We start from the raw sequence: 71,378 nt of genomic DNA on the forward strand, positions 1-71,378 counted from the left end.
GCCTGACTGTGCCTCCAGCAACGAGGCGCGTGCTAGCGCGCCCTCTGCGGGAGGTGGTGATCATGCCGAGGTTCGCCAGCCAGCCACTCCTCCAGCCAGCACTACCGTCTCTACCGACCTACCCGACTCGCCAGTCGCTCCCTTGGCTTAGTCTGTCGTCCTTGCTTTTCCTGCTTGTTACTCTTTGAACAATTTTTGTTAAACTTGCGCAGTTCCACCCACTGGGGGTGTATTCAAACTATGTTGAATGCTGGCCTTTCGAAGGCCTTTTGTGTAAATATGATCGTGTGTGTGTTTGGCTTCCATTCGCGTATGCTTTTTATCTTTAGGTTGTTTCCTTTGCCACCTTCCCCTAGCTGCTGCCTTCCCAACCGGCAGCTGCTCTGCAGCCTGCGGCTAAGGAAGAACTTGGCTATATATAAATATATTTTTTTGGGGGGGAAGGCAAGTACTCGAGCTTTCTTAGATTGAAGCGAGGTGACTGGAAGCCAGCCGACCGGCTACTCTGGTAGTCGGTCGGTGGTGGGAGAAAAACCAGCTGTTGTTATATTAGTCCGTTAGTCCCTATCCGTTTTTCGTGTGGGCGTCCTTTCCTGCCTTTAACTCTTGCCAGCCGGACAGCCGGTTCTTCGAACTGTGACTTTTGGCAAGAGAAGGCCTGGGTGCCAGCACACTACTTGTCTGGCCGCGGGTAGGACTTCTAATATAACTCAAGGCGGCCAGTCCCCGGGCCGACTAGTCGAACCCGGTGCCGGACGAAAAAAGTGAATGTAATGACATGATCATAAGCATGATACTCTTCATTTATAGATAAAAGATGGCAGTCCCCGAGCTCTCCTCGGGGGGCCTATTGTCTCGTACTTAGTACAAAAGTTAGCGTGATACATACTGCATTTCAACTGTAAAATCTTCGGAGGAGGTTGGCGTTCCATGGTCGTTCCGACTCTTTGCCGGAGTCGTCTCTCTTTCGTGCCTTCGGCTTCTGTGTGTCGATCAGGTAGTAGGAGTCATTTCCCAGCGCTCTGCTGATAACGAAGGGGCCTTCCCAAGGGGCCGAGAGCTTGTGCTGGCCGGCTGTTCGCTGGATCAGCTGGAGCACGAGGTCGCCTTCTTGGAAACATCTTGGTCTGACCTTCCGGCTGTGGTAGCGGCGCAAGCCCTGCTGGTAGATGGCGGACCGGCTGAGGGCTAACAGCCGGCCTTCTTCCAGCAGGTCGACGTCGTCTTCTCGTGCTTCCTTGGCCTCCGCCTCTGTGTACATGGTTACCCGAGGCGAGTCGAACTCGATGTCAGTTGGGATGACCGCCTCGGCACCATACACGAGGAAGAAAGGAGTGAAGCCGGTTGACTTGTTTGGGGTAGTGCGCAGACTCCAGAGGACGGCCGGCAGCTCATCGAGCCAACAGCCGGCCGAACGTTCCAGTGGTACGATCAGTCGGGGCTTGATGCCGAAAAGGATGAGGCCGTTGGCTCGCTCGACTTGGCCGTTTGACTGCGGGTGGGCAACGGACGCTAAGTCCAACCAGATGCCCTGCGTCGCGCAGAAACGTGCCAATGCTCCCTTGGAGAAATTCGTGCCGTTGTCGGTGATGATGCTGTGTGGCACGCCGTAGCGAGTTGTTATATCTGCGATGAATGTCACGGCAGTCGGCCCATTCAGCTTCTTGATCGGCTTTGCCTCAATCCATTTGGTGAATTTGTCCACGGCGACAAGCAGATGTGTCATGCCGCCGCGCGCCGTCTTGAATGGGCCCACCATGTCCAGTCCCCAAACGGCGAAGGGCCAAGTGAGGGGAATGGTCTTGAGTGCCGAAGCCGGCATGTGTTGCTTGGAGCTGAAGACTTGGCACCCTTTGCAATTTTTAACTAACTCCTTGGCGTCATCCAAAGTAGTCGGCCAAAAGAACCCATGGCGGAAAGCTTTGGCGACGAGTGATCTTGAGGCCGCATGGTGGCCGCATTCTCCTTGGTGGATGTCTCTGAGGATTGCAATGCCCTTCTCTTGCTCGACGCATTGCTGGAAGACTCCAGTGACACTGCGCCTGACGAGCTCTCTGTTGACGATTGTGTATGCTCTGGCTCGGCGTTGGACTTGTCTTGCCTCTGTTTCGTCAGCCGGCAGATCTTAGTTTATTAGGAAGTTGAGGATGGACTGAGCCCATGATGGAGCTGCGACTTCTTCTATTGCCAACACGGCTACTGCGACCAGGGCGGGCGGGCTGGGTGGTGAAATGCTGGAGTCGGCCGCCACCTGTTGTGTTGGTGCAGTCCCCGGGCCGACTACCGCAGTCCCCGAGCCGGGTGTGGCAGTCCCCGGGTCGGGCGTAACTACGGAAGTCCCCGAACCGCCTACTGACGTCCCCGGGCCGACTATCGAAGTCCCCGGGTCACCTGCTTGGTTCTTCGAGCCGGACCCGGCCGCGTCGAGGTCAGGCGGCACGAAGATGGAATCGGACTTTGGAGACAGCTTGATAGATGGCTTGAGGAGGCGTTGCAGAGAGACACCGGTTGGTATCGCCTGCCGAGTGGAGCCTATTCGAGCCAGGGTATCAGCTGGCTCGTTGTCGGCTCGCGGTACATGGAGGAACTCGCATCCTTCAAAGTACCCGTTGATCTTCTGAACGAGGAAGCAGTAGCTTGCCATATTAGCGCCCTTGGCGTCCCAGTCGCCGGATGATTGCTGGACTACCAAGTCCGAGTCGCCGTAACATAGGATCCGGCGTATGCCGAGCTCTTTGGCAAGCCGGAGCCCGTGTATGAGCGCCTCGTACTCGGCCACGTTATTGGAGGCGGCAAAGTGAATTTGCAGCGTGTATCTGAGCTTATTGCCTTTGGGAGAGGTGAGGATGACGCCGGCTCCCAAGCCGGCGCGCATCTTGGACCCATCGAAGTGCATGCGCCAATGAGTGGAGTCGGGAGCTGGCGGTAGGTACTGGGTCTCGGCCCAGTCGACGAGGAAGTTGGCCAATGCTTGGGACTTGATGGCGGTGCGAGGCTGGTAGAAGATCGTGTAGGGGGCCAGCTCGATGGCCCATTTCGCCACCCGGCCGGATGCATCCCGGCTTCCTATGATCTTGGCAAGCGGGGCGGTGCATACGACCGTGATGGGGTGCTCTTGGAAATAGGGCTTCAGCTTCTTGGCGGCGAAGTACACGCCATAGCACATCTTCTGGTAGTGCGGGTAGTTCTGCTTTGAGGTAGACAGCACCTCGCTCAAATAGTACACCGGCCTCTGGACCGGCTGGGCTCGGCCCTCTTCTGGGCGCTGGACTACGATGACGGTGCTGACCACCCGGCTGGTTGCAGCAATGTAGAGGAGCATGGGCTCTTTCTCAGTCGGCACCACCAGGACAGGCGGCGTGGCCAGCATCTTCTTCAGCTCGTGAAAAGCTTGGTCGGCTTGGTCGTTCCACTCAAAGTGAGTGGTCTTCTTCATGAGGCGGTAGAGGGGGAGAGCTTTCTCTCCGAGCCGGCTGATGAAGCGGTTTAGGGAGGCCAAGCACCCGGTGAACTTCTGGACGTCTCGAAGTTTGGTGGGAATCGCCATTCTCTCAATGGCCTTGATCTTTACTGGGTTGCATTCGATGCCGCGTTCAGAGACCAGGAAGCCTACGAGCTGGCCTACTGGCACTCCGAACACGCATTTCTCGGGGTTGAGCTTGATCTGGAACCGGCGCAGGTTCTCAAATGTCTCCTTGAGGTCCTCCAGCAAGGTGTCGCACTTCTCCGTCTTCACCACAATGTCGTCTACGTAGACGTGGGCATTTCTGCCGAGCTGCTTGAGGAGGCACTTCTGCATGCAACGCTGAAAAGTGGCACCGGCATTTCTTAAGCCGAATGTCATAGTCAGGTAGCAGAAAGCTCCAAATGGCGTGATGAAGGCGGTCTTCAGGCGGTCAGCTGGATCTAGCTTTATCTGGTGGTATCCTGAGTAAGCATCCAAGAAACTCAACAGCCCGCATCCGGCCGTGGAGTCTATCACTTGATCAATCCTTGGCAGGGCAAAGGGATCTTTGGGGCAGGCCTTGTTGAGGCTCGTGTAGTCTATGCACATGCGCCACTTGTTGTTCTTCTTTAGCACGAGGACCGGGTTGGTGAGCCACTCTGGAAAGAAAACCTCCATGATGAAGCCGGCTGCCAGAAGCCGGGCTATCTCCTCTCCCACAATCCTTCTTTTCTCCTCCAACAGTCGGCGGAGGGGTTGTTTGACTGGTTTTGCGCCTTCTCGGACGTGTAGCTTGTGCTCGGCGAATTCCTTCGGAACACCTGGCATGTCCTTAGGGGACCATGCAAAGATATCCCGATTTTCACGGAGGAAGTCGGCGAGCTCGCCTTCCTATTTGCTGTTTAGGTTTGCCCTGATGAAGGCAAACCTTTCTGGGTGCTCGGGGTCAAGAGGTATCTTCTTTGTCTCCTTGGCCGGCTGGAAAGATCCTTGGGCATCACACTCCTTGGGATCGGGGGACAGGGCCGGCTGTTTGCTGGCCATGGCCACGACTCGGTCCAACATCTTCTTTTCTTCGGCAATCACAAGGGACTCGGCCAGCCGGCTGCTGGCTGCAGCGCACTCGAAAGATTTCTTGTAATCGCCGGCTACAGTGAGGATGCCCTTGGCGCTCGGCATCTTCATTTTGAGGTAAGCATAGTGGGGAACAACCATGAACCTAGCCAAGGCAGGACGGCCAAGCAATGCATGGTAGGGGCTCTCCAGGTCCACCACTTCAAACCAGATCGCTTCTCGGCGGAAATGATCCTTGTCCCCAAAGAGAACATCAATCTTGATCTTGCCAATGGGGGCGCAGGACAGGCCATGTACAATGCCATGGAACACAGTCCGAGTAGGCATGAGTTGCTTCGTCTTGACGTTCAGCTTCTCCAGGGTGTCACGGTACAGGATGTTGATGCTGCTCCCGCCGTCTATCAGCACGCGGGAGAAACGGGCGGCGCGTCTGTCCGTTGCAAGGGTGGCATCCAAAACCAACGCATAAGAGCCGGGAGACGACATTGGTCGGCCCGGCTCCAGCTGATAGGCTTTTCTGACTAGTGCATGTGCTCGGCAGGGTTGGTAGCGACCACGTTGATTTCTTGGTGCTCTCGGCGTCTGCTACGCCGGCCTTCGGGCTGGCTTGTAAAGACGACATAGGCGGCATGCTCGTCGGGGAACTCATTGTGCACAACTCCGACTGCTGGCCGAGCGGTCGGCAGCTGCGGAGCCGGAGGCGGCGGACCAGCAGGCGGAGGCGGCGCGAGCCCTTCGCCTTTGGAGATTCAGGTGAGCCAGTGGCACTTTCGGGTTGTGTGGTTGGACGGCTTCGCGCCGCTGTGGAACTTGCACGGGGCGTCGAGAGTTTGCTTGTAGGAGATAGCCGGCTGCCAAGCTGGCCTGCCGCCCTTCTGCTTCTTGGGCGCGGGCCGCCCTTCGGGCCGCTCGTCTTCGACTGTGGCCACCTGCCGACTGGTGGAGAGCGGCACGGGGCCCTTGCGCTTGTGGTCGTTTTGGTACGGGCGTCGGCCGGAGTCCCCAGCCAGCGTCTTGGGCGCCAGGTTGATTACCTTCCCGGACACGTCTACCCGGAGTTCAGTCTTCATTGAGGAGTCGGCGGTGGCGTACTTGTCCGCTATGACCAGAAGCTCGTCGAGGGTAGTCGGCTCATCGCAGAGGAGCTTGTGCTTAAGGAGGGTGCCTTCTCGGCATCCGACGGTGAAGTATTCTATGGCTTGCACCTCGTGCACCCCTTCACAAGAGTTGCGGAGCTCGGCCCATCGCGTGAGGTAGTCGCGAGTGGACTCGGCAGGGCCTTGTACGCACAAGGAGAGCTGTCTGGGCTTGGGAGCCCGCTTGTAGGTGCTGGTGAAGTTGCGGACGAAGGCTTCTGTGAAGTCTAACCAGCTGTTGATGCTGTAGGGCCTGAGGCTATTGAGCCAGGTCCGCGCCGTGCCTTGCAGCATGAGGGGCACGTACTTCCCTGCAACACGCCTATTGCCGTTTGCTATGCGAACCGCTGTGGAGTAGTCGATCAACCAATCTTCCGGCTTCACGGAGCCGTTGTACTTGGGCGTGTCTCTTAGGAGCGAGAACCCTTTGGGGAAAGGCTCGTCGCGGATGCGGGGGCCGAAGCAAGGCGGGCTGACATCATCTCCTTCTTCTAGCGCCAGGGATCGCGCTAGGCGGTCGATCCGATGGCGGGCGTCGTTCTCGCCGACTCCTTCACGGAGACCTAGTCGGCCGCTGAGAGTCGGATGCGTGACAGGCGATGGGGTGGGATATCTCTCCCCACGAGGCGGAGGCGGAAGCGGGTTGCCCCACCGCTCCACGGCCCGGGGACGGCCTTATGCGTCTCGCTCGATGGAGGTCCGGGTTCGGCTTCGGCTGGCAGCCGGCTCCTTCTCGTGTCACGCGCGGGTTTTACCTGCAGTCGGCGTCCGGGACGTCGCGCCATGCTCTCGGCGCGGGGGATGGCTTTTCGCGCGGGCGTTGGCTTCGTGCCGCTGTGTGGCTGCATCGATTAGTTGCTGGATGTGTCTGGTCATATGGGGGAGTTCTTCGGCCCCCAGTCCGTCTAGCTCGTCTACGGCCGCCTGGGCGGCGCGCAGGTTCTCGAGCGGAGTGGCGTAGACTGGGCGGTCGACTCCTAGCGTGTCGACGAGGGCAGCGCCGCGCTGTCTGACAACGTTGGCTCGGCTTGGCCCGCCTGGGGGCGGCGTGCCAAAGGCGGCGCGGTCGGCTTCGCGCTGGTGGGCCTCGGTGAGGCGTCTCATGGAAGCCAACTTCCGGCCCTCCACGAGGAGGGCGAGGCGGCGAGCCTCTAGTGCTTCGGCGTCGGCATCGGCCGGGAGGGGGTGGACAAGTCGTGGACCGCTGTATGCGGGGCGTCGAGGGCATTCTCGCCAGAAGCGCCGCCGTGGCCGATGACCATCACCTCGGCGGTGGCGCCGTAGCAGCCATCGGCCCGGGGAAGAGGGTCGTTGTAGATCGCGACGTTGATGGGGAAAGCGTCGAGCGAGGCCGTGTTGGAGATGAGGGTCTCGTCAAGGATATCGGCGAGGCCGCTCGCTGCGCAGACGTTGGCGACGCCTTGCAGCGCGTCGTGGCAAGCGCCATCGGGCGTGCCGGGCTGGCTACGCTCGCTAGGGAGGAAGAGGGTTCCCGTCCAGAACAGGTCTCCGGACGACGGTGCACCTGGCCCCACGGTGGGCGCCAAATGTCGGGTGGTAGGTGCAACATATGCCAACGGGTGGCTTATCATTGTGGGGGCCAGTAAGACGTCGCCGGTGCCTGGAAGCGGGATGAGGCGAAGACATGCACGCCGGCGAATCTTACCCAGCTTCGGGGCTCTCCGTGGAGATAACACCCCTACTACTGCTCTGCGGGGTCTCCGCATGATCACTAGATGAACGAGTGGCTACAAGATGCTCCTTGAGCTGCTTGGCGAGAGGAAGAAGAAGGGTACGGCTTGCTCTCCTCTCCTCTCTATGTGGTGTCTAAAACTAGCTCAGATCAACCCTTTGCATGGGTGCCCCGGGGGGTTTATATAGGCCCACCCCCCGGGGGTACAATGGTAATCCGGCTGGGCGTGGGCCCCAGCCGTCGGTGTCTACGCTCGCCGGCTTCTGCACCGGCTGCTGGGGCCCGCCGGCTGCCGGCTCCTTGGTCGACAGGCAGGCCCCACCGTCCAGGGCCTTGTCGGTGGCTGGTTACTGTTGCCTCAACCTGGTGACGAGGGCTTCGCCGAGGTGGGCGTGGCTACAGTGCCGCCGCCTGGCGGGCGCTCGCTGTAGCCTCACCGCGTCTTGTCTCTTTAATGGGGCATCTCCTTCGAGGGAGGAGGCAAGCCGGCTGCGGGGAGCCGGCCCTGTCTTGGGCCGACTGGGGGAGGCCTGGCCGCCTTCGGGTGTCTCTCTGCCTGAAGGGGCCCACCGCCCGTGAGCCGCGCTGACAGCCCGTCGTGGGTGGCATCAGGGTCAACATGGCAACAGTGCCGCGCCGGACGGGTCATGGCCACCCCGTACGGCGCACTGTGCCAGGCGTGCTCCGGGATTTGGGGGTGGCAGGCTTTACTGTAGCCACGCCCCGCCACATCGCCGTTATGTGGACGCAGACTTCGAGGATACGATCTTGACCGCTCTGTGGGGGCCGGCCTCTTGGAGTCGGCCTTCTCGTGGCCGGTTTCTTGGAGCCGGCCCTCCCACGGCTTTCTTCATGAGAACTAAAGCCGGGCCGCCTTCCGATAATCGGCCTGGGAAACAGCCGGCAAGGGGAAGGCGGCCCCACGTCTTGGATTCTTGAGGGCCGGATCGGCTCGTAATTTTTTCAAAAGAGCCAGGGGGAGCCGGCTAGACTACCCGTGGTCATTTACTCCGACAGCGGCTGCTTGGATATCGGTGGCCGAGATCACCCAATGATACGGACACAACGAGCGAGCCCGCCTCCGTGCGCGGAGGGCAAAAAGGGCAATGCATGCGTTGCGATTCTTTCATTTCCTTTTCATTTTTTATAGCTTCTTGTTGAGGTGTACTACGTTTCGTTGTCAATTGAATGTGTACAGTTTTATCTTTTTGATATATCGATGAATAACTTTGTTTTCGGATTGGGGGACTTTTTTTAGAGATAAATACATTCATGGTCACTATAGTTGCGACAGAAGCACGATACGGTCACCAAAGTCTAGAACACGCTCAATATGGTCAGTGAATACGATTTGACGTGAAAATACGATCACTATAGCACGTACACGATGGGTTTAACCAACTGTTGACCGCCACGTAGTCCGTTCTGATTTGGCCAATCTTGCATGGAGGGGTTTTCTATGAAAATCCAAAATTCCCCATCCTGAAATCCCTAACCCGCGTCTCCCCCCTCAAATCCCTAACCCTCTCACTCCTCTCGCTCTGCTCCGCCACCAACTTGGTTGTCATCACGGCCTTTGCGGCGGCTGCTCGGGTATAGGCGGCCGAGATCATACAATGACACGGAGACGACATACGAGCGAGTCCACCTCCATGCGTTGTGATTCTTTCATTTCTTTTTCATTTTTTATAGCTTCTTGGTGAGGTGTACCATCTTCGTTGCCAACTGAATGTGTACAGTTCTATCTTTTTGAGCTATCGATGAATAACTTGTTTTCAGATGGCGGAAACATTTTTTTTACCCTTTTAGGGCATTTCTAACCGATCCTCTATAACCGGTTAGTGAAGTATGTTTAGCTTTTTTACTCCACTAACCAGCACCTGGCCGATCCCCAATCTGGCCTAACGGAGTATAATTTTACTCCTTTCTAAATTTTTTACTATTTTTACTCTATGTTTTCTCCACCGAGTAAAGCAGCACATCTCTCCTCGGCTGCCTCTCCTTCCCCTCCCGCGCCACATCTTCGCCCCCACTGCCCAGATGGCGGAAACATTTTTTTTTACCCTCTTTTTTTTTACCCTCTTAGGGCATTTCTAACCGATCCTCTATAACCGGTTAGTGAAGTATGTTTAGCTTTTTTACTCCACTAACCAGCACCTGGCCGATCCCCAATCTGGCCTAACGGAGTATAATTTTACTCCTTTCTAAACTTTTTACTACTTTTACTCCATGTTTGCTCCACCGAGTAAAGCGACACATCTCTCCTCGGCTGCCTCTCCTTCCCCTCCCGCGCCGCATCTTCGCCCCCACTGCCCCTCCCCGCCGGCATCGGACGGCTGCCGGGGAAGCCTTGTAGGCCTCCGCCGATGTCCTCCACCACCTCCTCATCCCGCCGCCGGCCAAAAATCAAGGGGATCTGCAGCTGCTGTCGCCGTCACCGGATTTGGCGTTTTCGCCCACCGGCGGCTGCACCTTGTCATGGGTTAGACAAATTGCCAACATCTCAGTTCAGAGTTAGACAAATTCATCAGCCAGAGTTTCAGGCACTCCTTGACAGCCTGTTTTACCCCAGAAAGCATAGCAAATGCAGCACACTGTTGACTCCGCCGTTTTCGATAAATAATCACGCTGCAGTTCTAAATCTGGAGTACATATTACAGCAGAATGATTCTGCATCGCTATCATACAAGCACGGAATGGTTCGACGTCAAGTACAGCTTACAGTTCAAGATACCACAGCAACAACAACAAAAAGGGATCTCTTACAAAGAAACACCGCGCCCAGAAACTACCGAGGCATGCTTGAGCGTGCAGGGTAAGCAACTCGCTAGTGCTAGGATCGTTAATCAGTCTACAGCCATCGCATCCGAAGCACCGCCGCTGCCTTCCTCTATGCTCAACTTTGGCTCTTCAGTGGCTGCTCTCAGCTCATCTGCTATGTTCCTTTGCTCATCTTCGATCGAGATTTGCAATTCCTCCACCTGTAATAGGTACCACATTAGAGCAGGCAGAACCATATTCCGGACCCAGCCCCGAAAGAAAAATATGTAGCGGCTTAAAGCAAGACAGTAAAGCACACAATTGAATTCTAAAAATGAAGATAACTGCACTAAATTTTCAGTTTTGAAACTAAAATTAAATGGATGTACTGCTATCATTTGATTGAGAGGAAATGGCTGCATATCCTACACCTAAATGTTGGTGAGCACTGATGTAAAATTCAGTAATTGGTCATGTATAATAACCAGGTTGTTCCTTCCTAAAAATCATGCTGGATTGTGGAAAATATAGACAGGAGAAGTATGAAAACTGAGAGACGTTTGTTAGCTTCATGGAGCCACAGCTCCACTCCTAGAGACCTGCTAGATGACATCCATATCCAAAAGTAGTGTTATTGCAGTACTTTGCAGTGCTTTTTCCTGACATGGCTCCTAACTCGAGGTAGAAATGAATGGTATATATGGCTGGAGCAGCAGCTCCATGGTTCTACCAATGATTCATGATCAAACTTTAACCTTACCATAACTATTTGAACTGATATCCTATCTTACAGAGGAGGAAAATCATGATTCTGAAAGTAAAAGATAACATAACCATGAACTCACCACATGAAGAAGAAGAGCAAACTGCTTCTTCCTAAGCTCTAACGTCCTTGTACATGCTGCACTCTCGGCCTCCAAATTAGCTATCTCCTTCTCAAGATTAGCGATAAGTTTCTCGGTTTCTGACCGTGGAGGCTGCGAGGAAATCAGTTTTCTGATTGCTTCACACTCCTCTTTGTGCTGCCTCTCAATCTTGCTTTGCTCAAGTTGCTTTTTAAGATCCTCAATATCAGTCTGAGCTTGCAAGATTTGTCGCTGGATCTCAACCTGCAGCTCGTTGAAGCTCTCCTTTTCCCTGAGATTTGCATCAACTACAGCCTTGCTTTTTAGAAGAGGCAGCTCAAAAGTGTTTATTTCCTGCAGAAAGGCCTTGTACAGCCTCTCACAGTCACTTGTATTGTCTGCATCCTTCTCTACCTCGGTGGCGAAGGACATGAACTTCTTTTGGAGCTTCTTTAGGGGTGGTTCACCCCTGGTAGTTGTGGTCCTAGTCAGAAGCCGATGTTTGATAATCGCATCATCCTCATGTGGCCCAAATGCATAATGTGCAGACATGTCTTCACCCCTCCCGGCAACTCTCCTCCCTTTGGTAAGCATTTCAGAATTTGAGGGATCGACCAACTGAAATCAGCGCAGTGCTAAGAACAGAAGAAACTGTATTAATTATAAATCAATTAGCTCAACTGTTTTGAATTGGTGCGTCTGTATGAAAATGCACTTGAATGCTTGCATATCCGTAAACTATAGAACATCTACAAGGCTACAAATTTGACTAACCTATATCCATACATGTACATATGAACATTTGCTCTAACAGCACCTAGCAAGAATGCAAAAAGCACGTGTGTATCCAGGTAGGCTTGGCAATGGGCTGAAATACTATTTGAACCAAACACAACTAAAACAGCACATCTCAAGTTCATCCAAGAATCACTAGAATCAGGGCATTCGTTGTGGGCAACGGAAGGCAAGGCAGCAAGCGGAGTTCTTCACAACAACTACAAGATCAGCATGCTAATTCTAAGAAATTGCATCCATCCACACACACACAAAAAAAAATCCAAACATGCATTGATACATCAAAACCACAGATTGATTTTCACAGATAAGCATACATACAATATCCATCACGCATGCTTGCATACATATATAACAAGTTCACTTCACATAGACACAGACCCATCCGCACTCTGTACCTTGGGAGTACGACCTGGACGACGGTGTTTTGAGGGATGGAGGCTGGCCTGGACACTGGACGTCGAGGCGGGATTGAGGCAGAGGAACAATGGGGCGACTGGGACAACGACCAGGATGGCGGTCGTCCGGCTCCACAGCCTAACCTCCCCGGGCGCACTAGCTGCAGAATGAGGTGACGCTTGGGTACGGGGCGACGGCGGGATGTGATGGAGCTTGGGGACAGGGCGAGCTCAGGCCGGCAGAGGGGCAAGTGTAGCTTCACTACGGAGTGATCTCGGGGTGGCGGCCCGCTAACCCTATCTTCTGCCGCTCACCACGGTGCTGCAGGGAAAATGATTCGGGGGAAGAGAACAGGACTATAACGTACCCCAGAAACTACAAAGATTTCAAAAACCTCATCCAACAAAAAAATCCAAGAGAAACGGAAGTACAAAACAACTCCTGGGTTTAATAAACAAATTTTTAAATGTCAAAATGGCGAAAAATATGCATGTGTCCTTTTGGGTGTCTGCAAATTCTCATGGGAGAAACACAAATATTGGTTCGGCTGTGGCTTAAAACTAAACAGAAAGCAGCTGTGGGAAAGTAGATGTGGGTTGTGTGCTGTGAGGAAGCTGTAAACCCATTTGGTAACTAGCTGTCTGAACTGTGGTTGTGGGACTGAATACACTAAATACTTGAGAGATTGTTTAGATGCTGTTCAACAATAAGGATCTCAGTAAATGTTGTCTTAGCTGCAAATGATCATGTTATAACTTATAGGTAAATTAACAGACTACCAAGTTTATTTTGTTCATATATTTTTGGAGTAATTAACACCATGAATTGCGCATACTCTTTCTTCAATAAGTCCCACGCTTTTCAATTGCTTCTTCCTAAATGTTTTCTAGGTCCTGGCAAAAATCTTCTCCCCAAATTTTATGTAACCTCTCCGGTTCAACATCCCAAAGGCCTATTATGAACATAAACCTCCTCTTTGCATAACTCACAAGAAACAGTTTGTGTGTTGTTCATCCCAAATTGCCTTTTCCATCTATTTCACAACAAAATACTAGTACCATATAAGGACAAATTGCCACAAAAACATTGCAAGCACTTTGCCTCCACACAAATTTTACATTTCAACTTACACACAACCAACTACAATTTGCAACTAATTCAGCACACACAAATTCTAAAAATACCGCGATTCTGCGGTGCATACATAATACGTACATGAGGAGGAGGAAGAAAACAAGTCATTCAGACAGGTCAAATCAGTGCAGGGGTACAGTCAAAGCAAAGTTTCTCCAGAGGCGTGCAGATAAGATCACTAGAACAGATTTGAGAAAAAAATGCAGCTAGTATGAACCAGAGGGGAGCGAGAGAGGAGTAGTACCGTGCGGAGCAGGCTCGGAGATGGGGAGGGCGCAGCTTGGCGGCGACTGGCGGGCGAGGGCGGCTCGCAACTGCGGCCGACGAGGGAGGCGGGCGCGGCCGGTGGTCCGTCCGACTAGCTTGGCGGCGGAGAACAGTCGCGTGGCACAGCTCGAGCGGCGGGTCAGGTACGCGGGAAGGAGGAGAAGGAGACGGGACGACGGCGGAGGCGGCCAGCGGCCGGCGGCGGCGCTAACCCTAGGAGAATCGCCGAGAGGGGATGGGGGAGACGGACTGGCGCGTGTGAGACGGGGCCGGCCCTACCGCTTCGTTATTTCTGAGTGGCAGGAGGTGGGTAATTTCATCCCAACTTCGGGGGTAAGACAGCCTCAAGCCGAACAGGCCGCTGCTTCCCGTTCTCCTCGCCGCCGGCGGCCGGCGTCATGCTCCTCCTCCGGTGCGGCATCCTCGCCCAGGTCCTCTCGCCTCGCTCCGCATCTCCCGTAACCCAGCTCCGCCGCGGCGCCCGTCGCCGCCCCGAGCTCCTCTGGCTTCGCCGTGGAGGACTACCTGGTCGCCCGAGCGCAGGCGCGCAAGGCCTCCGCCAAGCTCTCCCACCTCAGGGCCCCTTCCAACCCCGACGCCGTGCTCTCCTTCCTCGGCCTCTCCGGCGCCGACGTCGCGGCCCTCGTGGCCAAGCACCCGGTCTTCCTCTGCGCCAGAGCGGAGGGGACCCTGGCCCCCGTCGGCGCCGGCCTCTCGCGTCCCGAGATTGCGCGCCTCGTGTCGATCACCTGGGCCTATTCGGGTCCTCCGAGGACCTCTTCCGTGCGCTCAAGCGTGGCTCCTGCCTTCTCTCGGCCGACCTCGAGAGACGCGGGCGGTCAAGCCCAACGCCGCCTTCCTGCAGGACTGCGGGCTAGGTGCTTGCGCCATTGCCAGGCTGTGCAGCGCCGTGCCATGGATGCTCAGCGCCAATCCGGAGTGTCCGGGCGATGGCGGCCTGCGCCGAGAGCGTAGGTGTGCCGTGTGCCCCGTGGCTCTAAGATGTTCAAGCACGCGGTGCAGGCCGTCGCGTTCCTCGGCGATGAGAAGATCACAGCCAAAGTGGAGTACTTGAATAACACGTTCCGGTGGTCGGATGCCGAGGTGGGCATCGCTGCGTCTAAGGCTCCGTTTGTGCTCAGGAAGTCGATGGAATCGCTGCAGAAAAGGTCCGAGTTCCTTATCTCTGAGGTGGGCTTGGCACCGGCGTACACTGCTCCTCGGTCGATAATGCTCAATTATAGCCTGGAGGGCTGGCCACCAGCCACGGTACTACATTCTAAAGTTTCTCAAGGCAAATGGATTGCTAGAGTTCAGCCCGAGCTACTTTACCACAGTGCGAATGACCAAGAATGTTTTCGAGGAGAGGTTCATACGCCCTTACAAGGAAGCTGTGCCGCACCTTGCTGAAGACTATGAGGCCGCTTGCACAGGGGAATTGCCGACTCATTTCAAATTTCATGAACCAGTAACAGGCTATGACAATTGGAAAACTGCGTATGGCGCAACAAAGTTTTCACTCTGCGTGGTAAGCTGGCAATTCTGTTTTGGCGGCAGCGAAGAAAGCATCGCCTGCAAATCTCTGAATATGAAACCGTTCAGGAATATATTTGTGTTTCGGACTTGTGCTTACTATCATGGAACTGGATGTACGGGTGGACCAATTTTATGTGAAACCAGGATCCAGAGAACAGGAAAGCAAAACAACCAGCCTTCATTGTTTTCAATTGAAAATAGTAGATTGATCTGCTTTCGTGCCAAATTTTATCTAGCATGTTCCATTTTCATTTCATCGTCTTTTTTGTTCCATTGTATGTCAGTTAGTACTAAAATTGTAGTTCAGTATTTGATATTTAGGTTGTGCTTAGAAAATATACTATATTTCTGTTGGGTGCATTTTTATTTTTGCCTTTTGATTTTCTTCCTGTATTATTTCTGTTCCTAAATTCTGTAGTTGACCTTACTTTTGCTGGGATACTTTTAATTGTGAAAACCTGAGCTATCTTGGACTAAAGCATGATAAAAAAAATGAAATAGTCTTATCATTTGTATCTGTCCTAAAGCACCAAAACTAAACCAATGGAGAGGAAATGAACGAGTCTTATCATATCTCTATACTGTTCAGTCCTTGCATATGTGAAATTGTATCCATTCATGCATATTTTGGCAGAAAACTTGTAGTTTCAAAGTTCAACTTCATAAATCTACAAAATTCAGCCCAGTTTGTTGATTTGAGCTGAGCCAATACTTCGCACGACGCTGGCACTTTAAGCATGTTGTCCACCCCATACGTAGCAAATTGATGTGTCTAGTGAAGTAACTCCGTGTTAGATTGTGCTAATGATGCAAGAGCGGTAACTATCCACTCCACCGTTCCATACCATTCTTTTGAGATTGATGAGTCGTTTTCCCCTGTTAAAACGCAGGAAAGATGTATATTAGAGCTAAGGGAGTGAGATCAGGCCATTCAGCTAATGTACTGAAAGTATCAGTGAGTGATGAATCTGCACACTTGATATCTTTATGTTCTCAAATGGCCATTACAGTTTTGAGTGCAATGCCCTACTTTATCTTTCCAAGAAAGAAGACCCTCAGTTTGGCCATGGATATGATATGGGAGAGTTTCATTTGAAAAAAATATCAGAAAATTTCCCTTTGAAGGATGATTTTGGACTGAATGACTTACTGGCTGCAGTTCTAGGGACAAGTGGTCTTAAAACTTAACAATGCAGTAATAGCATTATTGTAGATGGTCTACCATTTCAAAATTCTATGGCTGCTAAAAACAAAACCTCCTTATGTTTGCATCAAACAAATGCTTCACACATTCTTGTTTATTTATTTTACTCTGTCGATGAAGCCAGGCAGGTCTCGCACTGCAGATACGGCTACTTGTTTGGTTTCCTTGGAATTCTTGGTCTCCTGTTGCCTCTGCATGTGGCGGGGCATGGTGGGGTTCGGTTTCAGCTGGACGAGGGGCTCTTTAGCCAGGTGCATTTGGTTCTCCTTGGGGATTTATAACAAGGGAAGACCCCACCCACAAACACACGCACATTTTCTATCATCGAGAAAGCATTTTATCCAATCAGCAATAAATCAATGGAGATGTGCCCTCAGTTTGCTGCCGCACATTTTCGTGTTTGGTGTACTGCACATTGTTTTAATTATCTTGAATAATCAACCAAGTAGATGCCCTGCAAATACATTTTAGATTAGTGGTTTCATGTCTTGGTCTCATTGTTCTTTGTATGTCCCTGTGAAATTGGACATGGCTTGCTATGTTCTACTTACTACTGAATCAGATGTTATTCCAATTCAATCAATTAGGAATAGACATGTTCATATTTTTTCGGTTTAATATATTTGGTAGCAGTCACATCGTTATGTGATTGAGCTATAGGGCAGTCGGGAGTGCTAATCTTCACATCCTAGAGGGATACTGAGGTTTTGTTCTCATAGTAAAGTTTGGAGTAGGACCACAGGATTTTTTTTTGAAATGGTTTTTTTTTTTGAAACGGAGACTGCAGGATATTGATCAGTGACGAAACCAGTCTTAATTAGTAACACGGGATCCAATTTACGCATTGTATTATTTTTTTGAATTATTTCTTCATGCAATCAAGCAGTAATCATGGAAACTAGAATTCTGGAGCTTAACTTATCCTGCTTTTGGTGTCATACTAGTGGTTGGGGCGTGCCATTGGCACGCCTCCTGAGCGTTTATGTGCGCACTTATTTAGCTTACGCACATTCGCGGGTCTAGGTTGATCATTGATGACAAAGAGAGTTCCAAAGCAGCGACAGGTTGAGGTGAAATAGATAGATAAACGAATTAGATTATGGAATCAGTTCTGAATACTGTAACTTTGTAACCATGTTTGCAATTAAATTTTCAGACAAATGTGATGATGACCATATAATCAGACACCATACTTGTTTCTCTGCGTCACACTCATAAATCTCACTACGCAATACTCTATCTGTCAATCCAAAATAGGTTTAGGGGTCATCAGGTTTATATTCAGAGAAGAACACCCAATAAGAGATGTTATTTGCAAAATAAAGATTATTTACCACTAGATGCATGATGGGTTTTGCACCATTCATTCATATTATGTAAGCAAGCCTTGATTTGATTTATAACCAAGCTAGGACCCTAAATGACAGCACCTAAAATCGGCCTAGTGATCTGTTGAGACAGTTATTTTGGGACGGAGGCTACAACTCATGGGCTAGTGATCTGTTGTAGTCACTATAAATACAAGTCATCCTAGTTTGTAAGCTTCATAGAAAGTCCAACGAAATGCAGGTGATCCTATGAGATCCAGAACAACATCGTTTGGTGAGACTGATGCATCGATTGCACAGTAGTGTATCTACCACAGATAAATGGGTGTCTAACAACATGATATTTTCTTTTTTATCAGCAGTTTGCAGTCTTGTTCACCAAGACCTGCCATAGCGTGAGTAATTTCAGTTGATTCAGCTTGTTGTTCCAAGCAATGAATATAAAAGTATGCTGACTGACGGTTGATTTACTTGCAGGAGCTTGTAGGCGTGAAAAAGAGGGGCTCGCTTCTAAAATACAGCACCTAAAATCGGTGTGTACTCTTTCTGTCAAACCCCATATCTACATTCTGGCTCTGTGTGTGTCCTAAAAAGTTTCAAGCTGACATTGTGGTATTTGCTTCAAGGACATAAAGGAAATCAGGCCTGCTCTTTAGGAAGAGAGGGCAAGTTCAGTAACAGAGCAAGCTGGGCAGGCACAAGAGCATGTACTCAAGACTGACGATGCACAGATGGAAAAATAAACTATACTGCAAGCATGAAATATGTGATACCTGATTAGAACCAAATCTGTGCTCATGGATGTTCGACTTAGTACAATGGAACACACAGAAAAGTTTGTGAATACATACTATATATGACTTGCAAATCACACTTGCTGGACACATAGCGGTATATCAGTATCAGCAAACTGAAGTGAATTCACCAAGTTTATACATTGCCTTCACATCATTACTCAAATAAATCCTACAGTACATAGTCTCGCAATATACATCATTCTATTTTGCCGAATATTTCATTTCAATTGGAAGGAAAAATTGATTGAGAAATTTGATCTGAAATAAATAGCAATCAACTATGGTGCTCAAGCAATAGTCATCTTAAAATCCCAAAAATAAAAGAACTCATTAAGCAATCTGACCACGCCCTCAATGAGCGGGGAACTTGCACCTGCAGTCTGCAGAGGAGAAGAGATCAAACAATCCATATGGGCATACCATCGAGTAGATGGTGCGCGGAAAATGTTGTTGGATTCGAGGTTCTTTTAAGCTTAGAATTATTCGAATCACAATTGACTGTAGTATTTGGACTCTATCAGTATCAATTGCTTGTGATAGGTGTCTGATATACATGACCAGTTGCTAGCTTCCCTTTCAACTCTCAGTTTCAACACACAATAATTCTTCCTAAGTCCCTTGCAGTTTGGTGTCCCATATTCTAGACCGTGCTACCTCTGTTTTGGTAAGAACTTGTGCATCCGCATATTGTTCCATTGCAATCAGTCGCACATCTTAGGAACAACATGTCATGGATCTTATTTCCATTATCATCTCAATTCTTCATCACTCCAGAATGAGCGTGAGTAGATTCAGTGAGTATGTTGCTTATAAGTGGTAAAGAAGACTCCATCTGTAAAATAATATAAGACTTTTTAGATCACTACTTTAATGATCTAAAAGATCTTATATATTACCTCACACAGGGAGTATGAGTTTGCCAAGCACCTAGAAGAGATCATAGATAACCATAGGAAACTATTATGGGTTTCCAGTTTCTTCGAAAGTGGGAAACTTCAGGACACAGTTCCTGAGGAATTCCATAACTATTTAACCATACTTTATCTACAGGCGAAACAGGAATCTATGTGTTTTCTAAATCAATCAGTCAATGACAAGCTGCTTAGGGCACCTAGATGCCTAACATTGAAGACTATGACAACTCAGAATAGCTATGACCAGAACGAAGATGATCTGGAAGCATTATGTAATCCAATAAGAAACTTCCTTCAAGCGGAAAGTATTGTTATTGGAAATAAGGAATGTTCAGCCATCATCTCTGACCGTAAGTACAGGCCTGCAGTTTGTATTTGAATTGTCATGATATTTGAAGCAGCAGAGCACTTTTCAATCAATTACGAGAGGCATTCGCTTCTCTGATCTTCATCCCACCAATGCGTTGTACGACTCTCCACCCCCTTTTCCTCCCTCATGAAATCCTAATTTCCCGCAATGAAATTCGATTTCGAGTTCTATTAGATACTGGTAGGAGAAGAACCCGACTAGGCATTCTTAAAAAAAGAGGGGAAGTTTCAGCTCCACTGTCTATTATGTGGTTAAGGAGGCTGATGGATGCACCCCAAGTGAAACTAATTTACATGACCACCCAGTTCCACTAAGATTGATTAAACAGTGGGGAAATGCTATGGGTATCCCTAGTTCCTTCTTGACACCTGTCCTCATGATGAGTAGGAATGTACTTCTGCACACATGTTATTCCTACCTTTTTGTTATCTATCTAATGCTTGACTGGTGAGTTGGTGAATCCTTGACTGTTTGTAAGATATTGTATACCCTGAATCAAACCGGTGCTGCTGTTTTACTAAAAGTTATTATCCCTATGCGAAGGGCACGTGCTCTACTGGCTAAATCTAAAGTAAGGCTTTTCTGTACATTCTCTTGCCTGTTTTTAGCTCCAGTCATCAATCTTTTTTGCAACACTCACCCTCTGCTGTTACCTCATTATTTTCATGATTCCTTATTCTGTGATACTGTTCTTCAAACTGAACTTATAGAAGCTCAAACCAGTTCCGAAAGAGAACCTTGAAATTTCTTCACTGAATGAGTTGGGCCCATTCCGTCGAAGAACTTGAATCACACGCCTGCACAACTCTTCTATTTCATGGGTAAAGTATTGCATGAACGCGCAACCTGCATGAACGCACAATTGACAATCAGTGTCATACTTCTGATTGTATTGAAAATGAACATTGTAATAGTAAAGTATTGCTCGCCTCCTGCCATGAGGAAACATGGTTCTACAAACGACTTTTAATTCTTGCTCTTGTGGCATCATCAAACTCTTTCTTAACAATGCAGCCCAATGTAGAAAACTCATTGAATAAATCCACAAAGAAAGATATACCAGACATTCCCTTTCTGAAAAAGACAACAAAGATTCATCTATGGAACTAAGGTTAGAACATCAGTTTCCATAGCTGAAATACCAAGTTAGTTTCAGAGAAACAACACAGTTTAATATTAATAATATATCATGTAATTACTCATCCGTGTTTTCCGTAACAAATACAATATCCTGCTAGAACAACTACCCTGGAAATTGTGGTTGAATCGGAAAGCCTTGTACGTGCTCAATATCACCATGCATTCAGAACATGACACCAACCAAATTGTCTGACCATGGAGAGTTCAAGCAGTAATGAATTATCATTGGGTGAAAAAAGTTCTAAAAAATGTGCGTAAACTGAAGAAGCATATACCATCTTGGGGAGCCTCTTCCTATGCTTGGCATTCTATTAGTGCAGTAGATGCTCCCACCCGGCGCGCGCGCGCGCACACACACACACACACAAGAGAAGGAATCAAGAAATACCCAAGGCAACAAATGGATATCAAAGAGAAAAACCAGAAGAAGGCGAGAAGAAACCTTGTGCGTCGCTTCCTCTTGTAGCCGTTCCTGGGGGCGGTGACCATGAAAATGTAGCAGGGGGCGGGGCTTCCAGGGAGAGTGGGATGGCTACATTTAAAAATAGAGAAGATGTACCAGTACTTTGTTCTAAGTAAAAGGTATTCAGGCGTGAAAATTAGCCCTGATTTGAAGTGCCTTTTCATGTCAGATGTTACTCTGATTAAATAATCACCATGCATAGTAAGCATTTCGCAATTTCTTCACTAATAATGGGTGCAATATAAGAAGCAATATACTCCAAGGCACATACAGTTTGATGCAAGATGCATGGCTGAGAGCCTGAGACAGATGGATTAGAAAAAGATTGGAATTAATGGATGCAGGTACTACACAGTTTTATATGCTGACAATTATGCACAATGTAATGAATTGTCAACAAACATCGAGAGGTCTTCTGGTGTTACTAATTTTCAATGAGGTCATCCACGTTTTCAGCGGCATAAACATTCATTGGGATCTACTAAAGAAATCCATGACACATACTGAACCCCAGTATTCACCCCAAAAGCATGACTTGGACAATTGGACATGGATTGTAACAACATGAACGACCCCCCAAATTAAGAGACAGCTTCACTGAAGCAACGCTAGCTGTGACGTAATCTATAAGGTGTCGAGGGGGCTAGTGATTGATGCACACCTATTTAACTCACCTAGCATTTTGATAAGTTCACCCAAGAGATCATTGAGCAGGACACGCTTATGCTTCTGCCTCTTGGATTTGTGGATTTTCCTTGGTGCTTTCTTCTTGCACTTGCCATCGGTGACATGCCTGCGAATTGAAAGCTACTACATCAGCAACAATGGAACACAGGCACAGCTCTCTTGCACAGTAGGTACGGTACACATTATGTTCATGCTAACAACATCTGCTATTGAGATGCTTAAATCACACTTCATGTTTCTATTTTCTAAATTAAAATAGACATCGGTACAGCAGAAAAGAAACACACAAATAGGTAGCCAAATTACCTCACAAAGCTATTAGCAAGGTAGTAGCAAAATCCTGAGCTCCATCCAGTTCTTGCTTCGTTTCCACTATGGCAAGCACTCCCTGCCGCTGAAATTGCTGATGAATATGACAGTGAAAAAACAGGGGAATTGACCCAAGGAAGTATCCAGACTGTGTGCTGTTCATTGGGAGGCGGCTGACTAACTAACTATTGATGGAGTGGAAGAAGACCGGTGGCTTTCGAGCGGTGGTGCAGCCTGCTGTTGAGAAAGCCTGTTGATGGAGTGGAAGAGGACGGCGGTCCGGCCCTGCTACACCACCTCTTCTCTCTCTCCCTCTCATCTTCTCACCCCTCGCTCCTCCCCAGACACCCCCACACTCTCCTCCTCCTCCCCCGTCTCATCCACCCCTCCTCGTCCCGGATCCTGCCGGATCCGAGGCTTGTGGGCGCGGAGGCGAGCTTCTCCGGCGCCGGCGCCGGCGGTGGCAGCAGCGGGAGAGGAGGCGGGGGTCGTGGGGGAGACACGCGGGCTAGGTCACGGGCATCGGCGGCGGCGGTAGGACAGGAGGCGGGGGTCGCGGGGAAGACGCGCGGTAGCCAACGCGTTTTTCTTTGTCGGTACCTGTGATGACGTGGATAGCAGAACGAGGCGCCCATGCCGCGACTGTTAATGGGTTTAATGCTTTGATAATGGACTAAGGGGTTCAGAAGTCCTAGAACTTTTTCTAGTCCCAGTGACTAATTAAAAAAGACTCTCTAGTAGAGTTTTTTTCTAGTCTCTGTAGAAAAAGTCTCTTCTGTTTGGTTTCTAGGGACTTTTTAAGGACTTTTTTTAGTCTCTGAGACTAAAAAGTCCCTAAACCAAACACCCCCTAACAAATTGGGCTCACTATCCTCCTGTTCATTCAGTAGCCAGATTTTTATTTAGTCTGACTGTATATAAAGAACCAGCTATGTATATCTCTGTTCCAGTAGTTATGACAAATGCTGCATGTAAAGAAGTGTTTAAAGTAAAGTGTCAAGATAATCCGGAAGGGAAACTTTTATCTTATTAGTGTATGTTTCAAAAAGAGTTGCAGTGCATTTTTGTGATCTTTGGGAACACATTTATTGAGTTGTTTTGATGGACATTAACATTTTTTATGGACAATGGGTCATATATTGTATAAAAATATATTAAACTATTGACCAGAAACACTGAAGTCAGAGATTACAAGACTGCTTTTGTAGTTTCTAAAAAGATGGAAGATCCCTCGATTTGAACGGTATTTGTTATAGAATGACCCAAGTTGAAGTTCAATAATAAGGCCAGTTGGCCATTGATCTGTTCATACTGGTACCTCAGAACCCCACTTTTTAACTCAGCAATGGATAAGTGATTCAGTGTGGTAAAAACAGATTGACCATTTACATATGCGTGTCTGCATAACCAGAGTTCTTTCACTTTCTCAGAGAATTGATTGTTGCATGAATGTGCTACAGATCATCAAAGCTGCCACAGGAGTAGAAGAGCAAAGAATTGTGACCTGGATGAAAACTCATCAGTCTATGCCCCTATGAAGCTGATGACATTCTGTATCATTTGCCTGTGCACCCCGGTTAGTGACCGGACAAAAGAGAGAAGAAAAAAAAATGACTCAACCAGACCTCTCATATCATCCCTATACGCTCTGGCTGTTCGCGAACCCTCATATTGAAGACAAGTGTAGGAAGGATATAAGGCCTCGCGGACGCGCCGTGTCAAACTGCCACGTAGAACGCGTCCCACCCCGGATCACCTTTTTTCTTTCTTTATTCTTTCTTTTCTTCTCTCTCTTCATCTCCATCAATCACGTGTAGTAGCTTTATTAAGGAATTATCATACGATCCCGTTGACTAGCAACAAGGAAATCTGGGTTACATCTAGCCAACTTTCAGTCCCATCAAGTGAACAAGCATGTCGAGCATAATGATGGGCTGGCATATTCGCCTCCCTACCGGCATGGGTAACCAAGAGAGAGAGAGAGGGGCAAAACTAGCTTCGATCTCCTCCAATTCTGTTAAGATAGTTGCTGCAATCGATCTTGTATTACTGCGCGACTTTCATAGATTGACCAACTTCAAGTTGTCAATCTCCATTACCACATGTGAATAACCACGAAGTTGAGCAGAGATCATGCCTTCATGGAGAGCTATGGGTGAGGCAATTTGTGCTAGGGAATAATAATTAAAGAGGCACATGACTTCAAATTTATGTTTAGCTAGGGGATTACAAACCCTCCGTATCTGTCTGGATGCATCCTGTGTCTAATCTCAAATTCTCAATACAACTCCCTACTCTAAACTCTCATTCCCCTTCTCAAATATTGCCAAACACCCTGTGAATATATTATAATTGAATTGATCTTTTTCTTGATTTCCCCTCAATCAAATAACTTCCAAAGAGCTGGCCTTTACTTGGACTGGAGATTGCCACATCACATTTCATAAGTTTTTGCCAGGATGTACTTACAAAGGTGAGGGTGAAAGGCCCTGTCAATGCCTAAATTAAACCTCATCCAGGCGCATTTACAACCCAAGGGAGTATGTTTTTGCAAAAGTTTATAGTTAAGACCACCTATTTGCTGATATTAGAGTTTTTCTTTGTCCGGTTTTAAAATCAATTTTGAGAAATATGAGCAAATCTTGTCCTGTTCTTCTGCCACTTTGCCTCTTGGATATCTTGGAATTCCCATCAATTCAACGAAATTGCAAAGCAAGAACTGGAAAGAAAGCGAAGGGCAAAGTGGCAAAGTAGTTGACAAGAGACTCCACATAATAGCCTAGCTCAGTGAAGCATCAACCAAACAGCCACCGAATATGAAATATGCCCGGCATATTAGACTGAAATACAATCTCTGAGTCTATATAGGATCAGCACGAACTCAGATGAAAACATCCACAGGTTGACCTCGGATGCAGGCAGGTAGCCGTTAGGTAGTTCTGATTCGGATGAATTTTGGGTCTACCAGTCACCAGAGAATACAACTCAACGTAAAAATAAAAGGATTTGACAGCAGTAGCGCTTCATCAAGACTTCAAGAAGCCATAAGCAGCAGAAGTAAGGTCAGTGACGGACGTCCAATTCGCCAGGTCTTGCCCTTGAGTGGCGCGTCAGGCATCAGTGAGCCTTGCCAGCGATAACAATCTACCACGGTCTGCAAAGATACCATTCACACAGATCAAAACCAACATCCAACTTAGCATTTACAGATTGATTTGATATACACACCATGTGACAGAAAATAATACAGTAGAATGATTCTAAGAAAAATCTGAGACAAAGTAACAACATAATAATACAATATCTACAGCTCCGCATGCATATTGTATATTCGAATTGAGTAAGTTTCCGATGCCAAGTATTCTCAGTTTGCACTAGTAGCTACACGCAAATGGACTGGCTACATCTATATGTCAAGATAACAACTGTTAATTACAGTATGACATTGTTGACAAACAGAACAAACAAACACATAAACGCGGTAAAGAGAATGCAAGGACAACGGACAAGCACAAGTTTGTTTTAATATTTAGCAATGTCCAGCACGAGTTTGTAGTCATTAGTTTCTTTCTGTCGGTATGGAATGTAACGAGAGGCTTAGAATAATGTTTTCCCTATTTCGGTATTTCCTTTCCATTCCCATAATCTACCTTTCTCTTTTTAGCTTTCCTTGTATGGACATTTTATTCCTTCTTTGATACAACTATGCGCAGCATTCAATTTTTCAAAAGAGAAGCAATAATGGCTCTAGAGAAAAGTAGAAATGATGCAATTGCCCCAGCTTCCCATGGACCGGTCCATGTAATAGCACAAGGATAATAAGACTTGAATCCATAACTCACAAATGACCACATAGGTGCCTTTTTGCTTAATGACAGCATAACCTTGACACAAAATTTTCAAGTTCTTAGTGAAATTGTAAAACATCTGACTTCAACCTGTTACATGATGTTTTCAACCTATTTGAAATGATGAACATATTACTGCGAAATCAAATTGTGACTTGGATTTTGTATTTCCATTTGTTTGTCCAAAAGGTCTGACAGTGACACTGCTACTTGACATCCCGGGATGAAGATCAGACCAACACCGAACCTGATATAAAAATTTCATGAAAAGGAAATGGAGACAGATAGACTACACACTATTCTAGTTCCAAGTAGCTCAGCAGAGCATTTGCCAAGAAGTGACAGAAATATGACTGATATGCTAAACAAAACCCAACTTCTCAATATTATGATCAGAATGAAATTGATCCTATTGACCTGCACCATCTGTGTGTAAACTACTAAGGCAGATTAAGAAATCATGTGATCTTTGCTAACAGTAACAATGCCATGATCTGAGAAGATACCATGCAGAAAACTCATAACCAACGCTTACTCAGCATTTTACTTTGGTGAGCTCTGTGCTAGTGGGGTTTACAGAGCTTGAGCTTGAGATGTGAGCTTTTAGCTATGCCAGAAATAACAGATTTTTTTCCAAGTAAGGTAACAGGCAAATACTAGATTGACAAGGCTGTATGCATATTTAGCAATTCAACCAATGCATATCATCCTGGTCCTTAACAGATAAAATCTCATAACAAAAATCATGCTCTGTTTTCAAATGTCATATGTTCAGTTTTATCTAGCATACACAAATTCGCCTCTGGCAAGATCTATACGGGTATACAAACTAACAAATATTACTTGCAATTGCAATATAACTGATTGACTAATTGTTCACAAATTTATGGAAGCTGTAAAATGAAGGACAACAGTACCATACCAGGAGTGTAGAAGCTCATGTAGGGTAAGACGGAAAAGTATACCGCAGGTTCATCAACCTTCTTCACCAGTCCGGACTTGAGCTCGATCCTGAATAAGCCACCCTCTGTTCTGACGAAGATTACACACAGACCCTCTGCGAAACCAACCACACTTGCTCCATTGCCTTTGAGGGGTTTGGCCATGGGCATGATTTTCTCCAGGTCAATGACCATGCACTGTACCCATTTTGCAGCTCCCTTCACCTTCCTTGACCAGAGATGCAGACTGAAATCCTGAACACCAGCGAGCCCCAGTGAATTGTCCTCCATCACCATGAGGGCAATGCGAATATTGTACACCTCTGTATTTGGCAGTGGTGGGTCAATAAGAGACAGGCGATTCTTGCCCCAATCATACTTGGCAATGACAGTCGCCCGCGAAAGTGTGAAGTAGACTGCATCTCCAATAGCGGCTACTCGCCTAGGCTGGACATAGGGTGTGTGGTACATTGTTTTTGCGATTTCATCTCGCTTGTGCCGGGCATAGCATTCACAGCTATCGTCCAGAGATACTGGCGCAGCCCACGCACCTGTCACCGATGAGTACACGCTCGCCCTGACGTCGTCGGTGACCAGGAATACCACGCGGAAGGGGCCGCCGTGGCAGTCGAGGTGGTCGCAGCCGGCGGCAGCGCAGACCACCGCGGCAGTGTAGGTCATCCAGTCCATGTCGGGCTCGGGCACCACGTGGCGGTCGCCGGTGACGGGGTCCCAGACGAGGAGATCCGCATCCTGGTCATGGAACATGTGGATGAGGACCCGGCCGTGGCGGCAGTCGAGGGGGCGGCCGTCGGAGCCAGGGTGGGGGAAGTCGGGCATCGACGTGGTGGAGGCGAAGCGCGGGGCGGGGTCTCCGCTCAGAACTTGGGTCCTGTGGAGGAGGCCGAGCAGCGGAGGGGCACCGTGGAACGCGCGGTACCGGCGGCGGAAGGCGGGGTCGCAGATGAGGCGGAGCCAGGGCTTGCAGACGAGGGCGGCGCGGAAGAGGTGCTCCGGCTCGTACGGCGGGAGGCGGAGGAGGATTTCTGTGACGACGTCGTCGACCAAGTAGACCTGCGGCGGCGGCGGCGGCGACGTCATGGTTGGGGTTTGAGTGGGGGTTCGGACGGACGAAATGGGAAGAAGCGAGGAGGGAGGGTGAGGGGTCGGGCATACTTTTTTTTTTGAAAGCAAAAACTGCTTGATTACTTAGGGTGCGTTTGTTTGCAAAGTATTTTTGCAGTTTTTTTGGAAATACCGTGGTTTCTAAAAAAACTTTGGTATTACATACTTTGAGGTGTTTGGATGAAACAAAAACAGAAGTTTCATAAACTGCGGTATGCTAGAAACTTTGGTTTTTTTGCAGTTTCTGAAAAAGAGGTCCGGACCTATTTTTTCTAAACAGAAACGAGAGAAGTCATCGGAGATAGCGCATTTGAAGTTCCTGTACATGTTGAGATAAGATATGGGATGCATGCGATAGCTACTATTTTGCCTATTTCCGTTATCTTGTTAGCGAATCTTATTCTATCTCCTAATTAATAGGCGACTTTAGGATTACTGTTAATTAGTGTCCCGAGTCCTTCTTCTTCTGGCCGTCGTCACCTGCCAGTCGTCCTTTCCTCCTCTACAGGCTGTAGCCATGAGCGAATCAATCTCGCCAAGAGGGAAAAAAGGTACGCCCTCTTCTAGCCCTACTATATCCCGTTCTCATTAGTCCATCTGGTGATTACAACGCTGACGGGCGGCATATAGATTAGAGGTGGCAACAGTGGATGGGAATATGGCACTAATTATATGTAGCGATCTTGCACACTCGCCAGTTAGTTTCGAGTGAGTAGCGCATGTCTCAAGCAAAGATTGATCATGGAGTAGATTGATTCGTTGGTACGCAGCAGGCTAGCTAGCTAGCCGATTGATTATAAGCTGTGCACATACACGCACAAAGAGTTTTGCCCAGGCTGGGTTGCATTCATACGCATCAGGCAAAGCTAGCTAGCTCATCAATCAGAAAGCACACAGTACACTCAAAAATACTTTGTCCCGGCTGGAAGTACATACTATTTTGTCCGGTCATGTAGCTCCTTCAGTGTAGCTGAGTTAGTTTCATCTGTTATCCATCCTTACAGTTGGTCAAAACTGCAGTATAAGAACACCAACCAAACACCTCGATAGTTTTGGTAAAACTGAGAAAAACCATGGTTTAAAGAAACTGAAGTATTGCTTGCCCACACATCAGAATACTGTGGTTTTCAATTACCATGGTTTGTTAAAAACTTTGTTGCCAAACTAGCCCTTAACGGTTCTTGGGCAAATCACGCAGGATACAAACACCCACATGGGCAGGTACATCAGACGAGACCACTCCAGATGGTGGTCACACACACACACGGCCAATGCCGGCTAGCTCATGTGCTACAGAATTTGCACTATGCCTACAAACAGAAATGAAGACTTCCGAAAACCACATTTTAAGTTGGTATTTCATGTCCTCGATCAGGGCTGCATACGGCGAGGAGTCCGCCTTGCGAAAGTCGAGCGCCTCAGCCAGGAGCTGGGAATCAGTCTCGAGTTCCACCCGCACCAGTCCAAGGTCAGACGCCAGGCTGATCGCATGGGCCATAGCTATTGCTTCAGCTGCAAAAGCATCCCCAATGTTCGTCTCTCTGCCAGCCCAAGCGCAAATCAGGCTGCCCTCAGCAGTTCTCACAGCAGCACCCCAACCTGCGTGATCTTGACCCGGGATGAAGGAACCATCAACATTGATCTTGTACATAGTTTCCTTCAGTGGGCACCATCTATCCGACTGCTTCTTGTCCTGGACCTGGGTAAATATTTGCGAGTACTCAATGACATTGCTGCGCGTTCTTCGTGCCACCACACCCGCCTCCAAAGGTAGTTCTTCCTCCCTTAGTTTGTTCCGGTTAGACCACCATAACCACCAGAAAGTAAGCACGTGCAAGCGCTTATTGACATCTAGGCCCCATAGGAAGTCAAGCATTGCATGCACAGACGTGATCTCCTCGAGCTGCATCCTCTCCTTCTCCATGGCCAAGTCTCTCCACACACCCTTCACTATTTTGCATTTTATGAAGAGGTGAGCTCCATCCTCATCTGCCAACCCGCAGAATAAACATTTGGTACTTTCAATATGAATTCCTTTCCGGGCAACATTCACCCGAAGAGCAAGTGAATCGTGCTTCTGTCTCCACGTGAACATTTGTATGTTCTTGGGGCAGGGTAGTCGCCAAATCCGTTTCCATGAATCGTCAGGTGTTCGATCAAGATTGCCAGGATTGTTGTTGCTTCCACCAACTCCGCCATCACTCCGGATTTTCTCAAGCTCCATGTGAAGCTTATACGCACTTATGACCGAATGGATGCCCTTGGTGTCATACTGCCATGCCACAAAATCTGGGACTCCGTCCCGAAGAGGAATCTGGAGTATGTGCTTCACATCGTCCGCCCAAAAAGTATCTTGCACAAGCTGTTCGTCCCAAGCCCCAGTGAGCGGATTAATGAGATCGCTGACCCACTCCAAGATACTAGGACCGCGCGGGGTGATGACACGTCTCGGCCAGACTCGTGGAATCCAAGGATCCGACCAAATACGGACGTGTGTGCCATCCCCAATCCGCTAGATGTAGCCCTCTCGGAACAAACTTAGCCCGTGTAACACACTTCGCCAGGCATAGGATATGCCCTCCCTTGGGACCGCCTCAAAGATGTTTCCATTGGGAAAGTAGTGGGCCTGCAAAACCCTAGCACAGAGAGATTCCGGGTTTTGAATGAGTCTCCAAACTTGCCTGGACAACATAGCTAGGTTAAAACCATACATGTCACGGAACCCCAACCCTCCCAGTGCTTTAGGTTTGATAAGCTTCTTCCAGCTGATCCAATAAGTAGCATGCTCCTTATCATATTGACTCCACCAGTAGTTCCCAATCAGTGAACTAAGTTCCTCACAAAAAGACTTGGTCAAGTAGAAACATGACATAGCGAAAGTGGGAATAGCTTGCGCAACAGTTGTAACCAACGTTTCTTTCCTGAATTTAGCAATGAGCTTCTCCTTCCAGCTTGGTTGGGTTCGACCGGTCCATGGATTGAGCTCACCAGTTTTTTTTCTTTCATATAACGGTTGTTTTAATTTAATAATACTAGACCTGATGGCCCTTTTTAGTAATAATCTGGAAAAGGAAAGGAACAGCACCATTAGTCACATAATTTTCGAAAGATTAACCCTGCGAGTGAATGAGTGGGTAGGTGATTGCAGGTAGGGTTTTATGCCATCGACGTCAAAGTCAAGATCCACCGCTAGCCCCTGTCTCTCATTCCTTTCTCGCGTCCCACCTCAGCAAAGACCTTCTATGTGTGCTAGGACATACAAGTGTATACCCAACTTCATCAACTCTAGCTTGTGATGTCGGTTGTTCTGCCACGGCAATCATGGATCAAGTTGAGGGGCTGATAAAGAGTTTTAAGTTGTCCCAATCAAAGAGGAGGAGGTAGATCACTAGTGCAGAACCGGTCTATAGCACCGGTTCGTAAGGAAAATATGAAGGAGAACCTGGGTACCAGCGCACCCTATATGCAAAAAAAAATAGTAATTCAAAAAAAGTTCAAAAAATTCCAAATCTTTTTTGGTATTAAACATGATCAAGTATTGTAGTCGTATAAAAAGTTTCGTCAGAGAATGACTTTCGTTGCATCCTAGGTCGAAGATTCGAAGATTCGGCAAAAAACCTATATACAAGTACTATACACGCTATATTATCGTCATAAACTTGTCTTTTTTGCCGTGAAGTCAATATGAATCATTTCTGGTCCAAACTTTTTATACAAATACAATACCTGATCATGTTTGATTCCAAAAAAGATTTGGAATTTTTTGAACTTTTTTTAAATTACTAAATTTTTTTCCGCATATAGGGTGCGCGGGTACCCGAGAGCACCAAGTCCGCGTCCCGATTCGTAAGGCCTTTAGTGCCGGTTCTGTAACTGGCACTAAAGGGTGGGGACTAAAGGTCCCTCCCCCTTTAGTACCGGTTCAGCGCGAACCGCCGCTAAAGGGTGGCACAAGCCAACACGGGGGGTAGGGAGACCTTTAGTACCGGTTGGTAATTTTGTGTTCTCCATTTAATTGTTTTTCATTTGCTGCTATTTTACGATACTACATATTGTACACGTTACGTATATATGTGTGTGTATATATATATATATATATATATATATATATATATATATAAATAGAATTTCTCGTAGAACCGATCATATATATCATCGAATGTCTCGCACGTCCGTACCATTCACACATACACATGTGTATATATACAATTTGGTATATACAAATTCTCCTACATATATATGGAGGCATTACTGCTTTAGCGGCGGTGGCGGCGGTAGCGGGTAATGGTATTATCCTTTGGGATCAATGACCTGGCCGAGCAAAAATCCCGCTCTTTTCTCTTGAATTGCCGCTACGCGATCCGTTGGTCGGAGCTTATCCCGCACCTCAGTGAACTTTTAAGGAGATCAATATACATGTATTAGTCGTTGTGTGATTAGATATCGATAATGATGTAAAAATTGTGAATAGTGTTCTGGCAAACGTACCCATTGCTGTCTAGCATCTTTGGTCCTTTCGGACGCCATCATGCGAATGTTCTCGCAAACGTAGTATGCACATAAATCAGTCCCCGACGCCTGCTTCATGACCTTTACGAGAATAGAATTCAGTCCGATAATAATTAATCAAGCATGATAATTAATGGTATTGAAACTAGAATTAAAAGAGACGAGCTAGCTAGCTATAGCTAGTACTACTTAATTACTTACCTTGGGTCGAAACCAATACAACTCTTTTTTCCATTCGCCTGAACCCGTTTTGATGTACTTTTTCCAAGCCCTGCCCGTCGGCAAAGAAAATGAATAAAGGAGTTATTAATTAGTTGATATCAGAAAATGACGAACTAAAGAGGTCAACATAAAGTTCAATAATGATTGAAATTACCTGTTGACTATCCCCTTCACGATTGAGTATTCAGCGGGTTTTTTAAGTAGTGAGTCCAGTACTTCAACTATTCCTTATTCAACTTGAATGATTAACAAGATCCAGTGGTACCTGCATGCGCATACGTTTGCATGTATAAATTAAGCGGGCATATGCATAACACTCATCAACTACCCTAAAACCTATACACTTATTAACATCTAGCTAGTAAGCAAAAACAAAATATATAGTACAAGACAGTGTGACTCATTGGAAGTTGTAAGGAAGTAGTATATCTCGATTGGTATTGAGGCGCTTGAAGAACTCTAGCATGTTATTCTCTACTTCTTGTTTATACCATTCTAAGCTCCATGTCTTTTCATTAATGGTATTTGGGTCAATGAACCCAATGCCATAGCCTTCAGCTTTTTTCATTTCATACATCTTCATCCTGTACATAATACCACAAAAAAGAATATAGTGAGGATAATTACATGTAATGATCAACGAGAGCACTACAACTAGCTTGAGACTTAAATTACAGAAAGAAATCACTTACAGACAATAGCAACTGACGATAGATTTGTCGAGTGCGTCTTGATTGAATAACTGAAACTGTTCTGAATACTCAACTGACAGAGCTAGCTGATGGAAGTAATGATCTTCCTTGACTTTCACCATGAGGGACTCTCGCTTGGTAGCCTTGGTAATTTTCATGTACCATTGATGCAATTCATACATTCTCGTTGAGAGCTTCTTGACCTCCTCAGGCTTGACCAGAGGTTCGCCGCAGACATATTTCCGTTTTAGCTCCTCCTCTTTAAAAATTTCCATGGGCTCCAAGTCTAGGAGTTGTTCTACAGTGCATGGATGTCTTTAACATGCCTTATATGGTCGTCGGTTATTACCAGCTAATCGACGCCGGTACTCGCATGTGTTGGTACAATGAGCAGGGGGATTGATTGCACCGTCTGTTCTCCCAGCTGGGGAACGGTTTCCCCGCTATTTTTGGCAGCTGCTTGGCTCGAGCTCGAGCTCGACTCCTTCTGTTGTCGTGCTCGATGTGCCTTTCTAATTTGGTGCTCATAGTCTGAGTCAACAGGCTTGGGAGCTGGTTTTTTTGCCATACGAATAAAGTGGTCAACGATTTCCTCAGGCACTTTCTCCTTTGGCGGCGGTGGCGGTTTCGGTCCAAAATGGGCGTCCACTTGGGCCTTCACTATGGCTGCGTTTTGCTCCTCGGTCATGTCGTAAGGCCTCCGCGGAAGAGGCGCGAGGCTTGGACCATATTGAAATTGCTTGCCTCCGCCTGTACCTCCTGTACTACCTCAACTTGTACCGCTGCACACCATAGCTGCGGCAGCTCTCTTCCGCTCTTGCTGAGTTGGCAGAGACGGCTGGCGTGGCTGACTTGGAGGAGAAGTGGGCTGACGCGGTGCCGGACTTGGAGGAGGAGGAGTGGGCTGACACGATGCCGGACTCGGAGCAGGAGTGGCCTGACGCGGTGCCGGACTTGGAGGAGGAGTGGCCTGACACGTTGGCGGACTTGAAGGAGCAAGACTGTGCTGAGGCGGTGGCTGATGATCACTTGGAGGGGCGGGAGATTGCTGACGCGGTGGCGGACTTCGCGGAGGAGTCAGCTGACGTGATGTCAGTGGCCTTGAAAAGATGATGCAATCCTTTCTCCATAGGATGATACGATGTTTGACCTCTCCCAGGTGTGTGCTCCTCGTCACCTCTAGGAATGTCAACCTCTAGCCCCAAATATTGGTCCACCACTTCATCAACCACAACACGAGCATAGCCAGCTGGAACCGGGTTGCAATGGAAGGTTGCTTCGGGGAAATTTGTATAAGCAATGGCGTCCGTCACCTTCATGGATATGTTCTTCATTTTGAAGTGTAGCTCACAATTAGTGCTCTCCATGATGTCATCCATAGGGTATCTATCCAGCAGTTGTGCCTTGCCCAGGGCGAAACCCACGCTACTTCTCGGCATGGATGGAATGGTGTTATCCAATGCCGGATCATCTGCTAGCTACTGCCACTGCTGAGACCCCCTTTCTTGGCTAAGTGAGTCGATTTGCTGCTACTACCGCTGTAATTGGAGTGCCAACTCCGTGTGCTTTGATTCTAGGCCTTTAAGGCATTCTGCTTCCTTCTTCCTCTGCTCCTCCTCCAGCTTCCTCTTCTTCTCCTCCTCCATCTTCCTTCTCGCACGGTGTTGGGGATATGACTATTAGGTATGACCCGCTCAGGAGGGGCCGGGTCATCCCTATGGCGATTCATCTCAATGAAGCCCAAGATCACACTAATAATGGTGGTTCATAGATAGGCTTAGTAGATGGACCAAACCCGAAGGCGGCTAAAGGCCCACGGATATAAAACACCATGTATGTAGACTTGTATTGTAAGGCATGTTAGGAAGGTCACCGAGCCGGATACGTTGTATAAGCCAGCCGGGTCTCTGTAGGCCGCAGGGCGTCAACCCGTGTATATAAGGGGACGACCCAGTGGCGGCTCAGGACAAGAAACAACAGATCGAGAGCCGGGTCAAGCGTATTCACTCCTTGCTCATCGAAACCCTAGTAATACCACCTCTAACTGGATTAGGCTTTTACCTTCATCGTAAGGGGCCGAACCAGTATAAACTCCTCGTTATCCTTTGAAAGCATCTTCTTTAACATTACCAACAACTTTCCAAATCCCTTGTCAGATACACAATTCTCTGCCTTTCATTGCAGCAATTCCAGTGTGGTGCCCAACTTTTTCTTGTCAGCTTCGCAATTTGGGTACAACAATTTCTTGTGATCCTCTAACATGCGCTGCAACTTCTTCTTCTCCTTTTCACTTGCGCAGTTTCTCTCTGCATCGACAATGGCCCGACCTAGATCATCAGCTGGCTCATCTGATGCCTCTTCTTCAGCTTCTTCCTGCATTGTCGGCTCAGCTTCTTCCCCCATGGTTGTATCATCGTATTCAGGGAACCCATGGCCAGGATAGCTATCATTGTCCTCTTCTTCTTCATTGTCTTCTGTCATAACCCCTCTTTCTCCGTGCTTGGTCCAAACATTATAGTGGGGCATGAAACAAGACTTAAACATGTGGATGTGAATGGTTTTTAACTTAGAGTAATTCTGACCATTCTTACAGCCATCACATGGACAAGGCATAAAACCATCCGCCCGCTTGTTTGCCTCAGCCGCAAGCAGAAAAGTATGCACGCCATCAACGAAATGGTGAGAGCATCGGTCATCGTACATCCATTGCTGGCTCTTCTTCATTACACAACACCGAAAAGACCAAATTAATACAAGTTCATACATAAAGTTCATACAACACTTATTCTCATAAAACAAACATACAAATAACTCTCTAGCTAAAGCATTTAAATGCAACAACAAATGCGATCAAGATCGCAACTAAGGTACCAATTGATCCAACAGCATAATGATACCAAGCGTCACTATCACTGGCATATTTTCTAATCTTCAAGCGCTTTTTCTCCATCTTGATCTTGTGATCATCGACGACATCGGCAACATGCAACTGCAATTCCATCTTCTCCCCCTCAATTCTTTTCAATTTTTCTTTCAAATACTCGTTTTCTCTTTCAACTAAATTTAACCTCTCGACAATAGGGTCGGTTGGAATTTCCGGTTCACATACCTCCTAGATAAAAATATCTATGTCAACTTGATGGGCATAATTTGTCATAAACACGAAATGCAACAAATGGTTATAAAAGAAAATATACCACATCCGAATCATAACTCAGACGAGGGCCGACGGGGACGGATATCAAAACCATGGCACTGTAAGTGCATCTAGTGCCACCCCTAGTTGGTTTTGGAGTATTGACAACAAACCTGGTTGAGGGACTAATGTGTTTGTGAGAATTGTAGGATAACACAGGTAGTAGTCCCTCATTGATTCGGTTTACCTACCGAAGATGACCCCTAAAAATGTGTGAAGACATTGAAGACAATGGTGGTATGTGAAGATATTCACAACGAAGATTATGACTCGAGAAGACATTCATGTGAAGATTATGGAATGCGAAGACATAACTATTTCGTAGTTTCCTTTTCTTATTTGTTGAGTCATAGGAACCACCGTACTGTTAAGTAAGGTCCAAGTGAACAAAGTCAGAATGACTGAAGTGATGCTCAACCAAATCCTATGTCTTCGAGCAAAGACAATGAGAGAAAATCTTATCTAGAGCTGGATGAGTCAGCTTTACTTGTAACCCAAGTCAAGCTGTTGCGTGTGTTTGAAATCTGGCTGTTGGACATGTGTCAGTTCCGTAGTGACCCAGGGTCATTTCGGACAAATCAGGTCGGGTTGCCTACTGGCTATAAATAGCCCAACCCCTACACCATAAATTGGTGGCTGCTCAGAGTTAGTGCACGGCTTTTGTCGTTTGAGAGCAACCCACCTCGAAGCCTTTGAGAGGGAAATCCTTGCGAGGACAAAGCCCTAAACACCCAGAGCCAAAGAGTGTTAGGCATCACTGAAGTCTTTTGGTCTGCATGACCTAAAGACTTGTTACACTTGAGGACTATGAATCCTCCAGCCAGTTAGGCGTCGCGTTCTAAGCATCCAAGAGTCATTGTGGATTGCCGGTGAACGAAGTCTGTGATGGTTTGGAAGTCTACCTTGAAGACTTACCAGAGTGATTGGGCGAGGACTGTGTGTCCTTAGCTCAAGGGGAATAAGGTGAAGACGCGGTCTTCTAAGTTGAATCTCAGCCTCCCTAACGAGACGTACAGTTGTCACAACAACTGGAACTGGTCCAACAGATACCTGTCCTCACTAAGCAATTGGTTCTATCCTTACCTCTCTCTTTACTTACAGTTTGTCTTCATGAAGTCATTACCTACTTGCATGATCTGATTGACCTCACTGTGTGAATACAGTTGTTGATTGGGTTCATACTATCTTCCACCTTGATCCATACTACCTAGCTGCTCATAGCCTTCGTGCTTTCACTTTATTGCTTACTTGACTATGGCTTGTCTAGTGTAGTCTACCTACCGCTGCATATCAATAGGTTCATTTCTACTGTTTGTCTTCAAAGCCGTCGTGTTTTGAACACTTTCATAAAAATCGCCTATTCACCCTCCTCTAGTCGATTACTAGCACTTTCAATTGGTATCAGAGCAAGGTGCTCCCTTGTTGTGTGTGATTCGGTTTAACCACCTGGAGTTTAGCTATGTCGACTGCAAGGATAATCAAAGTCTCCGCTGCGTGCCCTGTATTCGATGGCACTGATTACCCCTACTGGAAGAATAAGATGCGCATGCATCTTGAAGACATTGATGTCGACCTCTCGTATGTCATCAAGAACAGCGTTCCCAAGGCTGGTGAAGGCGTCACCCCAGCTGATGTCAAGAAGTTCATTCAACTGGATTCTACTGCCAAGAACATCATCCGTGGTCATCTGACCAAAGGACAGTATGGCCGTGTGAGTGCTCTGGAAACTACGAAGCTAGTCTGGGACTGGCTCTCCAAGGTCAATGAAGGCGTCTCAACCCAGAGAGACTCAAGGATCACTGTTCTTCGCAACCTCTTCAACCGCTTCAAGAGAAATGACAATGAGAATGTTCAACTGTGATAACCCACAAGTATAGGGATCGCAACAGTTTTCGAGGGTAGAGTATTCAATCCAAATTTATTGATTCGACACAAGGGGAGCCAAAGAATATTCTCAAGTATTAGCAGCTGAGTTGTCAATTCAACCACACCTGGAAACTTAGTATCTGCAGCAAAGTGTTTAGTAGCAAAGTAATATGATAGTAGTGGTAACGATAGCAAAAGGTAACGTTAGCAAAAGTAGTTTTTTTGGTATTTTGTAGTGATGATAGCAATAGCAATGGAAAAGTAAATAAGCGGAGAACAATATATGGAAAGCTCGTAGGCAATGGATCAGTGATGGAGAATTATGCCGGATGTGGTTCATGATGTAACAGTCATAACCTAGGGTGACACAGAACTAGCTCCAGTTCATCAATGTAATGTAGGCATGTATTCCGAATATAGTCATACGTGCTTATGGAAAAGAACTTGCATGGCATCTTTTGTCCTACCCTCCCGTGACAGCGGGGTCCTTACGGAAACTAAGGGATATTAAGGCCTCCTTTTAATAGAGTACCGGAACAAAGCATCAACACATAGTGAATACATGAACTCCTCAAACTACGGTCATCACCGGTAAGTATCCCGATTATTGTCACTTCAGGGTTAACGGATCATAACACATAATAGGTGACTATTGACTTGCAAGATAGGATCAAGAACTCTCATATATTGATGAAAACATAATAGGTTCAGATCTGAAATCATGGCACTCGGGCCCTAGTGACAAGCATTAAGCATAGCAAAGTCATAGCAACATCAATCTTAGAACATAGTGGATACTAGGGATCAAACCCTAACAAAACTAACTCGATTACATGATAAATCTCATCCAACCCATCACTGTCCAGCAAGCCTATGATGGAATTACTCACGCACGGCGGTGAGCATCATGAAATTGGTGATGGAGGATGGTTGATGATGACGATGGCGACGGATTCCCCTCTCCGGAGCCCCGAACGGACTCCAGATCATCCCTCCCGAGAGGTTTTAGGGCTTGGCGATGGCTCCGTATCGTAAAACGCGATGAATTCTTCTCTCTGATTTTTTTGTCCCCGAAACACAATATATAGAGTTGGAGTTGGAGTGGGAGGAGCTCCAGGGGGCCCATGAGGTAGGGGGGCGCACCCTAGGGGGGCAGGCGCGCCCCCACCCTCGTGGACAGGTGGTGGGCCCCCTGGCCTTCATCTTTTGCAGGTATTTTTTATATTTTCCAAAAAGTTGCTCCGTGAAGTTTCAGGTCATTCCGAGAACTTTTGTTTTTGCACATAAAAAACACCATGGTAATTCTGCTGAAAACAGCGTCAGTCCAGGTTAGTTCCATTCAAATCATGCAAGTTAGAGTCCAGAACAAGGTCAAAAGTGTTTGGAAAAGTAGATATGACGGAGACATATCAACTCCCCCAAGCTTAAACCTTTGCTTGTCCTCAAGCAATTCAGTTGACAAACTGAGAGTGATATAGAAAAACTTTTACAAACTCCGTTTGCTCTTGTTGTTGCAAATATGTAAAGCCAGCATTCAAGTTTTCAGCAAAGATTATAACTAACCACATTCACAATAACGCTTAGGTCTCAAGTTTACTCATATCAATGGCATAATCAACTAGCGAGCAATAATAATAAATCTCGGATGACAACCATTTCTCAAAACAATCATAATATGATATAATAAGATGGTATCTCGCTAGCCCTTTCTGAGATCGCAAAACATAAATGCAGAGCACCTTTAAAGACCAAGGACTGACTAGACATTGTAATTCATGGTAAAAGAGATCCAGTCAAGTCATACCCAATGTAAACTAACAATAATGAATGCAAATGACAGCAGTGCTCTCCAACTGGTGCTTTTTAATAAGAGGATGATGACTCAGCATAAAAGTAAATAGATAGGCCCTTCGCAGAGGGAAGCAGGGATTTGTAGAGGTGCCAGAGCTCAGTTTTGAAATAGAGATGAATAATATTTTGAGCGGTATACTTTCATTGTCAACATAACAACCAAGAGATGGCGATATCTTCCATGCTACACACATTATAGGCGGTTCCCAAACAGAATGGTAAAGTTTATACTCCCCCTTCCACCAACAAGCATCAATCCATGGCTTGCTCGAAACAACGAGTGCCTCCAACTAACAAGAGTCCCAGGGGGAGTTTTGTTTGCAATTATTTTGATTTAGTTTGCATAAAGCATGGGATTGGGCATCCCGGTAACCACCCACTTTCTCGTGAGTGAGGAGCGGAGTCCACTCCTCTTGAGAATAGCCCGCCTAACATGGAAGATACGGACAACCCTAGTTGATACATGAGCTATTCGAGCATACAAAACAGGATATTTATTTGAAGGTTTAGAGTTTGGCACATACAAATTTACTTGGAACAGCAGGTAGATACCGTATATAGGTAGGTATAGTGGACTCATGTGGAATAACTTTGGGGTTTAAGGGATTGGATGCACAAGCAGTATTCCCGCTTAGTACAGGTGAAGGCTAGCAAAAAACTGGGAAGCGACCAGCTAGAGAGCGACAACAGTCATGAACATGCATTAAAATTAATCCACACCGAATGCAAGCATGAGTAAGATATAATCCACCATGAACATAAATATCATGAAGGCTATGTTGATTTTGTTTCAACTACATGCGTGAACATGCGCCAAGTCAACTCACTTAAATCATTCAGAGGAGGATACCACCCTATCATACCACATCACAACCATTTTAATAGCATGTTGGCACGCAAGGTAAACCATTATAAGCTCCTAGCTAATCTAGCATGGCACAAGAACTATGATCTCTAGTTGTCATTGCAAACATGTTTATTCATAATAGGCCGAATCAAGAACGATGAAGTAATCATATTTACAAAAACAAAAGAGGTCGAGTTCATACCAGCTTTTCTCATCTCAATAAGTTCATCATATAATCATCATTATTGCCTTTCACTTGCACGACCGAACGATGTGAATAATAATAATTGTGCATGTGCATTGGACTAATCTGGAATCTGCAAGCATTCAATAAACAGGAGAAGACAAGGCAATATGGGCTCTTTTGTTAGATCAACAATTATGCATATAAGAGCCAGTTCAACAATTTAATCATGGTCTTCTCCTATCGACCCCCAAAGAAAAGAAAAGAAATAAAACTATTTACACGGGAGAGCTCCCAACAAGCAAAAAAAGAACATGAAATCTTTTGGGTTTTCTTTTTAATTACTGCTACAAGCATGGAAATTAAACTAATTAAAAGCTACACTATTTTTTTAGTTTTTCTTAAGGTTTATTAAACACACAAGAAGAAAGCATAAAAAGGAAAGTAAACTAGCATGGATGATACAATGAAAAAGTATGAGCATCGACATCTAGCAATGAGTGTGTGAACATAAATGTAATGTCAGTGGGAAATACGTACTCCCCCTGTTGGAAATATGCCCTAGAGGCAATAATAAAAGTATTATTATTATATTTCTTTGTTCATGATAATTGTCTTTATTCATGCTATAACTGTATTATCCGGAAATCGTAATACACGTGTGAATACATAGACCATAATATGTCCCTGGTAAGCCTCTAGTTGTCTAGCTCGTTGATCAACAGATAGTCATGGTTTCCTGGCTATGGACATTGGATGTCATTGATAACGGGATCACATCATTAGGAGAATGATGTGATGGACAAGACCCAATCCTAAGCATAGCACAAAGATCGTGTAGTTCGTTTGCTAGAGCTTTTCCAATGTCAAGTATCTTTTCCTTTGACCATGAGATCGTGTAACTCCCGGATACCGTAGGAGTGCTTTGGGTGTATCAAACGTCACAACGTAACTGGGTGACTATAAAGGTGCATTACAGGTATCTCCGAAAGTGTCTGTTGGGTTGACACGGATCGAGACTGGGATTTGTCACTCCATATAACGGAGAGGTATCACTGGGCCCACTCGGTAATGCATCATCATTATGAGCTCAAGGTGACCAAGTGGTTGGTCACGGGATCATGCGTTACGGTACGAGTAAAGTGACTTGCCGGTAACGAGATTGAACAAGGTATTGGGATACCGACGATCGAGTCTCGGGCAAGTAACATACCGATTGACAAAGGGAATTGTATACGGGGTTGATTAATCCTCGACATCGTGGTTCATCCGATGAGATCATCGTGGAGCATGTGGGATCCATCATGGGTATCCAGATCCCGCTGTTGGTTATTGACCGAAGAGTCGTCTCGGTCATGTCTGCTTGTCTCCCGAACCCGTAGGGTCTACACACTTAAGGTTCGGTGACGCTAGGGTTATGAAGATATGTATATGCAGTAATCCGAATGTTGTTCGGAGTCCCGGATGAGATCCCGGACGTCACGAGGAGTTCCGGAATGGTCCGGAGGTAAAGAATTATATATAGGAAGTGCTGTTTCGGCCATCGGGACAAGTTTCGGGGTTATCGGTATTGTACCGGGACCACCGGAGGGGTCCCGGGGGCCCACCGGGTGGGGCCACCTGTCCCGGGGGGCCACATGGGCTGTAGGGGGTGCGCCTTGGCCTATATGGGCCAAGGGCACCAGCCCTACTAGGCCCATGCGCCTAGGGTTTCCACCACGGAGGAGTCCAAGTGGTGGAAGGCACCCCGAGGTGCCTTTGGGGGGAGGGAAACCCTCCCCTGGCCGCCGCACCTAGGAGATTGGATCTCCTAGGCTGCGCACCACCCCCCCTTGGCCCTCCTATATATAGTGGGGGAGAGGAGGGATTTCATACCTCAGCCTTTGGTGCTTCCTCTCTCCCCGTTACGTCTCTCTCTCGCAGTATAGGCGAAGCCCTGCTACTGTGACGCCCTGCATCCACCACCACGCCGTCGTGTTGCTGGATCTTCATCAACCTCTCTTCCCCCCCTTGCTGGATCAAGAAAGGAGGAGACGTCATCCGTTCTGTACGTGTGTTGAACGCGGAGGCACCGTCCGTTCGGTGCTAAGATCATCGGTGATTTGAATCACGTCGTGTTCGACTACATCATCCCCGTTCTTTGAACGCTTCCGCTCGCGATCTACAAGGTACGTAGATGCATCTAATCACTCGTTGCTATATGAACTCCTAGATGGATCTTGGTGAAACCGTAGGAAATTTTTTGTTTTCTACAACGTTCCCCAACAGTGGCATCATGAGCTAGGTCTATGCGTAGTTCTCTTGCACGAGTAGAACACAAAGTAGTTGTGGGCGTTGATTTTGTTCAATATGCTTGACGTTACTAGTCTTATCTTGATTCGGCGGCATCGTGGGATGAAGCGGCCCGGACCGACCTTACACGTACTCTTACGTGAGACAGGTTCCACCGACTGACATGCACTAGTTGCATAAGGTGGCTAGCGGGTGTCTGTCTCTCCTACTTTAGTCGGATCGGATTCGATGAAAAGGGTCCTTATGAAGGGTAAATAGCAATTGGCATATCATGTTGTGGTCATTGCGTAGGTAAGAAACGTTCTTGCTAGAAACCCATAGCAGCCACGTAAAACATGCAAACAACAATTAGAGGACGTCTAACTTGTTTTTGCAAGGGTATGCTATGTGATGTGATATGGCCAAAAGGATGTGATGAATGATATATGTGATGTATGAGATTGATCATGTTCTTGTACAAGGAATCACGACTTACATGTCGATGAGTATGACGATCTACAAGGATGATCATGGAGCCCCAAGATGGAGATCAAAGGAGCTATGTGATATTGGCCATATCATGTCACTATTATTATTTGATTACATGTGATGTTTATCATGTTTTGCATCTTGTTTACTTAAAATGACGGTAGTAAATAAGATGATCCCTTACAACAATTTCAAGAAGTGTTCTCCCCTAACTGTGCACCGTTGCTACAGTTCGTCGCTTCGAAGCACCACGTGTTTATCGGGTGTGATAGATCCTTTCGTTCACATACAACGGGTGTAAGAAGTTTTACACATGCAAAAACACTTAGGGTTAACTTGACGAGCCTAGCATGTGAAGACATGGCCTCGGAACACAGAGACCGAAAGGTCGAACACGAGTCGTATGGAAGATACGATCAACATGGAGATGTTCACCGACGATGACTAGTCCGTCTCACGTGTTAATCGGACACGGCTTAGTTGACTTGGATCGTGTAACACTTAGATGACTAGAGGGATGTCTAATCTGAGTGGGAGTTCATTAATAATTTGATTAGATGAACTTAATTATCATGAACTTAGTCTAAAATCTTTACAATATGTCCTGTAGATCAAATGGCCAACGTTGTATTCAATTTCAACGCGTTCCTAGAGAAAACCAAGCTGAAAGACGATGGCAACAACTATACGGACTGGGTCCAGAACCTGAGGATCATCCTCATAGCTGCCAAGAAAGATTATGTCCTACAAGCACCGCTAGGTGATCCACCCGTCCCACAGAACCAAGACGCTATGAACGCTTGGTAGACACGTACTGATGACTACTCCCTCGTTCAGTGCGGCATGCTTTACAGCTTAGAACCGGGGCTCCAAAAGCGTTTTGAGAGACATGGAGCATATGAGATGTTCGAAGAGCTAAAAATGGTTTTTCAAGCTCATGCCCGGATCGAGAGATATGAAGTCTCCGATAAGTTCTTCAGCTGTAAGATGGAGGAAAATAGTTCTGTCAGTGAGCACATACTCACTATGTCTGGGTTACATAACCGCTTGACTCAGCTGGGAGTTAATCTCCCGGATGACGCGGTCATTGACAGAATCCCTCCAGTCGCTTCCACCAAGCTACAAGAGCTTTGTGATGAACTTCAATATGCAGGGGATGGTAAAGACCATTCCTGAAGTATTTGCTATGCTGAAATCAGCAGAGGTAGAAGTCAAGAAGGAACATCAAGTGTTGATGATGAATAAAACCACTAAGTTCAAGAAGGGCAAGGGTAAAAAGAACTTCAAGAAGGACGGCAAGGAAGTTGCTGCGCCCGGCAAGCAAGCTGTCGGGAAGAAGTCAAAGAATGGACCCAAGCCTGAGACAGAGTGCTTTTATTGCAAAGGGAAGGGTCACTGGAAGCGGAACTGCCCCAAATACTTAGCGGACAAGAAGGCCGGCAACACCAAAGGTATATTTGATATACATGTAATTGATGTGTACCTTACCAGTACTCGTAGTAACTCCTGGGTATTTGATACCGGTGCCGTTGCTCATATTTGTAACTCACCAAAGGAGCTGCGGAATAAACGGAAACTGGAAAGGGACGAGGTGACGATGCGCGTCGGGAATGGTTCCAAGGTCGATGTGATCGCCGTCGGCACGCTACCTCTACATTTACCTACGGGATTAGTTATAAACCTCAATAATTGTTATTTAGTGCCATGTCTGAGCATGAACATTGTATCAGGATCTCGTTTAATACGAGATGGCTACTCATTTAAATCCGAGAATAATGGTTGTTCTATTTATATGAGAGATATGTTTTATGGTCATGCTCCGATAGTCAATGGTTTATTCTTAATGAATCTCGAGCGTATTAATACACATGTTCATAGTGTGAGTACCAAAAGATGTAAGGTTGATAATGATAGTCCCACATACTTGTGGCACTGCCGCCTTGGTCACATAGGTGTCAAACGCATGAAGAAGCTCCATGCAGATGGACTTTTAGAGTCTCTTGATTATGAATCATTTGACACGTGCGAACCATGCCTCATGGGAAAAATGACCAAGACTCCGTTCTCAGGAACAATGGAGCGAGCAACCAACTTATTGGAAATCATACATACTGATGTGTGCGGTCCAATGAGTGTTGAGGCTCGCGGTGGCTATCGTTATGTTCTCACCCTCACTGATGACTTGAGTAGATATGGGTATGTCTACTTAATGAAACACAAATCTGAAACCTTTGAAAAGTTCAAAGAATTTCAGAGTGAGGTTGAGAATCAACGTGACAGGAAAATCAAGTTTCTACGATCAGATCGCGGAGGAGAATACTTGAGTCACGAATTTGGCACACACTTAAGAAAATGTGAAATAGTTTCACAACTCACGCCACCTGGAACACCTCAGCGTAATGGTGTGTCCGAACGTCGTAATCGCATTCTATTAGATATGGTGCGATCTATGATGTCTCTTGCCGATTTACCGCTATCTTTTTGGGGCTATGCTTTAGAGACTGCCGCATTCACTTTAAATAGGCTCCGTCGAAATCCGTTGAGACGACACCGTATGAATTATGGTTTGGGAAGAAACCTAAGCTGTCGTTTCTAAAAGTTTGGGGATGCGATGCTTATGTCAAGAAACTTCAGCCTGAAAAGCTTGAACCCAAGTCGGAAAAATGCGTCTTCATAGGATACCCTAAAGAAACTTATGGGTATACCTTCTACCTCAGATCCGAAGGCAAGATCTTTGTTGCCAAGAATGGGTCCTTTCTAGAGAAAGAGTTTCTCTCGAAAGAAGTAAGTGGGAGGAAAGTAGAACTTGATGAAGTATTGCCTCTTGAACCGGTAAATGGCGCAACTCAAGAAAATGTTCCTGAGGTGCCTGCACCGACTAGAGAGGAAGTTATTGATGATGATCAAGATACTTCTGATCAAGCTCCTACTGAAATTCGAAGGTCCACAAGGACACGTTCCGCACCAGAGTGGTACGGCAACCCTGTCTTGGAAATCATGTTGTTAGACAACAATGAACCTACGAACTATGAAGAAGCGATGGCGGGCCCGGATTCCGAAAAATGGCTGGAAGCCATGAAATCCGAGATAGGATCCATGTATGAAAACGAAGTATGGACTTTGACTGACTTGCCCGTTGAACGGCGAGCCATAGAAAATAAATGGATCTTTAAGAAGAAGACAGACGCGGATGGTAATGTGACCATCTATAAAGCTCGGCTTGTCGCTAAGGGTTATCGACAAGTTCAAGGGGTTGACTACGATGAGATTTTCTCACCGGTAGCGAAGCTGAAGTCCGTCCGAATCATGTTAGCGATTGCCGCATTCTATGATTATGAAATATGGCAAATGGACGTCAAAACGGCATTCCTTAATGGTTTCCTTAAGGAAGAGTTGTATATGATGCAGCCGGAAGGTTTTGTCGATCCTAAGAATGCTGACAAGGTGTGCAAGCTCCAACGCTCGATTTATGGGCTGGTGCAAGCATCTCGGAGTTGGAACATTCGCTTTGATGAGATGATCAAAGCGTTTGGGTTTACGCAGACTTATGGAGAAGCCTGCGTTTACAAGAAAGTGAGTGGGAGCTCTGTAGCATTTCTCATACTATATGTAGATGACATACTTTTGATGGGAAATGATATAGAACTCTTGGACAGCATCAAGGCCTACTTGAATAAGAGTTTTTCAATGAAGGACCTTGGAGAAGCTGCTTATATATTAGGCATCAAGATCTATAGAGATAGATCAAGACGCCTCATAGGTCTTTCACAAAGCACATACCTTGATAAGATTTTGAAGAAGTTCAAAATGGATCAGTCCAAGAAAGGGTTCTTGCCTGTTTTGCAAGGTGTGAGATTGAGTTCAGCTCAATGCCCGACCACGGCAGAAGAGATAGAAGAGATGAGTATCATCCCCTATGCCTCAGCCATAGGTTCTATTATGTATGCCATGCTGTGTACCAGACCTGATGTAAACCTTGCCGTAAGTTTGGTAGGAAGGTACCAAAGTAATCCCGGCAAGGAACACTGGACAGCGGTCAAGAATATCCTGAAGTACCTGAAAAGGACAAAGGACATGTTTCTCGTTTATGGAGGTGACGAAGAGCTCGTCGTAAAGGGTTACGTCGACGCTAGCTTCGACACAGATCTGGATGACTCTAAGTCACAAACCGGATGCGTGTATATGTTGAATGGTGGAGCAGTGAGCTGGTGCAGCTGCAAACAGAGCGTCGTGGCGGGATCTACATGTGAAGCGGAGTACATGGCAGCCTCGGAGGCAGCACATGAAGCAATATGGGTGAAGGAGTTCATCACCGACCTAGGAGTCATACCCAATGCGTCGGGGCCAATCAAACTCTTTTGTGACAACACTGGAGCTATTGCACTTGCCAAGGAGCCCAGGTTTCACAAGAAGACAAGGCACATCAAGCGTCGCTTCAACTCCATTTGTGAAAATGTTCAAAATGGAGACATAGAGATTTGTAAAGTACATACGGACCTGAATGTAGCGGATCCGTTGACTAAACCTCTCCCTAGGGCAAAACATGATCAACACCAGAATTCCATGGGTGTTCGATTCATCATAATGTAACTAGATTATTGACTCTAGTGCAAGTGGGAGACTGTTGGAAATATGCCCTAGAGGCAATAATAAAAGTATTATTATTATATTTCTTTGTTCATGATAATTGTCTTTATTCATGCTATAACTGTATTATCCGGAAATCGTAATACACGTGTGAATACATAGACCATAATATGTCCCTGGTAAGCCTCTAGTTGACTAGCTCGTTGATCAACAGATAGTCATGGTTTCCTGGCTATGGACATTGGATGTCATTGATTACGGGATCACATCATTAGGAGAATGATGTGATGGACAAGACCCAATCCTAAGCATAGCACAAAGATCGTGTAGTTCGTTTGCTAGAGCTTTTCCAATGTCAAGTATCTTTTCCTTTGACCATGAGATCGTGTAACTCCCGGATACCGTAGGAGTGCTTTGGGTGTATCAAACGTCACAACGTAACTGGGTGACTATAAAGGTGCATTACAGGTATCTCCGAAAGTGTCTGTTGGGTTGACACGGATCGAGACTGGGATTTGTCACTCCATATAACGGAGAGGTATCACTGGGCCCACTCGGTAATGCATCATCATTATGAGCTCAAGGTGACCAAGTGGTTGGTCACGGGATCATGCGTTACGGTACGAGTAAAGTGACTTGCCGGTAACGAGATTGAACAAGGTATTGGGATACCGACGATCGAGTCTCGGGCAAGTAACATACCGATTGACAAAGGGAATTGTATACGGGGTTGATTAATCCTCGACATCGTGGTTCATCCGATGAGATCATCGTGGAGCATGTGGGATCCATCATGGGTATCCAGATCCCGCTGTTGGTTATTGACCGAAGAGTCGTCTCGGTCATGTCTGCTTGTCTCCCGAACCCGTAGGGTCTACACACTTAAGGTTCGGTGACGCTAGGGTTATGAAGATATGTATATGCAGTAATCCGAATGTTGTTCGGAGTCCCGGATGAGATCCCGGACATCACGAGGAGTTCCGGAATGGTCCGGAGGTAAAGAATTATATATAGGAAGTGCTGTTTCGGCCATCGGGACAAGTTTCGGGGTTATCGGTATTGTACCGGGACCACCGGAGGGGTCCCGGGGGCCCACCGGGTGGGGCCACCTGTCCCGGGGGGCCACATGGGCTGTAGGGGGTGCGCCTTGGCCTATATGGGCCAAGGGCACCAGCCCTACTAGGCCCATGCGCCTAGGGTTTCCACCACGGAGGAGTCCAAGTGGTGGAAGGCACCCCGAGGTGCCTTTGGGGGGAGGGAAACCCTCCCCTGGCCGCCGCACCTAGGAGATTGGATCTCCTAGGCTGCGCACCACCCCCCCTTGGCCCTCCTATATATAGTGGGGGAGAGGAGGGATTTCATACCTCAGCCTTTGGTGCTTCCTCTCTCCCCGTTACGTCTCTCTCTCGCAGTATAGGCGAAGCCCTGCTACTGTGACGCCCTGCATCCACCACCACGCCGTCGTGTTGCTGGATCTTCATCAACCTCTCTTCCCCCCCTTGCTGGATCAAGAAAGGAGGAGACGTCATCCGTTTTGTACGTGTGTTGAACGCGGAGGCACCGTCCGTTCGGTGCTAAGATCATCGGTGATTTGAATCACGTCGTGTTCGACTACATCATCCCCGTTCTTTGAACGCTTCCGCTCGCGATCTACAAGGTACGTAGATGCATCTAATCACTCGTTGCTATATGAACTCCTAGATGGATCTTGGTGAAACCGTAGGAAATTTTTTGTTTTCTACAACGTTCCCCAACAGTGGCATCATGAGCTAGGTCTATGCGTAGTTCTCTTGCACGAGTAGAACACAAAGTAGTTGTGGGCGTTGATTTTGTTCAATATGCTTGACGTTACTAGTCTTATCTTGATTCGGCGGCATCGTGGGATGAAGCGGCCCGGACCGACCTTACACGTACTCTTACGTGAGACAGGTTCCACCGACTGACATGCACTAGTTGCATAAGGTGGCTAGCGGGTGTCTGTCTCTCCTACTTTAGTCGGATCGGATTCGATGAAAAGGGTCCTTATGAAGGGTAAATAGCAATTGGCATATCATGTTGTGGTCATTGCGTAGGTAAGAAACGTTCTTGCTAGAAACCCATAGCAGCCACGTAAAACATGCAAACAACAATTAGAGGACGTCTAACTTGTTTTTGCAAGGGTATGCTATGTGATGTGATATGGCCAAAAGGATGTGATGAATGATATATGTGATGTATGAGATTGATCATGTTCTTGTACAAGGAATCACGACTTACATGTCGATGAGTATGACGATCTACAAGGATGATCATGGAGCCCCAAGATGGAGATCAAAGGAGCTATGTGATATTGGCCATATCATGTCACTATTATTATTTGATTACATGTGATGTTTATCATGTTTTGCATCTTGTTTACTTAAAACGACGGTAGTAAATAAGATGATCCCTTACAACAATTTCAAGAAGTGTTCTCCCCTAACTGTGCACCGTTGCTACAGTTCGTCGCTTCGAAGCACCACGTGTTTATCGGGTGTGATAGATCCTTTCGTTCACATACAACGGGTGTAAGAAGTTTTACACATGCAAAAACACTTAGGGTTAACTTGACGAGCCTAGCATGTGAAGACATGGCCTCGGAACACAGAGACCGAAAGGTCGAACACGAGTCGTATGGAAGATACGATCAACATGGAGATGTTCACCGACGATGACTAGTCCGTCTCACGTGTTAATCGGACACGGCTTAGTTGACTTGGATCGTGTAACACTTAGATGACTAGAGGGATGTCTAATCTGAGTGGGAGTTCATTAATAATTTGATTAGATGAACTTAATTATCATGAACTTAGTCTAAAATCTTTACAATATGTCCTGTAGATCAAATGGCCAACGTTGTATTCAATTTCAACGCGTTCCTAGAGAAAACCAAGCTGAAAGACGATGGCAGCAACTATACGGACTGGGTCCAGAACCTGAGGATCATCCTCATAGCTGCCAAGAAAGATTATGTCCTACAAGCACCGCTAGGTGATCCACCCGTCCCACAGAACCAAGACGCTATGAACGCTTGGTAGACACGTACTGATGACTACTCCCTCGTTCAGTGCGGCATGCTTTACAGCTTAGAACCGGGGCTCCAAAAGCGTTTTGAGAGACATGGAGCATATGAGATGTTCGAAGAGCTAAAAATGGTTTTTCAAGCTCATGCCCGGATCGAGAGATATGAAGTCTCCGATAAGTTCTTCAGCTGTAAGATGGAGGAAAATAGTTCTGTCAGTGAGCACATACTCACTATGTCTGGGTTACATAACCGCTTGACTCAGCTGGGAGTTAATCTCCCGGATGACGCGGTCATTGACAGAATCCCTCCAGTCGCTTCCACCAAGCTACAAGAGCTTTGTGATGAACTTCAATATGCAGGGGATGGTAAAGACCATTCCTGAAGTATTTGCTATGCTGAAATCAGCAGAGGTAGAAGTCAAGAAGGAACATCAAGTGTTGATGATGAATAAAACCACTAAGTTCAAGAAGGGCAAGGGTAAAAAGAACTTCAAGAAGGACGGCAAGGAAGTTGCTGCGCCCGGCAAGCAAGCTGTCGGGAAGAAGTCAAAGAATGGACCCAAGCCTGAGACAGAGTGCTTTTATTGCAAAGGGAAGGGTCACTGGAAGCGGAACTGCCCCAAATACTTAGCGGACAAGAAGGCCGGCAACACCAAAGGTATATTTGATATACATGTAATTGATGTGTACCTTACCAGTACTCGTAGTAACTCCTGGGTATTTGATACCGGTGCCGTTGCTCATATTTGTAACTCACCAAAGGAGCTGCGGAATAAACGGAAACTGGAAAGGGACGAGGTGACGATGCGCGTCGGGAATGGTTCCAAGGTCGATGTGATCGCCGTCGGCACGCTACCTCTACATTTACCTACGGGATTAGTTATAAACCTCAATAATTGTTATTTAGTGCCATGTCTGAGCATGAACATTGTATCAGGATCTCGTTTAATACGAGATGGCTACTCATTTAAATCCGAGAATAATGGTTGTTCTATTTATATGAGAGATATGTTTTATGGTCATGCTCCGATAGTCAATGGTTTATTCTTAATGAATCTCGAGCGTATTAATACACATGTTCATAGTGTGAGTACCAAAAGATGTAAGGTTGATAATGATAGTCCCACATACTTGTGGCACTGCCGCCTTGGTCACATAGGTGTCAAACGCATGAAGAAGCTCCATGCAGATGGACTTTTAGAGTCTCTTGATTATGAATCATTTGACACGTGCGAACCATGCCTCATGGGAAAAATGACCAAGACTCCGTTCTCAGGAACAATGGAGCGAGCAACCAACTTATTGGAAATCATACATACTGATGTGTGCGGTCCAATGAGTGTTGAGGCTCGCGGTGGCTATCGTTATGTTCTCACCCTCACTGATGACTTGAGTAGATATGGGTATGTCTACTTAATGAAACACAAATCTGAAACCTTTGAAAAGTTCAAAGAATTTCAGAGTGAGGTTGAGAATCAACGTGACAGGAAAATCAAGTTTCTACGATCAGATCGCGGAGGAGAATACTTGAGTCACGAATTTGGCACACACTTAAGAAAATGTGAAATAGTTTCACAACTCACGCCACCTGGAACACCTCAGCGTAATGGTGTGTCCGAACGTCGTAATCGCATTCTATTAGATATGGTGCGATCTATGATGTCTCTTGCCGATTTACCGCTATCTTTTTGGGGCTATGCTTTAGAGACTGCCGCATTCACTTTAAATAGGCTCCGTCCAAATCCGTTGAGACGACACCGTATGAATTATGGTTTGGGAAGAAACCTAAGCTGTCGTTTCTAAAAGTTTGGGGATGCGATGCTTATGTCAAGAAACTTCAGCCTGAAAAGCTTGAACCCAAGTCGGAAAAATGCGTCTTCATAGGATACCCTAAAGAAACTTATGGGTATACCTTCTACCTCAGATCCGAAGGCAAGATCTTTGTTGCCAAGAATGGGTCCTTTCTAGAGAAAGAGTTTCTCTCGAAAGAAGTAAGTGGGAGGAAAGTAGAACTTGATGAAGTATTGCCTCTTGAACCGGTAAATGGCGCAACTCAAGAAAATGTTCCTGAGGTGCCTGCACCGACTAGAGAGGAAGTTATTGATGATGATCAAGATACTTCTGATCAAGCTCCTACTGAAATTCGAAGGTCCACAAGGACACGTTCCGCACCAGAGTGGTACGGCAACCCTGTCTTGGAAATCATGTTGTTAGACAACAATGAACCTACGAACTATGAAGAAGCGATGGCGGGCCCGGATTCCGAAAAATGGCTGGAAGCCATGAAATCCGAGATAGGATCCATGTATGAAAACGAAGTATGGACTTTGACTGACTTGCCCGTTGAACGGCGAGCCATAGAAAATAAATGGATCTTTAAGAAGAAGACAGACGCGGATGGTAATGTGACCATCTATAAAGCTCGGCTTGTCGCTAAGGGTTATCGACAAGTTCAAGGGGTTGACTACGATGAGATTTTCTCACCGGTAGCGAAGCTGAAGTCCGTCCGAATCATGTTAGCGATTGCCGCATTCTATGATTATGAAATATGGCAAATGGACGTCAAAACGGCATTCCTTAATGGTTTCCTTAAGGAAGAGTTGTATATGATGCAGCCGGAAGGTTTTGTCGATCCTAAGAATGCTGACAAGGTGTGCAAGCTCCAACGCTCGATTTATGGGCTGGTGCAAGCATCTCGGAGTTGGAACATTCGCTTTGATGAGATGATCAAAGCGTTTGGGTTTACGCAGACTTATGGAGAAGCCTGCGTTTACAAGAAAGTGAGTGGGAGCTCTGTAGCATTTCTCATACTATATGTAGATGACATACTTTTGATGGGAAATGATATAGAACTCTTGGACAGCATCAAGGCCTACTTGAATAAGAGTTTTTCAATGAAGGACCTTGGAGAAGCTGCTTATATATTAGGCATCAAGATCTATAGAGATAGATCAAGACGCCTCATAGGTCTTTCACAAAGCACATACCTTGATAAGATTTTGAAGAAGTTCAAAATGGATCAGTCCAAGAAAGGGTTCTTGCCTGTTTTGCAAGGTGTGAGATTGAGTTCAGCTCAATGCCCGACCACGGCAGAAGAGATAGAAGAGATGAGTATCATCCCCTATGCCTCAGCCATAGGTTCTATTATGTATGCCATGCTGTGTACCAGACCTGATGTAAACCTTGCCGTAAGTTTGGTAGGAAGGTACCAAAGTAATCCCGGCAAGGAACACTGGACAGCGGTCAAGAATATCCTGAAGTACCTGAAAAGGACAAAGGACATGTTTCTCGTTTATGGAGGTGACGAAGAGCTCGTCGTAAAGGGTTACGTCGACGCTAGCTTCGACACAGATCTGGATGACTCTAAGTCACAAACCGGATGCGTGTATATGTTGAATGGTGGAGCAGTGAGCTGGTGCAGCTGCAAACAGAGCGTCGTGGCGGGATCTACATGTGAAGCGGAGTACATGGCAGCCTCGGAGGCAGCACATGAAGCAATATGGGTGAAGGAGTTCATCACCGACCTAGGAGTCATACCCAATGCGTCGGGGCCAATCAAACTCTTTTGTGACAACACTGGAGCTATTGCACTTGCCAAGGAGCCCAGGTTTCACAAGAAGACAAGGCACATCAAGCGTCGCTTCAACTCCATTTGTGAAAATGTTCAAAATGGAGACATAGAGATTTGTAAAGTACATACGGACCTGAATGTAGCGGATCCGTTGACTAAACCTCTCCCTAGGGCAAAACATGATCAACACCAGAATTCCATGGGTGTTCGATTCATCATAATGTAACTAGATTATTGACTCTAGTGCAAGTGGGAGACTGTTGGAAATATGCCCTAGAGGCAATAATAAAAGTATTATTATTATATTTCTTTGTTCATGATAATTGTCTTTATTCATGCTATAACTGTATTATCCGGAAATCGTAATACACGTGTGAATACATAGACCATAATATGTCCCTGGTAAGCCTCTAGTTGACTAGCTCGTTGATCAACAGATAGTCATGGTTTCCTGGCTATGGACATTGGATGTCATTGATTACGGGATCACATCATTAGGAGAATGATGTGATGGACAAGACCCAATCCTAAGCATAGCACAAAGATCGTGTAGTTCGTTTGCTAGAGCTTTTCCAATGTCAAGTATCTTTTCCTTTGACCATGAGATCGTGTAACTCCCGGATACCGTAGGAGTGCTTTGGGTGTATCAAACGTCACAACGTAACTGGGTGACTATAAAGGTGCATTACAGGTATCTCCGAAAGTGTCTGTTGGGTTGACACGGATCGAGACTGGGATTTGTCACTCCATATAACGGAGAGGTATCACTGGGCCCACTCGGTAATGCATCATCATTATGAGCTCAAGGTGACCAAGTGGTTGGTCACGGGATCATGCGTTACGGTACGAGTAAAGTGACTTGCCGGTAACGAGATTGAACAAGGTATTGGGATACCGACGATCGAGTCTCGGGCAAGTAACATACCGATTGACAAAGGGAATTGTATACGGGGTTGATTAATCCTCGACATCGTGGTTCATCCGATGAGATCATCGTGGAGCATGTGGGATCCATCATGGGTATCCAGATCCCGCTGTTGGTTATTGACCGAAGAGTCGTCTCGGTCATGTCTGCTTGTCTCCCGAACCCGTAGGGTCTACACACTTAAGGTTCGGTGACGCTAGGGTTATGAAGATATGTATATGCAGTAATCCGAATGTTGTTCGGAGTCCCGGATGAGATCCCGGACGTCACGAGGAGTTCCGGAATGGTCCGGAGGTAAAGAATTATATATAGGAAGTGCTGTTTCGGCCATCGGGACAAGTTTCGGGGTTATCGGTATTGTACCGGGACCACCGGAGGGGTCCCGGGGGCCCACCGGGTGGGGCCACCTGTCCCGGGGGGCCACATGGGCTGTAGGGGGTGCGCCTTGGCCTATATGGGCCAAGGGCACCAGCCCTACTAGGCCCATGCGCCTAGGGTTTCCACCACGGAGGAGTCCAAGTGGTGGAAGGCACCCCGAGGTGCCTTTGGGGGGAGGGAAACCCTCCCCTGGCCGCCGCACCTAGGAGATTGGATCTCCTAGGCTGCGCACCACCCCCCCTTGGCCCTCCTATATATAGTGGGGGAGAGGAGGGATTTCATACCTCAGCCTTTGGTGCTTCCTCTCTCCCCGTTACGTCTCTCTCTCGCAGTATAGGCGAAGCCCTGCTACTGTGACGCCCTGCATCCACCACCACGCCGTCGTGTTGCTGGATCTTCATCAACCTCTCTTCCCCCCCTTGCTGGATCAAGAAAGGAGGAGACGTCATCCGTTTTGTACGTGTGTTGAACGCGGAGGCACCGTCCGTTCGGTGCTAAGATCATCGGTGATTTGAATCACGTCGTGTTCGACTACATCATCCCCGTTCTTTGAACGCTTCCGCTCGCGATCTACAAGGTACGTAGATGCATCTAATCACTCGTTGCTATATGAACTCCTAGATGGATCTTGGTGAAACCGTAGGAAATTTTTTGTTTTCTACAACGTTCCCCAACAGTGGCATCATGAGCTAGGTCTATGCGTAGTTCTCTTGCACGAGTAGAACACAAAGTAGTTGTGGGCGTTGATTTTGTTCAATATGCTTGACGTTACTAGTCTTATCTTGATTCGGCGGCATCGTGGGATGAAGCGGCCCGGACCGACCTTACACGTACTCTTACGTGAGACAGGTTCCACCGACTGACATGCACTAGTTGCATAAGGTGGCTAGCGGGTGTCTGTCTCTCCTACTTTAGTCGGATCGGATTCGATGAAAAGGGTCCTTATGAAGGGTAAATAGCAATTGGCATATCATGTTGTGGTCATTGCGTAGGTAAGAAACGTTCTTGCTAGAAACCCATAGCAGCCACGTAAAACATGCAAACAACAATTAGAGGACGTCTAACTTGTTTTTGCAAGGGTATGCTATGTGATGTGATATGGCCAAAAGGATGTGATGAATGATATATGTGATGTATGAGATTGATCATGTTCTTGTACAAGGAATCACGACTTACATGTCGATGAGTATGACGATCTACAAGGATGATCATGGAGCCCCAAGATGGAGATCAAAGGAGCTATGTGATATTGGCCATATCATGTCACTATTATTATTTGATTACATGTGATGTTTATCATGTTTTGCATCTTGTTTACTTAAAACGACGGTAGTAAATAAGATGATCCCTTACAACAATTTCAAGAAGTGTTCTCCCCTAACTGTGCACCGTTGCTACAGTTCGTCGCTTCGAAGCACCACGTGTTTATCGGGTGTGATAGATCCTTTCGTTCACATACAACGGGTGTAAGAAGTTTTACACATGCAAAAACACTTAGGGTTAACTTGACGAGCCTAGCATGTGAAGACATGGCCTCGGAACACAGAGACCGAAAGGTCGAACACGAGTCGTATGGAAGATACGATCAACATGGAGATGTTCACCGACGATGACTAGTCCGTCTCACGTGTTAATCGGACACGGCTTAGTTGACTTGGATCGTGTAACACTTAGATGACTAGAGGGATGTCTAATCTGAGTGGGAGTTCATTAATAATTTGATTAGATGAACTTAATTATCATGAACTTAGTCTAAAATCTTTACAATATGTCCTGTAGATCAAATGGCCAACGTTGTATTCAATTTCAACGCGTTCCTAGAGAAAACCAAGCTGAAAGACGATGGCAGCAACTATACGGACTGGGTCCAGAACCTGAGGATCATCCTCATAGCTGCCAAGAAAGATTATGTCCTACAAGCACCGCTAGGTGATCCACCCGTCCCACAGAACCAAGACGCTATGAACGCTTGGTAGACACGTACTGATGACTACTCCCTCGTTCAGTGCGGCATGCTTTACAGCTTAGAACCGGGGCTCCAAAAGCGTTTTGAGAGACATGGAGCATATGAGATGTTCGAAGAGCTAAAAATGGTTTTTCAAGCTCATGCCCGGATCGAGAGATATGAAGTCTCCGATAAGTTCTTCAGCTGTAAGATGGAGGAAAATAGTTCTGTCAGTGAGCACATACTCACTATGTCTGGGTTACATAACCGCTTGACTCAGCTGGGAGTTAATCTCCCGGATGACGCGGTCATTGACAGAATCCCTCCAGTCGCTTCCACCAAGCTACAAGAGCTTTGTGATGAACTTCAATATGCAGGGGATGGTAAAGACCATTCCTGAAGTATTTGCTATGCTGAAATCAGCAGAGGTAGAAGTCAAGAAGGAACATCAAGTGTTGATGATGAATAAAACCACTAAGTTCAAGAAGGGCAAGGGTAAAAAGAACTTCAAGAAGGACGGCAAGGAAGTTGCTGCGCCCGGCAAGCAAGCTGTCGGGAAGAAGTCAAAGAATGGACCCAAGCCTGAGACAGAGTGCTTTTATTGCAAAGGGAAGGGTCACTGGAAGCGGAACTGCCCCAAATACTTAGCGGACAAGAAGGCCGGCAACACCAAAGGTATATTTGATATACATGTAATTGATGTGTACCTTACCAGTACTCGTAGTAACTCCTGGGTATTTGATACCGGTGCCGTTGCTCATATTTGTAACTCACCAAAGGAGCTGCGGAATAAACGGAAACTGGAAAGGGACGAGGTGACGATGCGCGTCGGGAATGGTTCCAAGGTCGATGTGATCGCCGTCGGCACGCTACCTCTACATTTACCTACGGGATTAGTTATAAACCTCAATAATTGTTATTTAGTGCCATGTCTGAGCATGAACATTGTATCAGGATCTCGTTTAATACGAGATGGCTACTCATTTAAATCCGAGAATAATGGTTGTTCTATTTATATGAGAGATATGTTTTATGGTCATGCTCCGATAGTCAATGGTTTATTCTTAATGAATCTCGAGCGTATTAATACACATGTTCATAGTGTGAGTACCAAAAGATGTAAGGTTGATAATGATAGTCCCACATACTTGTGGCACTGCCGCCTTGGTCACATAGGTGTCAAACGCATGAAGAAGCTCCATGCAGATGGACTTTTAGAGTCTCTTGATTATGAATCATTTGACACGTGCGAACCATGCCTCATGGGAAAAATGACCAAGACTCCGTTCTCAGGAACAATGGAGCGAGCAACCAACTTATTGGAAATCATACATACTGATGTGTGCGGTCCAATGAGTGTTGAGGCTCGCGGTGGCTATCGTTATGTTCTCACCCTCACTGATGACTTGAGTAGATATGGGTATGTCTACTTAATGAAACACAAATCTGAAACCTTTGAAAAGTTCAAAGAATTTCAGAGTGAGGTTGAGAATCAACGTGACAGGAAAATCAAGTTTCTACGATCAGATCGCGGAGGAGAATACTTGAGTCACGAATTTGGCACACACTTAAGAAAATGTGGAATAGTTTCACAACTCACGCCACCTGGAACACCTCAGCGTAATGGTGTGTCCGAACGTCGTAATCGCATTCTATTAGATATGGTGCGATCTATGATGTCTCTTGCCGATTTACCGCTATCTTTTTGGGGCTATGCTTTAGAGACTGCCGCATTCACTTTAAATAGGCTCCGTCGAAATCCGTTGAGACGACACCGTATGAATTATGGTTTGGGAAGAAACCTAAGCTGTCGTTTCTAAAAGTTTGGGGATGCGATGCTTATGTCAAGAAACTTCAGCCTGAAAAGCTCGAACCCAAGTCGGAAAAATGCGTCTTCATAGGATACCCTAAAGAAACTTATGGGTATACCTTCTACCTCAGATCCGAAGGCAAGATCTTTGTTGCCAAGAATGGGTCCTTTCTAGAGAAAGAGTTTCTCTCGAAAGAAGTAAGTGGGAGGAAAGTAGAACTTGATGAAGTATTGCCTCTTGAACCGGTAAATGGCGCAACTCAAGAAAATGTTCCTGAGGTGCCTGCACCGACTAGAGAGGAAGTTATTGATGATGATCAAGATACTTCTGATCAAGCTCCTACTGAAATTCGAAGGTCCACAAGGACACGTTCCGCACCAGAGTGGTACGGCAACCCTGTCTTGGAAATCATGTTGTTAGACAACAATGAACCTACGAACTATGAAGAAGCGATGGCGGGCCCGGATTCCGAAAAATGGCTGGAAGCCATGAAATCCGAGATAGGATCCATGTATGAAAACGAAGTATGGACTTTGACTGACTTGCCCGTTGAACGGCGAGCCATAGAAAATAAATGGATCTTTAAGAAGAAGACAGACGCGGATGGTAATGTGACCATCTATAAAGCTCGGCTTGTCGCTAAGGGTTATCGACAAGTTCAAGGGGTTGACTACGATGAGATTTTCTCACCGGTAGCGAAGCTGAAGTCCGTCCGAATCATGTTAGCGATTGCCGCATTCTATGATTATGAAATATGGCAAATGGACGTCAAAACGGCATTCCTTAATGGTTTCCTTAAGGAAGAGTTGTATATGATGCAGCCGGAAGGTTTTGTCGATCCTAAGAATGCTGACAAGGTGTGCAAGCTCCAACGCTCGATTTATGGGCTGGTGCAAGCATCTCGGAGTTGGAACATTCGCTTTGATGAGATGATCAAAGCGTTTGGGTTTACGCAGACTTATGGAGAAGCCTGCGTTTACAAGAAAGTGAGTGGGAGCTCTGTAGCATTTCTCATACTATATGTAGATGACATACTTTTGATGGGAAATGATATAGAACTCTTGGACAGCATCAAGGCCTACTTGAATAAGAGTTTTTCAATGAAGGACCTTGGAGAAGCTGCTTATATATTAGGCATCAAGATCTATAGAGATAGATCAAGACGCCTCATAGGTCTTTCACAAAGCACATACCTTGATAAGATTTTGAAGAAGTTCAAAATGGATCAGTCCAAGAAAGGGTTCTTGCCTGTTTTGCAAGGTGTGAGATTGAGTTCAGCTCAATGCCCGACCACGGCAGAAGAGATAGAAGAGATGAGTATCATCCCCTATGCCTCAGCCATAGGTTCTATTATGTATGCCATGCTGTGTACCAGACCTGATGTAAACCTTGCCGTAAGTTTGGTAGGAAGGTACCAAAGTAATCCCGGCAAGGAACACTGGACAGCGGTCAAGAATATCCTGAAGTACCTGAAAAGGACAAAGGACATGTTTCTCGTTTATGGAGGTGACGAAGAGCTCGTCGTAAAGGGTTACGTCGACGCTAGCTTCGACACAGATCTGGATGACTCTAAGTCACAAACCGGATGCGTGTATATGTTGAATGGTGGAGCAGTGAGCTGGTGCAGCTGCAAACAGAGCGTCGTGGCGGGATCTACATGTGAAGCGGAGTACATGGCAGCCTCGGAGGCAGCACATGAAGCAATATGGGTGAAGGAGTTCATCACCGACCTAGGAGTCATACCCAATGCGTCGGGGCCAATCAAACTCTTTTGTGACAACACTGGAGCTATTGCACTTGCCAAGGAGCCCAGGTTTCACAAGAAGACAAGGCACATCAAGCGTCGCTTCAACTCCATTTGTGAAAATGTTCAAAATGGAGACATAGAGATTTGTAAAGTACATACGGACCTGAATGTAGCGGATCCGTTGACTAAACCTCTCCCTAGGGCAAAACATGATCAACACCAGAATTCCATGGGTGTTCGATTCATCATAATGTAACTAGATTATTGACTCTAGTGCAAGTGGGAGACTGTTGGAAATATGCCCTAGAGGCAATAATAAAAGTATTATTATTATATTTCTTTGTTCATGATAATTGTCTTTATTCATGCTATAACTGTATTATCCGGAAATCGTAATACACGTGTGAATACATAGACCATAATATGTCCCTGGTAAGCCTCTAGTTGACTAGCTCGTTGATCAACAGATAGTCATGGTTTCCTGGCTATGGACATTGGATGTCATTGATTACGGGATCACATCATTAGGAGAATGATGTGATGGACAAGACCCAATCCTAAGCATAGCACAAAGATCGTGTAGTTCGTTTGCTAGAGCTTTTCCAATGTCAAGTATCTTTTCCTTTGACCATGAGATCGTGTAACTCCCGGATACCGTAGGAGTGCTTTGGGTGTATCAAACGTCACAACGTAACTGGGTGACTATAAAGGTGCATTACAGGTATCTCCGAAAGTGTCTGTTGGGTTGACACGGATCGAGACTGGGATTTGTCACTCCATATAACGGAGAGGTATCACTGGGCCCACTCGGTAATGCATCATCATTATGAGCTCAAGGTGACCAAGTGGTTGGTCACGGGATCATGCGTTACGGTACGAGTAAAGTGACTTGCCGGTAACGAGATTGAACAAGGTATTGGGATACCGACGATCGAGTCTCGGGCAAGTAACATACCGATTGACAAAGGGAATTGTATACGGGGTTGATTAATCCTCGACATCGTGGTTCATCCGATGAGATCATCGTGGAGCATGTGGGATCCATCATGGGTATCCAGATCCCGCTGTTGGTTATTGACCGAAGAGTCGTCTCGGTCATGTCTGCTTGTCTCCCGAACCCGTAGGGTCTACACACTTAAGGTTCGGTGACGCTAGGGTTATGAAGATATGTATATGCAGTAATCCGAATGTTGTTCGGAGTCCCGGATGAGATCCCGGACGTCACGAGGAGTTCCGGAATGGTCCGGAGGTAAAGAATTATATATAGGAAGTGCTGTTTCGGCCATCGGGACAAGTTTCGGGGTTATCGGTATTGTACCGGGACCACCGGAGGGGTCCCGGGGGCCCACCGGGTGGGGCCACCTGTCCCGGGGGGCCACATGGGCTGTAGGGGGTGCGCCTTGGCCTATATGGGCCAAGGGCACCAGCCCTACTAGGCCCATGCGCCTAGGGTTTCCACCACGGAGGAGTCCAAGTGGTGGAAGGCACCCCGAGGTGCCTTTGGGGGGAGGGAAACCCTCCCCTGGCCGCCGCACCTAGGAGATTGGATCTCCTAGGCTGCGCACCACCCCCCCTTGGCCCTCCTATATATAGTGGGGGAGAGGAGGGATTTCATACCTCAGCCTTTGGTGCTTCCTCTCTCCCCGTTACGTCTCTCTCTCGCAGTATAGGCGAAGCCCTGCTACTGTGACGCCCTGCATCCACCACCACGCCGTCGTGTTGCTGGATCTTCATCAACCTCTCTTCCCCCCCTTGTTGGATCAAGAAAGGAGGAGACGTCATCCGTTCTGTACGTGTGTTGAACGCGGAGGCACCGTCCGTTCGGTGCTAAGATCATCGGTGATTTGAATCACGTCGTGTTCGACTACATCATCCCCGTTCTTTGAACGCTTCCGCTCGCGATCTACAAGGTACGTAGATGCATCTAATCACTCGTTGCTAGATGAACTCCTAGATGGATCTTGGTGAAACCGTAGGAAAATTTTTGTTTTCTACAACGTTCCCCAACACCCCCAAGCTTAGGCTTTTGGCCTAAGTTGGTCTATGGCCATGGCTGGCCTGGTGGATATCCATAATAATAGTTGGGGTCGTACTGAGATGCAACGGCTATCATCTCCCGCGCTGCAGCGTGGCGACGAGCGGCCTCTGCTCTCCTCTCGTACTCATCTGCCTCCTCTATGGTGATAACATATCTTCCTTTTGCCTGATGGTCAAAGAAGGCAGGAGCAGGGAGAGTAATATGGACAGCATGACGTCTGTCAAAGATTAGGTGATACTGGAGAGGTGATTCATTCCTCTCGACAAACTGGTGGTTAACCATAGCATTAAAGTCTAGGTAAGCAGGGGTAATTCAATATCATCTTCGCGTATGGCTATACCAAGAAAATTAGCTATGCGAGTTGCATTAATTCCTCCAAAGAAATCTCCATTAAATCTATTAAGATGCAACCTACGTGCAATAATGGCTCCCAAATTATAAGATTTATCTCCTAACACAACACTCCTAAGAATACTGAGGTTAGGGACACACATGTGACATGCCTCATCTTTACCATTAATGCATCTACCTATGAAGAGAGCAAAATAATGTATAGCAGGAAAGTGAATGCTCCCTATGGTAGCTTGAGTTATATCTCTAGATTCTCCCACAGTTATGCTAGCAAGAAAATCTCTAAATTCAGATTTGCGAGGATACCTTATACTGCCCCATTATGGAAATTTGCAAGCAGTGGTAAAATCCTCTAAGTCCATAGTGTAAGAATTTTCATAAAGATCAAACATGACAGTTGGAGAATTACGTGAAGATGAAAATTCAAACCTCCTCACAAAGGAACTAGTGAGATTGTGATACTGGCTGCACTTCTCTTCCTCGAAGCTCACAAGATCAGCATTACGCAAATATGCGTTAAATTCTTCCTTAATTCCCGCTCAATCCATAAGGTTCTCAGAAGGCCATTCACAAGGACGCACTGGAGCGTCTCTTGGTGGCTCATCATCAGCATCACGCATTGCAAGCCTGGGTCCTTGCTTCCTTGATGAACCACCCTGGAACATTTTCCTAAGCATATTTCTTCCTCTGAAAAATTCTGAAATTTTTTAGTAACTTCAAAATAAAAGTGAACCAAACTCAATAATATTGATAGCAACTACTCATAAAAGTGCCTAGAGCCTATATCATGCATCAAAACTGCTTGGAACCATATAAATTTGACATGCAAGCTCAAGAACATGGTCACCTAGGCAGCACAAATTTGCAATGAATAAAGCACTAGAACAAAAACTAATTGGACCAATGGAGGAGTCACATACCAAGGAACAATCTCCCCTAGCAGTTTTATGAGAGGTGCTTTGAGCAAGGAGATCGAAAATGGTAGCAAAACGAGCTTGGACTCGGGTTTGAGCTGGTTGTTCGTGTTTGTGGGAGGAAGGAGTGTGTGGGTGAAAGGATAAGTGGAGGAGGGCCACCATGGGCCCACGAGGCAGGGGGCGCGCCCAGGGGGTAGGGCACGCCCTCCACCCTCGTGGGCAGGTGGGTGACCCCCCTGCTGTGTTCTTAGTGCCAAATATTCTCAAATATTCTAGAAAAAATCATATTTAAATTTCAGGGCATTTGGAGAACTTTTATTTTTGGGGTATTTTTATATTGCACGGATAATTCAGATAACAGATACAAAATACTATTTTTATTTTATTTAATATAAATAACAGAAAGTAAAAGTGGGGTACAGAAGGTTGTGCCTTCTAGTTTCATCCATCTCATGATCATCAAAAGGAATCCACTAACAAGCTTGATCAAGTCTTGTTAACGAACTCATTCCGAATAACATGGAAGCGGAGAAATTTCGAATAACACTATGTTACCTCAACGGGGATATGCACATCCCCAATAATAAGAACATCATATTTCTTCTTGACAGTAGGAAGGGAAATTCAAAACCTCCAAATATAATCGATGGAATTTTTCCAATAGAGTTGATACTATGAACTTGAGGTTGTTTCCTTGGAAAGTGTACCATGTGCTCATTACCATTAACATGAAAAGTGACACTGCCTTTAGTGCAATCAATAACAGCCCCTGCAGTGTTCAAAAAAGGTCTTCCAAGAATAATAGACATACTATCGTCCTCAGGAATATCAAGAATAACAAAGTCCGTTAAAATAGTAATGTTTGCAACTACAACAGGCACATCCTCACAAATACCCACAGGTATATCAGTTGATTTATCGGCCATTTGCAAAGATATTTCAGTAGGTGCCAACTTATTCAAATCAAGTCTACGATATAAAGAGATAGGCATAACACTAACACCGGCTCCAAGATCACATAAAGCAGTTTTAATATAGTTTCTTTTAATGGAGCATGGTATAGTTGGTACACCGGGATCTCCAAGTTTCTTTGGTATTCCACCCTTAAAAGTATAATTAGCAAGCATGGTGGAAATTTCAGCTTCCGGTATCTTTCTCTTATTTGTAACAATATCTTTCATATACTTAGCATAAGGATTCATTTTGAGCATATCAGTTAATCGCATACGCAAAAAGATAGGTCTAATCATTTCAGCAAAGCGCTGGATGGTTTGGGAGGAAAAGGCATGGGTTGCTGAACCCATGGTTCTCTTTCTTTACCGTGTTTCCTAGCAACAAAGTCTTTCTTATCATAACGTTGATTCTTTGATTGTGGGTTATCAAGATCAACAGCAGGTTCAATTTATATATCATTATCATTACTAGGTTGAGCATCATCATGAACATTATCATTAACCTTATCACTAGTTTCAGCTTCATTACCAGATTGTGTTTCAGCATCAGAAATAGAAATATCATTTGGGTCCTCAGGTGTTTCAACAATAGGATCACTAGAAGCATGCAAAGTCCTATCATTTTTCTTTTTCTTCCTTTTAGAAGGACTAGGTGCATCTATATTATTTCTCTGAGAATCTTGCTCAATTCTCTTAGGGTGGCCTGCAGGATACAAAGGTTCCTGAGTCATTTTACCACCTCTAGTCATAACTCTAACAACATTATCATTCCTCTTACTATTCAATTCGTTGAGCAAATCATTTTGAGCTTTAAGTACTTGTTCTACTTGAGTGGTAACCATAGAAGCATGTTTACTAATAAGTTTAAGTTCACCTTTGACATTAGACATATAATCACCCAAGTGTTCAAGCATATTTGAATTGTATTTCAATTGTCTACCAAAATAAGCATTAAAATTTTCTTGTTTAACAATGAAATTGTCAAACTCATCTAAGCATTGTCTAGCAGACTTATAACGAGGGATGTCACCTTCGTCAAATCTATAGAGAGAATTTACCTTTACTACCTGTGTTGGGTTATCAAGACCATGAGTTTCTTCAATAGGTGAAGGATTAAGATCATATGTTTCTTCAACAGGCGGTAAATTAAGACCATGTATTTCTTCAATAGGAGGTAAATTCTTAACATCTTCAGCTTTAATACCTTTTTCTTTCATAGATTTCTTTGCCTCTTGCATATCTTCAGGACTGACAAATAGAATACCCCTCTTCTTCAGAGTTGGTTTGGGAATAGGCTCAGGAATTGGCTCCGGAGGTGTCAAATTATTTTCATTTGTCAACATATTATTCAATAGAATTTCAGCTTCATCCGGTGTTCTTTCCCTGAAAACAGAACCAACACAACTATCTGATACGTCTCCAACGTATCTATAATTTTTGATTGCTCCATGCTATATTATCTACTGTTTTGGACTATATTGGGCTTTATTTTCCACTTTTATATTATTTTTGGGACTAACCTATTAACCGGAGGCCCAGGCCAGAATTGTTGTTTTTGGCCTATTTCAGTGTTTCGGATAAAAGGAATATCAAACGGAGTCCAAAAGGAATAAAATCTTTGGGAACGTGATTTTCTCACCGAACGTGATCCAGGAGACTTGGACCCTGCTCCAAGGAACAAAAGAGGCGGTGACGAGGGTGGGGGGCGCCCCCCTAGGGCGCGCCCCCTGCCTCATGGGCCCCTCGTTGCTCCTCCGGCGTACTTCTTCCTCCTATATATACACACGTACCCCCAAACAATCAGAAAAGGAGCCAAAAACCTAATTCCACCGCCGCAACTTTCTGTATCCACGAGATCCCATCTTGGGGCCTGTTCCGGAGCTCCGTCGGAAGAGGGCCGTCATCACGGAGGGCTTCTACATCATCCTAGCCCCTCCGATGAAGTGTGAGTAGTTTACCTCAGACCTTCGGGTCCATAGTTAGTAGCTAGATGGATTCCTCTCTCTCTTTGAATCTCAATACAAAGTTCTCCCCCTCTCTTGTGGAGATCTATTCGATGTAATCTTATTTTTGCGGTGTGTTTGTTGAGACCGATGAATTGTGGGTTTATGATCAAGTCTATCTATGAATAATATTTGAATCTTATCTGAATTCTTTTATGTATGATTGGTTATCTTTGCAAGTCTCTTTGAATTATCCGTTTGGTTTGGCCAACTAGATTGGTAGTTCTTGCCATGGGAGAAGTGCTTAGCTTTGGGTTCGATCTTGCGGTGTCCTTACCCAGTGACAGAAGGGGCAGCAAGGCACGTATTGTATCGTTGTCATCGAGGATAACAAGATGGGGTTTATTTCATATTGCATGAATTTATCTCTCTACATCATGTCATCTTGCTTAAGGCGTTACTCTGTTTTTAACTTAATACTCTAGATGCATGCTGGATAGCGGTCGATGAGTGGAGTAATAGTAGTAGATGCAGAATCGTTTCGATCCACTTGTCACGGACGTGATGCCTATATACATGATCATGCCTAGACATTCTCATAACTATGCTCAATTCTGTCAATTGCTCAATAGTAATTTGTTCACCCACCGTAGAATACTTATGCTCTTGAGAGAAGCCACTAGTGAAACCTATGGCCCCCGGGTCTATTCTCATCATATCAATCTCCATCACTTTAATCTTGCTTTGCTTTTTTACTTTGCTTTTACTTTTTACTTTGCATCTTTATACCAAAAATACCAAAAATATTATATCTATCAGATCTCACTCTCATAAGTGACCGTGAAGGGATTGACAACCCCTGATCGCGTTGGTTGCGAGTAGCTATCGCTTTGTGCAGGTACGAGGGACTTGAGCGTGGGCTCCTACTGGATTGATACCTTGGTTCTAAAAAACTGAGGGAAATACTTACGCTACTCTGCTGCATCATCCCTTCCTCTTCAGGGAAAACCAACGCAAGCTCAAGACGTAGCAAGAAGGATTTCTAGCGCCATTGCCGGGGAGTCTACGCAAAAAGTCAACATACCAAGTACCCATCACAATCCCTATCTCTCGCATTACATTATTTGCCATTTGCCTCTCGTTTTCCTCTCCCCCCAATTCACCCTTGCCGTTTTATTCGCCCTCTCTCTCTATCCTCCCTCTCTATTTGCCTCTTTTGCCCGCTTGCCTTTTTGTTTGCTCGTGTGTTAGATTGCTTGTTTGTCGCGATGGCTCAAGATACTACTAAATTGTGTGACTTCACCAATACCAATAATAATGATTTCCTTAGCACTCCGATTGCTCCTCTTACCTGCTGAATCTTGTGAAATTAATACTGCTTTGTTGAATCTTGTTATGAAAGATCAATTCGTCGGCCTTCCTAGTGAAGATGCCGCTACTCATCTGAATAGCTTCGTTGATTTATGTGATATGCAAAAGAAAAAAGATGTCAATAATGATGTCGTTAAATTGAAGCTATTTCCTTTTTCGCTTAGAGATCGTGCTAAAGCTTGGTTTTCGTCTTTGCCTAACAATAGTATTGATTCATGGAAAAAGTGCAAAGATGCTTTTATCTCTAAGTATTTTCCTCCCGCTAAGATCATCTCTCTTAGAAACGATATTATGAACTTTAAACAACTTGATCATGAACATGTTGCACAAGCTTGGGAGAGAATGAAATTAATGATACGTAATTGCCCTACTCATGGTTTGAATTTGTGGATGATCATACAAAATTTTTATGCGAGATTGAATTTTGCTTCTAGAAATCTTTTAGATTCGGCCGCGAGAGGCACTTTTATGGAAATCAATTTAGGAGATGCTACTAAACTCCTAGATAATATTATGGTTAATTATTCTCAATGGCATATTGAAAGATATTCTAATAAAAAAGTGCATGCGGTAGAAGAAATTAATGTGTTGAGTGGAAAGATGGATGAACTTATGAAATTATTTGCTACTAAAAGTGTTTCTTCTGATCCTAATGATATGCCTTTGTCTACTTTGATTGAGAACAACAATGAATCTATGGATGTGAATTTTGTTGGTAGGAATAATTTTGGTAACAACGCTTATAGAGGGAATTTTAATCCTAGGCCATATCCTAGTAATCCTTCTAATAATTATGGTAATTCCTACAACAACTCTTATGGAAATTATAATAAGATGCCCTCTGAATTTGAGAATAGTGTTAAAGAGTTTATGAATTCACAAAAGAATTTTAATGCTTTGCTTGAGGAGAATGCTTAAAGTTGATGATTTGGCTAGAAAAGTTGATAGAATTTCTCTTGAGGTTGATTCTTTAAAGCTTAGATCTATTCCTCCTGAGCATGATATCAATGAGTCTCTCAAAGCCATGAGAATTTCCATTGATGAGTGCAAGGAAAGAACCGCTAGGATGCGTGCTTCCAAAGATGCCTTTATTAAAGCGTGTTCTTCCAATACCTATGAAAATCAAGATGAAGATCTAAAAGTTATTGATGTGTCTCCTATTAAATCTTTATTTTGCAATATGAATCTTGATGAAACTGAATATGATCTTCCTTTACCTAGAAGGCGTTCTAAAAATTCAGAGTATTTAGATCTTAATGATGAAATTGATGAAAGTGGGATTGAAAGAAATAAAAATCTAGATGTTGCTAAACCCACTATATTGGATTTCAAGGAATTTAATTATGAAAGTTGCTCTTTAATTGATGGTATTTCCTTGTTGCAATCTGTGCTAAATTCTCCACATCCTTATAGTCAAAATAAAGCCTTCACCGAACATATTGTTGATGCCTTGATGCAATCT

At 46.0% G+C, this 71,378-nt stretch overlaps 4 protein-coding genes across 19 annotated transcripts; all 4 read right to left on the reverse strand.

The window, feature by feature from the left end:
• Positions 1-9,933: 9,933 nt before the first annotated feature.
• On the reverse strand, positions 9,934-13,976 carry THO7 (Tho complex subunit 7/Mft1p). 2 transcript variants are annotated; one of them, XM_048680343.2, is made up of 3 exons: positions 13,526-13,976; positions 10,954-11,604; positions 9,934-10,329 (listed from the first exon to the last, which is right to left on the reverse strand). In XM_048680343.2, the coding sequence occupies exons 2-3, from the start codon at positions 11,545-11,547 to the stop codon at positions 10,195-10,197; spliced, it is 729 nt and encodes a 242-aa protein (XP_048536300.1). In that variant the 5' UTR covers positions 11,548-11,604; positions 13,526-13,976; the 3' UTR covers positions 9,934-10,194. The 2 variants fall into 2 exon arrangements, with proteins under 2 accessions (XP_048536300.1, XP_048536298.1); XM_048680341.2 differs by having other exon boundaries at positions 10,954-11,588; positions 13,526-13,966.
• A 1,679-nt stretch (positions 13,977-15,655) lies between these two features.
• Positions 15,656-22,929, reverse strand: LOC125514954 (uncharacterized). 15 transcript variants are annotated; one of them, XR_007286687.2, is made up of 7 exons: positions 22,483-22,928; positions 22,294-22,390; positions 21,975-22,093; positions 21,280-21,369; positions 20,627-20,795; positions 20,435-20,543; positions 15,656-15,960 (listed from the first exon to the last, which is right to left on the reverse strand). XR_007286687.2 is itself a non-coding variant. In XM_048680336.2 (6 exons), exons 1-6 carry the CDS (start codon positions 22,613-22,615, stop codon positions 15,876-15,878), a joined length of 876 nt encoding a protein of 291 aa, XP_048536293.1. In that variant the 5' UTR covers positions 22,616-22,929; the 3' UTR covers positions 15,656-15,875. The 15 variants fall into 15 exon arrangements, 7 of the variants coding, with proteins under 7 accessions (XP_048536293.1, XP_048536297.1, XP_048536294.1 ...); XR_007286686.2 differs by lacking the exon at positions 15,656-15,960 and adding an exon at positions 18,678-19,245 and having other exon boundaries at positions 22,483-22,927; XM_048680336.2 differs by having other exon boundaries at positions 20,435-20,795; positions 22,294-22,381; positions 22,483-22,929.
• Positions 22,930-25,073: 2,144 nt separating this feature from the next.
• LOC125514923 (uncharacterized) lies at positions 25,074-28,269 on the reverse strand. Its single transcript, XM_048680297.2, has 2 exons — positions 27,067-28,269; positions 25,074-25,450 (listed from the first exon to the last, which is right to left on the reverse strand). Exons 1-2 carry the CDS (start codon positions 28,184-28,186, stop codon positions 25,407-25,409), a joined length of 1,164 nt encoding a protein of 387 aa, XP_048536254.1. The 5' UTR covers positions 28,187-28,269; the 3' UTR covers positions 25,074-25,406.
• A 1,193-nt stretch (positions 28,270-29,462) lies between these two features.
• Positions 29,463-30,434, reverse strand: LOC147963921 (uncharacterized). The gene has a single exon (XM_087529760.1). It carries the CDS (start codon positions 30,432-30,434, stop codon positions 29,463-29,465), a length of 972 nt encoding a protein of 323 aa, XP_087385886.1.
• Between the last annotated feature and the right edge of the window lie 40,944 nt (positions 30,435-71,378).

The sequence above is a fragment of the Triticum urartu genome, chromosome 6A (genome assembly GCF_056163025.1).
Source record: "Triticum urartu cultivar PI428250 chromosome 6A, HENAU_Tu73, whole genome shotgun sequence".
Classification (NCBI taxonomy): domain Eukaryota; kingdom Viridiplantae; phylum Streptophyta; class Magnoliopsida; order Poales; family Poaceae; genus Triticum; species Triticum urartu.

What these genes read in the sequence shown, in the direction of transcription:
- THO7 (XM_048680343.2), bottom strand. Translation starts at nt 11,547, where the DNA reads ATGCTTACCAAAGGGAGGAGAGTTGCCGGGAGGGGTGAAGACATGTCT. An exon ending in TTGCTCTTCTTCTTCATGTG is followed by an intron (nt 10,330 to 10,953) that starts GTGAGTTCATGG and finishes TACCTATTACAG; the next exon opens with GTGGAGGAATTGCAAATCTC.
- LOC125514923 (XM_048680297.2), bottom strand. Translation starts at nt 28,186, where the DNA reads ATGACGTCGCCGCCGCCGCCGCCGCAGGTCTACTTGGTCGACGACGTC. An exon ending in CATGAGCTTCTACACTCCTG is followed by an intron (nt 25,451 to 27,066) that starts GTATGGTACTGT and finishes GTATCTTTGCAG; the next exon opens with ACCGTGGTAGATTGTTATCG.
- LOC125514954 (XM_048680335.2), bottom strand. Translation starts at nt 22,615, where the DNA reads ATGAGAGGGAGAGAGAGAAGAGGTGGTGTAGCAGGGCCGGACCGCCGT. An exon ending in CTTCTTCCACTCCATCAATA is followed by an intron (nt 22,391 to 22,482) that starts GTTAGTTAGTCA and finishes CATATTCATCAG; the next exon opens with CAATTTCAGCGGCAGGGAGT. An exon ending in CTTGCTAATAGCTTTGTGAG is followed by an intron (nt 22,094 to 22,293) that starts GTAATTTGGCTA and finishes TTCAATTCGCAG; the next exon opens with GCATGTCACCGATGGCAAGT.
- LOC147963921 (XM_087529760.1), bottom strand. Translation starts at nt 30,434, where the DNA reads ATGGAGCTTGAGAAAATCCGGAGTGATGGCGGAGTTGGTGGAAGCAAC.